The sequence below is a fragment of the Rattus rattus genome, chromosome 10 (genome assembly GCF_011064425.1).
Source record: "Rattus rattus isolate New Zealand chromosome 10, Rrattus_CSIRO_v1, whole genome shotgun sequence".
NCBI classification, from domain to species: domain Eukaryota; kingdom Metazoa; phylum Chordata; class Mammalia; order Rodentia; family Muridae; genus Rattus; species Rattus rattus.
The window spans coordinates 1738960-1809978 of NC_046163.1; the positions used below are offsets into that span (position 1 = coordinate 1738960).

Sequence of the window (71019 nt, forward strand, 5' to 3'; positions counted from 1 at the left end):
GCTACTCTCAATCAACTCATCTCCATAAACCTAGGGCATTCCCAAGGGATAATAGCAGGAGAGATACAATGTTTCCCATGCATCAAGCGCTATGCTCTAAGAGCGATACAATGTTTCCGATGCAGCAAGTGCTATGCTCTAAGAGCGATACAGTGTTTCTGATGCAGCAAGCCGCTATGCTATAAGAAAGGGATCTGCAAGTATTTGTTCATTTACTGTCCTCTCAACTTTGTGGTGAGGTAAACCATTAAGCCTATTTATAGATTGGAATGTTTGATGACTGAATCATAATTTCTGGAAGGCTGACTGTTTTGGGAAATCTAAGTGATTTATTTCATAGTACGACTATGTTCTAATCAATTCCTATTTGGCAACTAGTCAGCGAGCACAGGCTATAGCTATGGCCTAACGTCATTTTATTAATGGACACCAGTTGTACAAAAGGACGGGTTTCACTGTGACATTTTAATAAATATGTGTATTTTTGATATATAAACACCACCTTTTACTCTCTTTAACTTTAAAAAAATATCAATTTTATGTGTATAGGTGAATTTCAAGCAGCACATGTGTGGAGCTTGTGAGGAGGGTGTCAGGTCCTCTGAAACTGGAGTTACAGGCACCTATGAACTGCCATGCGGTGCTGGGAATGGAACCAGGGTCCTCTGTAAGAACAGCAAGTGGTTTTAATCACTCAGCCACTGTTTCTTACCTGTTCTACTATGCCTCTCCTTTTCCCTAACAGGCCTCCTTCTCCCCCAAGAAGGAATCCATGCGTATCTTTCTGAGTCTCACTTATTTTGCCTACCATGGTGCTCTCCGGTTCCGTCCATTTTCCTGTGAAGGAGATGACTTAGTTCTTCCTCATGGCCTGTCTTCTTACCTACTCATCTGTTGGTGCGCAGCACAGCTGATTCCACAGTAGGGCTATTCTGAAGAGCAACTCCACACTCATGGCAAACAGTGTCTGCTCCATGCTGACTTCAGACAGACACCCAGGGCAGGTGCGGCTGGGCCAGGTGGCAGTTCTAGCTTTGGTCTTTTCCCTCCATATTGATTATTTTTTCCTTTTTATTCCTTCCTTCCTTTCTTTATCAAGCTCTTTATTTGTGAGATTTCTGTTTGGTTCTTTTTCAAAGTCTCTAATTTTCAACTTTTTCTTAAATTTCTCACTTCTAGACTTTTTATTGGGATTTTTTTTTTTTTGGTGTTTTTCTATATTTTCTTGAGACTCCCCCCTTTTTTTTTAAAGCATTCTCCTGAATTCTTTATAGCACTTCATCTGCTTCAATGACTTTGGGATCGAATGTTTGAGAACTATAGAATTCGAGTTCTCTGTTGTCTTATGTTTTCCAGATCTCTTATGTCTCTGTGTGGAGAATGGCGCCTGTTGGGTGGATATCGCAGTGGTTTGAATATGCTTGACCCAGGGAGTGGCACTATTAGGACGTATGTCCTTATTGGAGGATGTATGTCAGTGTGGAGGAGGGCTTTGAGACCCTCCTCCTAGCTGCCTGGAAGGCTTCTCCTGCTCGCCTTCAGATCGAGCTGTAGAACTCTCAGCTCCTCCGGTGCCATGCTTGCCTGCTTCCTGCCATGATGATAACAGACAGGTCCTCGGAATCTGTAAGCCAGCCCCAATTACACGCTGCCCATAACAGTTGCTTTGGTAATAGTGTCTCTTTATAGCAATGGAAACCCTAAGTAAGACAGATGTCTTCTCTGTTTTCCCATGAGAACCTTTCCAAGGTGTAGCATTTTATTCTCTTGACAATGTATCCTGTTGTGGAGTACCAAATGCATCTTCAGTTGGATTTTCCATTGCCTCGTTGGAGGCGATCCACGTATTTTGACAGTGTCAAGTGCATTGGAGCCTGAAGGTCTTGCTTGTAAGCGTGGCATTGGATAGAGATTGGATAGTTGTGCTGTAGACTGTGGGGTCCCCAGTCTAGCTGACAATGGACAACTGGACAATGCACAGGAGGGAGCTACACTGTGGCTTCTCGTGAGAACAGCGCCTGTGGCCTTTCTGTTGTTTCTCTCCTCTGTTGCTGTAAAGGTGGATGGTTGGGAGCAGATCTTCACGTGTTCTCCATCCCCAGGCCTGCTTACTTGGATCGTGGGTGTAGCCTGGGACTTTTAACCTCCCTATTCTCTGAGTTAAAGTATTTATCTAAATGGGGAGTAATTGTGTATAAAGCAAGGTATATATTACACACACACACACACACACACACACACACACACACACACACACACACGAGAGAAAGAGAGGGGGGAAGGAGAGAGAGGGGGGGTTCTGGGTTGGTCATTCAGAGCAGAACATTTGCATAACATTCCTCTCAGGCCAAGCTTGACCTTCAGGACCATGTACAAAAGGGAAAACGAAAATGTAGTAACAACAAATGCCAAGAAACCAGATTCAGACACAATGGAAAAACCAAACACTAATTATGACATCATGTACCCCAATCCCACTCATGTCCCTGTCCCTTCACATCCGCCCTGTGCCCTTTCGACTCCCCCCACCCCTCACTATGACTCATTAGTCTGGTTTGAGGCCTCTGGTCCCTTCCACACTATTAGTACAGGATGCTCACTAGGACTCCTCTTGGATCTTCTGTTCTTGGCCTGTATCATGGAGGTTTTGGAGCCACTTAGCATGCTCCAGCAGTTCATAGATGGGGTGGGCCAACTCACAGTCATGGGTGGAGGCTGAGTCGGTCAGCTTGCAAGCTCTCTCACTTTGCCAAGTGAGGGGGGGGCCAGCTCTCCCACTCTCATGCCCTTGGGCTGGCTCGCTTGCCTGCCACTGGTGTGTGTGTGTGTGTGTGTGTGTGTGTGTGTGTGTGTGTGTGTGTGTTATTTCTCCCACATCCAGGCCATCACACAGCAAACCAGGGATGGTGCTATCTCACTGGGATGGTGCCAGTGTCGCCAGGCAGGGCCAGCTCTCCTGGGTGCTGCAGCTAGTGAAGAGCAAGGTCAGTTCTCCTGCCCTCATGCCACCAGAGTCAGCTCTCCTCTGCTGCATCCGGTGAGGGGCAAGGCCAGCTCAGCACAGAGCTCAGACATCAACATGGCCTCAGGTGACAGCTGAGACCAGGGGCATCTGCATGGCCTTTTAAACCAACAAGTTTTGAAGGAGGAGAAAAGGAAGAAAAACTTACAAGCAAAGAAAGATCAGAATGCGAACACGTTAGAACAGTCAACAAGTGAAAAAGGAAAGGAAGTGAGAAAATACAGAGGGGAGGAATCGGACTGTGAAAAGGAGAGAAGAAATTAACAACAAAAATAAAAAAATTTTAAATATACATATATATATACATATACAGAAAGCAGTAAGCAAATTATAAAGTGAAAGGAAGGAAAGACAGCTCTCGGCAGGGTGGTGGTGGTCAGCCAGAGAGTAGGTCTTCCTTACTTCACTACTCTGCACTTCCTTCTGTGTCTTCCTGAGCTATGAGCCTTTGGGGAAAGCAAAGGCTGGAGGTGATCCAAGCTTGTCCCATCTGTGTGTTGTCAGCTGATCCATGGGGGAGCTCGATGCCCACGGGATTCTAAGACCTCTCCTGAGGTGCATGCCTGGTCTCAGCTCCTCCCATGAGACTTGCACAAAGGGCAGGACACAAAAACTGTACGGGGCGGAGGGAGCCACCATACCAAAGGTCTGCTGAGGTCCAGAACCCCCTGCACATAAACGTGAGTACATGCTAGTGACCCTCCTTAGTGTGTCATACAAACACCTTAAGGAAACATCATCGCTGCTCCGTTCTGGATCTGCAACTCCAGTCACAATATTTTTCTCCCAAGAGTTTGCTTCCCCTGGGTCACAAGGGAAATGTTCCCGAGGGTTGGCACGGCAACACCTGCTTCAAATTCTGAGTGTAAGCAAACTGTAGAGACCATGTTTCCGCAGTCAGCAAGCTTGGGGGCTGGCATTCTAAAGATGGCTTCTCAGTACAGAACACATTTTTTTGTTTGTTTGTTTTTTATCTTAAGAAATTTGTTTGTTTGTTTAAGGTCAGGCACGGTGGTACACACCTTTAATCCCAGCACTTGAGAGGCAGAGGCAGAGGCAGGAGAATCTCTGTGAGTTCCAGTTCAGTCTGATCTACATATAACATATCACTGGCCAGGGCAACCTAGTAAGACCATGTCTCAATTTTTTTTTTGTCAGTTTAATACATGCATATGTCAAGTTTACAGTTTTTACCTGCTATTGCCCTGTCTCATCCCCTCTTCCTCTTGCATTACCCTTCTTCACCCTTATACTTTCCTTCATGTCCTTTTTTTGTAGCACTGCACTTTTTTTTTAAAGATTTATTATATATATATATATATATATATATATATATATATATATATATATATATATATATGTATGTATACCTGCAGGCCAGAAGAAGGCACCAGATCCTGTTACAGATGGTTGTGAGCCACTATGTGGTTGCTGGGAATTGAACTCAGGACCTGTGGAAGAGCAGACAGTGCTCTTAATCTCTGAGCCATCTCTCCAGCCTGAGCGCTGCACTTTCATTTGAGGAAAACTGGAATGCTTCTCAGATGCCAGCACTCCAGGTGATGTCCAGCTCACCTAAGTTCGGAGTGCTGCCTGCATTTAATCTATTCTCTTGCTGTCTCACAATATAACCACGGTTCTCAGATTGCCTTGCAGACATGACCTTGACGTACATGTGCAAGAAGTTATTAGCATTAAGCGTGTTTAGGGAAAAGGTCCATGAGACACTGCCCTTGGAAGCCGGTATGGCGTGCATAAGAACGTAAATGGGGAGTTGTGGCAGTTCCTGTGACCCATAGATCCTCAGCCAGCTTCAAACTTGGCTGCTCTCATGCTAATTCTCTGCTTGCCCTGTGTGCTGGTTCTGGCTTCCCCCAGAACCTGAGGGCTGTAAGCATCCCATTGGAGCTCAAGAGGTTTAATACAGCCCCATGCTGAGAATTCAAATTCCTTCTTTCTAGTAAAACAACCCCCAGCCATCTGAGCACACCATTGTACTGCCTAACATTTAGAGGCTTCTAGGGCTGTCCCAGCACTATTTCATATAGAAGTGACATTGTCAGAACTTAAAGAAATAAAGAACTCCAGACCAGACGTCTTGGCCTCAAGTCCCTCACTCTGCCACTCACTAGGTATAACTTTATGGTCAATCCGTCAACTTCTGTGCCTAGTGCTCCCATCTCTAAAGCGGGGATGCTAACAGCTCTATCTCTCTGGACTGGTGTGAGGCATATTTAAGTCGGTCTATGTAGTGTCCAGGCCACACTGGCCACACATAGGAGTTACATGATCACATGATTCTCTCGACTTCCCGGGATTCTCACAATATAGAAAAGTAGGACAAAAATAAAATAAATAAAACCAAAACACTTCCCTTCACAGGACAGGACACAGACCCAGAGAAGCTAAGATTGCTTCCCAGGCAACGCAGCCAAGAACTAACCACATGGTTACTCAAAGCTGGGACTCAAGGCCCCGCAAACGTGGCATACAAGGCCCTGAAAGTTGGCCACTCAGAATCCCTCCCTCCCCTGGCATTCCTGAGGCCGCCTCACACATTCCCCATGTCTCCCAGGAACGCCTATGTTCCTACCCCAAACCCACTGTGGGCATGGTAATGGCCTCCGCCTCTCCACACTCTTGCTGCCTGGTGTCAGGCAGGGATCCCCTGGGAACCACACTGGGATTTGGTGGCAATGCTGGTGGGCGCTGTGGCGGCAGGGTCACACCTTCAAACACATCTCCAGGACCTGTTCCGGGGCCTCTCTGGCACAACTGCCGAGGGCCAGGACAGGGAAGTCTTGTCAGAGGGGGCAGCCATAGAACCATGACTGCGCTGGGCTATGACAGAGAGAAGAGAGCTTATGTAGGTGGCCTTGGATAAGCTGAGGACAGAGGAGCCTTGAGCCCCACTGCCTGGGAACCAGATGTTATCGGAGAAGCAGGAAGCCACTGCGTACAGTGTCTGGGTGGGATCGTCAGGCGGGGCGCAGAGCGCAGCAGCTGCCCCTGATGAGGTGTTTATGTGAAGGGGTGTGATGTGAGCTCCGATTGCTTCAGGGTGTTCAGGGATTTCCAGTTCCACCATTACGGGCCCTTCCCAGATGAGTCTCTGCATCCAGTGCGGGCACATTATCACCTTTAGTCACAGATGGGGATGGGAAACTCGGAGGTACACAGACCGAAGCCAAAGAGACCAGGCAAGGCCAGGACATGCATGTGAATGAAGCAGGTGGGGGCAGGGCCAGGGCCAGGGCTGAGGAAAAACCCCGCTGGGCGCCCTGAGTGCTGCCAGCTCTGAGTGCAGCCCTAGGGCTGTGAGATCATTGGATTTTTCCAGAGAAGCTGGACTCTGGGCTTTAAAAATATGAAATCTCCCATTCTTTAATGTTGACAGCTAATATCATTTCTATTGAGCTGAACAAAAATACATTCCTGGGCTAGTCTAGGATCCAGGATTTCAGTGCCTACTTAGGCCCATACTGACCCCAAGATGCCAGCAAGACTGGGAGAAACCCCTAACTCCCTTAACTGATTATTTTTATAAATTTAAATACCTCTGGCATGGGTCAGATAAAAGTCCACACAAAGGGGGTTTGGGATTTAGCTCATTGGTAGAGCGCTTGCCTAGCAAGTGCAAGGCCCAGGGTTCGGTCCCTAGCTCCAGGGGGGGGGGGTCCACACAAAGGAATTATTTGCCAAGGGTTTCCTTAGATGCCAGGTGTAGTTTAGAGGGTAGGAGCTGTAACTTGACAAAAACAGGCAAAACTACAGCCTGATGAAACACATATTCTAAGTGGAGAGGCATACACAGATACGTTTATGGAATTCCCAGAGTGTTAATAGTCATTGCCAAGGTGAAAACTAAGCCAAATTGGGGAGTGGGGGTAAAAAGATTTCGCATGAATATCGCAGTTTCAGAGGAAGTAGACGGAGGCCTACTCTTCTGAGGGTGGAACGGGAGGAAGGACTGAGAGGACTACGGAGGGCATCATGTAGCGATCTACGAGAAGAACTGCAATACCCAGAGGGCTTCATCAAGGAAGCGGTGTCATCCAGGACACACATATGAGCTCAGAGACTGTGATGGCATGTACCAGAGCTACGTGTTCAAACAACCAAACAAAGTCCCTGCGAGGAGAAGGGAGGACACAAAGTCCCGCCCTCACGCAGAAGCTATGTGCAACTGACACTTACTGGGTAAGAGAAAATCAGTGTTCTCTGATGGGTGTCGCTGGCTTTATCAACCATACTCCAGGCTCAATGCAAAATAGAGTCCGTGTGCTGTGTGAGTGAGTGTGCATAACTCTGTGTGTGTGTGTGTGTGTGTGTATGTGTGTGTGTGTGAGCAAGTGCTTGTGTGAGTGTGCATACACTTTTTGTTTTGTTTTGTTTTTCTTACTGGGTTTTATTTTTTGTTGTTTTCTCTTAAAGATTTATTTGTTTATTTTATGCATATGAGTACACTGTCGCTGTCTTCAGACCCACCAGAAGAGGGCATCAGATCCCATTACAGATGGTTGTGAGCCACCATGTGGTTGCTGGGAATTGAACTCAGGACCTCTGGAAGAGCAGTCAGTGCCCTTAACCACTGAGCCATCTCTCCAGCCCCCCTGTTGTTTTTTTAAAAGTGTGTTCTGATTCGCACTTTTTGTTTTGTTTTGTTTTTAAGAGAAAGAGCATGAAGCTGAGTAGGGAGGGAAGTGGGGGGATCTGTGAGGAGCTGGGGGAGGGGAAATATGATAAATATATATTATATGAAAACATCTTAAATAAACTAATTTATTAAAAAGAAGAAGAGGATTGTTGAGGTGGAATATTATGGAAAGTGTTTTCCTGCAGGTCAACATACCAAGCTGTGGTCTAGAGGCGGGGCCAAGGCTGCATCTCAAGCTAGCAGCCAAACTTGGTAGTGTGTAAGCGTCTCCCACATGGTACTGGTTTTCGTGTCCTGAGAGCTGCTGGGTTTGAAGAAGTCATGTAGAGAAGATGAGGTTTGACGCTGTGAGAGGCCAGGAGAGGCCACTGGCGAAGGCAGCCCCAGTTGCTGTAAGAACCCCAGGATTGAATTAAGGCATGGAGAGAGCCTGAGGCTTGGTTCCAGGTAGCAGGCTGGAGTCCCTGAAGAGAGGCCAGGAGAGGCTGGCTATTGGAGAAGGCCCAGCCCAGCTACCGTGGAGACCCTAGCGTATTGTAGAAACCAAGACCAGAGTATGACCACCAAGGACAGTAACGGCGGTAGAGCAGAGCCAGCCTGAACCCATGAGACAAGCTGTGTGTGCTGCAGAGAGCAGAGCCTAAGTCGAACTGTCAGGTCTTCCAGAGACCAGACGGCCATAGCGGGTCCTACATGCTAAGCACCGGATTTTTCCACTGCTGGAATTCGGTTTTGCTTATGTTGTGATGTGTCCTTGTTCTTCCCTCTAGAAGTAAGAAAGTAATTTTTATTTATTTTTTTAACAGTAACTCATAGTCATAAGACCCTGGGTCTTATTTTCGAGAGACTCTGAACTTTTAAAGAGATTTTGGATATTTAAAAAAAAACTGGATTCTTTCTTAATTTTTATTTATTTAACTCGTATCTGTGTTTGGCATACATGGAAGAGCAGTCAGTACTCACAACCACCAAGCCATCTCTCCAGCCCCAAAACTGAACATTTAAAGTCTGAAGTTTCAAATGTTCTGAGTTTTTTTTTTTTTAAGTTGGAATATTTTATACTGTAATATTGGTATTAATATGGGATCTTGGGGATGAACAAGAAATGGAAAGTTATTGTGGAATAGTACTGTGCTGTCAAGTTAACAAGAGGACAACTGTCCTAATTAGTTTGTTTGTTTTTGTCAACTTGACACAGGCCATGGTCATCTGGGAAGAGGGAAGCTCACTCGAGAACAGGCTTCCATCAGATTGGCCTGTAGGCTTGGCTGGAGAGCCCTTTTCTTGATTAATGATTGGTGTGGGAGGGCCCAGCCCACTGTGGGAGGTGTCATACCTAGGCAAGTGGTCCTGGGTTCTGTAAGAAAGCAAGTGACCAAGCCATGGCGGGCAAGTCGGTAAGCAGCACCCTCCATAGTCTCTGTTCAGTTCCGCCTTCAGTTCCCGACCCGCCTTCCCTTCCTGATGGACTGCAACTGTGAACTGACATCAAGATGTTCCTCTTCAAGGTGCTTTCAGTCATGGTGCTAATCACAGCAATAGAAATCTAAGACACGCAGCATGGGGGTTTTTGTGGAGACAGAGCTATTTTACATCTAATCTTTGTATGCAGATTTTTAACACCATTAATCACCACAAATTAAAGCTACAGTGAGCTATCCTTTACGTCTGTTAGAAAGATCCAGAACTAACGGGTGGCAGGAACAGTGTCCACAGGGCTGGAGGTAAGGAAGGCTCATATGTTGCTAGTATAAGTGGATGCTCCTTATCCTAAACTCCTGGGACCAGAAGTGTTTAGATCTATTTTAATTTTAGATTTTTTTATGTATTTGTTTATACGAAATCGTGTTTCTTGGAGAAGGGACCCTGTCTGAACACAAAACCTGCTTATAGAACAAATGCACATTCTGTGCTCAGCCAGGGTAAATCTGCATCATAGTTTTAATAATTAATGCCTGGAATAGTTTCAAACATGGAACTTGCTACTTAGGGAGTCCCCGCAGTGCTAAAATGTCTTAAATTTCAGAGCATTTTCAAATTCGGGGTTTTGAGTTAAGGGTGTTCAGTCTCAGTTCTGGTAGTATTATAAGTATAAACGATGTGGTGTGGAAGTGCCTCAAAAACATTAAAAATTAAACTGCCACGTGATGCGCCAATCCCATGACTGGAAATGAAATGCGTGTCTGTAGACCCCAGGATCCTCATATCCCCCGCTTCACTGTTCCCCGCGGGCAGACGCAATGTGACTGAAAACCCAGCCGAGCGAACTGCTGGGCACACTTTCAATGAATCATCCCAGGGCATAAGGAATGTGAAGCACTCCTAAATGTCCTAGCTCAATTCGTCGAGTACACAATATACTGGAAGATCATTCTGTATTCCGCAAACAGGTATAATTTTATACCAAATTTAAAATTCAAGAGGAAATAAAGCTGGGTGTTGGCACCACATGTCTTTAATCCTAGTTCTGGGGAGGCAGAGGCAGGGAGATCTCTGATTTCAAAGCCAGCCTGGTCTACAGCGTGAGTTCCAGGACAGCGAAGGCCACACTGAGAAACCCTATCTTGAAAAACAAAAGGGGAGGGGGGAGACGGAAGGGAGGGAGGAGAGGGAAGGAGGAGAGAGATAGACAGAGAGACAGACAGGGGCGGGGTGTGGGAGAATAGGCACATCTGTTTGGGGTACTGGTTATGGGGACACAACATTATCAAAGTACCTGTTATTTTGAGCGAATGACTAAAAAAACAAAAACAACAACAACAAAAAACAAAAACAGTTAAGGAAACAGCATCTCTTGCCTTCAGTGAAAAATGGGTAACAGAGGAGCAAGAAGCTCTGTGCTGGCCCTCTGTGGTGTCAGGACAGCGGGGTTCCCATCCCAGCCTCTGCTGGAGGAGAGCCATGTATGAATGCACTCTTAAGGGGCTGTGTGACTGCTAGACAGGCCAGGAGACAGGATGCTGGGAGGAGCTGTCAGTCAGACTAAATCCAAGTTCAGTGGAAGTGAGCAGAGAGAAAAGGAGCTAGGAAAGGTAGGGAAGCCCAGGGATTCCTCTCTCTACCAGAAGCTGGTTGTGGGCAAGTCTGTGGAAAGAAGGAAGGGAGACACAGCCACAGAGGTGGAGAGCAGAGGTCTAGCAGGCCAACAGCCTAGTGTGGAGATGAGAGTGGATACAGTGAGCATGGGTGAGGGAGACTGGACTAGACGCTCCCAGGGACAGAAGGGCATCACTCCCTCTCTTGCGGAGCCAGTACACCCATTTCTTACCAGCAAGGTTTGTCATCTCTGCTTGTGGTATCTTGAGGGGGAGGGGCATTTCTTAAGGCCATGAAAAATATAGGAAACAGATCTTCTATGGTATTAGCCGTGTGACTTTTGACAGATGATTTAGTAGACTCTTGGTGCCCTCATATTTAAAACAGGGGTAAGATTTTAAATAAGGCAATATGTTGAAGTTCTTGGTGCATATGTTAATGCGTGGAAATTTATTTTTATTGGGGAGACAAGACAAATACCAGGAGAACAAAGGAACGAATAATTTAAGACAGGACATAATTAAGGATATTTTTAGATGGTGCATACTGGACCAACCTTCAGCTTAGAAGCAAATAGGAAAAGAAATAGGAAATAGAAAAAAGGGTGGAATTCACACATCCTTCATGCATTCCACAAACACGCAATGGAGTTGGACTAAGGATTCTTTTCCCCTTCATAATGACACTACTGTTTGCAATTTACTTAGATTTGTGTGTGTGCTAAATGTTAAGAACCATTTAGTGGGGAGGGGGGCGGTTTATGCAGTGTACACAGAGACCAGAAGAGGGCGTCAGATCCCCTGGAGCTGGAGTTTCAGGCAGTTGCAAGCTGTCATACATGGGTGCTTGGAACAGACCTTGGGTCCTCTGAAAAAGCAGCAAGTGCTCTTAACCACTAAGCCATTTCCCTAGCCCTGTGGGTATGATTTCTGTATCTTCTTCAAGAATTAGGGAAGGCAGGCACCATGTCTGTTTGCTTGGCCAGACAGAGAGCAGGTACTCAATAAATATTAGAGTATTGTGCAGGGCACAAGGAGACACCACAGCCCTAGTCTAAAGGAGAAGCTGGAGTCTAAACAGCAGATTGTTTCCTGGGGTCCATTTCAGGATCTTTGTGAGAGAAGATAGCAGGTAAGTTGCTGGGAAGAGCGTGGGGAAGAGAGGTAAAGGGAGTAGGTAAGGGAGGTTGGGGTAGGAGTTTGGATCCTAATGCAAGCACCAGAGGCTGACAGTGGTGGTGCAGCCAGCTCTAGAGGAGGGAGCCTTTCTGGGACTGAAGGGCCCAGGATCTGGGAACTGCTAGGTCCTAGATACCTGGAGCTCAGAGGGACTTCATCAGCATTTGTGGATGGCCTTGTGGATGGCCTTACCCACTGCAGTGTGGTGGCTGAGGAATGCCCCAGCCTCTTTCTGAGCTCAAGGAAGAAGCAAGAAACAGTGAAGTGGGCAGCAGGGGAAAGAAACGAGGAAGGGGGTGGGGAGTGGGGGACAGAAGGTAGAGGGGATGAGGGAAGACGGTGGGAGACCTGGGAAAGGGTCTTCATCCACAGGATCAGGGCATGAGGGCCTCATTCATTCAGAAGCCTCTGCCCACCCTGCTTTTAACACAGGCCAGCCATAGAGGTCGCTTTGAACTTGTTTGGGAAGATGGCTGTCTCTGTTCCCTGCCCTCTGCTCACTCCCCTCCATGTCTTCCCATGTCCCTTCATTCTTCCTTGCAAGGGTGCTTGCTTGCCCAAAATCCTACCGCTTTCATGAAGATTAACACGCGAGTCCCACTGATGATCTGGCCCTAATGGCAACACCTAGCACCTGTGTCCCAGGAGCCCAACATTCCCTTCAAAGTCAAGTTTGTCCTAGGACCAGGGAAGGTACTGTAACAGTCCGTGACAATCTGAGTAAGGAGGAGAGACAGACAGCAGGAAGACCTTCCTGGCAGAGCCCTTTTCATCTGGAAGAGCTAGGCTAACGCTAAATTGGGGAAATGTTTAGAAGCTGAAGAAGCTTCCTTTCTGGAGTCTCTGTGGAGGTAGAGCCACCATCCTGAGCCATCCACCCCCAGGCTCCCACATCACTTGGTAGCTTACAGCCCTTTGTTAAGCCCTGGCCCACGAGGCAGACAGCCGGGGCTGCCAGCCACCTTCCAAAACATGTTGTGCCTTTTTGCCTTCCCTCTGTGGCTTGGCTCACCAGGCCTGAAAATTCCACACACCTGGGGTGGGCCAAGTTGGGACGCTCCATCAGTAGTGTCACTCTTTCCAGCCTGAACGCCTTGAAGAGCCTCAGGGGATGCGACAGGCAGGCCCAAGGCCCTGTGATAAACGAGGGTGGCACACAGTAGGAGAACACCAGCACAGAATAACCTCTTATGGCCTGGTGAGGGTACTTGTTGTAGAGAAGTAGCTGGATCGAAGGGGAACACTTGTGCCCAGTTCACAGCCTGGGTCCAGATCGCTCCTGGCCGGACTCTCTCTTGCCGGAGCCAAGGACTGTGTAAACACTGTGAGGGAAACATGGTGTCTCTTGGCAGGGATGCTACCTAACAATGCTCTGGATTCCTTCACAGTTCTCGCCAGTGCAACTGGAAAAGGCATTGACCTTTAGCTCTTACCCTCTGCCAGACGGCCGCTGTCTCAGTGCCCTCAGAGACTGGCTTGCTTCATGGGGTCCTTGCTACGCTCCCTGGACCCTGCCTGAGGTGAAGAAGTGAATCTAGCAGAGCCCTTCCTCCCACCATCCCTGCCCTCAAGAGAGGCCCAGCCCCCACAGGAGGCCAAGCAAGTGCACAGCAGCCTCCAGGGACTGTTATTCTAAAGATGGAGAAGGTCTGGAGTCCAGGAACAGCCCTTTACAAGGCTGGGAACAAAAGTCAGCTCAGGATGGTCACATTTCTGGAGGAGGCAAGATGCAACATGATAAACATGACAGTGTTTTGTGAGATCAAAACAGGAAAAATATTCCTTGCAGGTTAAGCATTCTATTTGCAGTTAGGACGACTATGTTCCTGTTTGACCTGTTTGTTTTCACCCATCTGCACCGGATGTGCTTGATCACGTGAGGCCAGGAGGTACGTGGGCAGGAAATACGTGAGGACGCATACTTGCTTCTGATTGGACCTCGGTGAATTATGGGTTTTGCCTAGTTCAGCCTCTGCAAAACATGACTTGTGATCATTTCCTGGGAACCCGGGTATGGACCTGGTCGGAGCCCATCCACCTGGCCAGTATTTAATTAAAACTCGCTTCAAACTTGGCTCAAAACTGCGATAGGGGTCTTATTCCACCAGTGGGATTAACAGGCTCGACTCTCTAGAGACTAAACCTAGACACGGGGCAGCTGTGACCTTTACAAAGTGGCTATGGCCTCTCCCCCTCTGTCGCAGCTCACCCAGTGTCACCTGTTCCGAGCTTTGCAGTGGCGGTTGTGAGCCTGGAGGTTGGAGCAGGAGCCTGACCCGCAGGCTGCCTGAACTTGCTGTGGCCTGCCCTCATTGACGTTCATGGTTTCCTCTTCCCCTAGCTGGAGCCAACGCTTTAGGCAAGGTAGTCATGCGAAAGCTCACGGCCTCAGACATAGCACTGTGAGCTGGGCCAGAAGATGGCCCTGTGACTATCAAGGTCAAAGGGCGGGCTCTGCTGGAGACCAATCAGGAAAGCAGAGCTAGACAAACAGGCCAAAGGAAGGAGAAGCGAAGAGTGGGCGATGGGTGGAGATACCTGCTGAAGAGATGATAGATCTTTTGTTTCAGAAGAACCACAGAGCAGGCGACATGAGGGGTGTGTAAAAGATGGGTGAAAGGGGACACCAGGTAGCAGGATTTCTAACGCACACTGGGCCTAGCTGACAGCTGTATCACTATTTATTTATTCTGGGCATTTTTATCAGGGCATCGGAGGCAGCAGGGGCTCCGGCAACCTGCCCGGGTTCAGTCCACCCTTATTAAGTTCCGTATAAGTGACAGTTCCTAACTAGTGTGACACTCTTGCCTCTTGTTTCCTTGTGTTCAAAGTAGGGGTGAGTTGAGGCCTCCTCCTGGGGATATGAGGGCTAAATGTACTGACAGACTGGGGCGTTTTTGTTTGGAAAAAACACAAGTGTCTTTAATCTCACTATTATTATTGATTTGCCGGGAGCTGGGTTTGTTTCTTGTAGGTCCTGCAGACATACAAAGGAGACTTTCAGTTGAGCTTTGCAGGGTGAATAGGAGTTCCTCAAACAGAGACCAGGAGGAAAGGGGGCATGGAAACTCAGATTGGGCAAAGGTCGAAAGACATGAGAATCCAGGAATCACGATTCCCAAAAATCTGGTTTTCAGAGAATGACAGGAATGTTGGTTCAGACTGCAGGGGCTAAGGCATCCGATTTCATTCTGTAAACAACCGAGAGATATTACAGAATCTTAAGCCAGGGGCCCACACAGTCAGATTCTTATTTGAGGAAATAACACACTTGCTGGGTCATAAGAGACGAGAGAGTGAGAAAACTACAGCAAGAAATAAAGGATGTTTTACAACAACTCCCGAAAACAACACATGAGAGGGAAGCCAAGCCTGCCCTTTAGAGGCTTCCTACCCAAGCACTGCTGGGCAGAGATCAAGACTTAGAACCTGATGCATGTCAGACCTGAGCTGGTTCTGGGGTCACAAGAAGCCAATCAGGCTTAGCACGAGACATGGAGACTGGGGGACAAGACAGAGAGGAGCGCAGCCATAGGGCGTGGTAGGGGTTTTAGACGGCACCTACTAGGGCTGGGCTGGAACACATGAGGGCTCTGAGGGGTCAGCGATACTCTGCAAGAGAGGAATGTCCTGGAAGGAGTGACACTGGGGGATGAAGGACCTCTAGACAGAAGGAATGGTAAGCAACGGCTTTGCAGGGGACGTAGTCTGGGGTGCTCTGTGGCCCAGCCAGTGTTTGCTGCCTAGAGTTTGAAGAAGTGCTGGAAAGGCAGGCCAGGGACGCAGCAGGGATTCAGCCTGCATTCTGTGGTCTAAGACTCACAGCCAAGGAGACAGATCAGAACCATGCCTTATGACAGCCTCTCAAGCGCAGGTCTGGTGTGAGTGGAGCCACCTTTCCTGGCACATGTGAGGCCTGGATTCCATCTCCCGCACCTCACAAACAACCCCGCAGATGCGCCCCAGTGGGCACCTGCAGGGTGGGCTTTAGGAGTGCTGCGCCTGTCCTGGAGGCTCAGAACCATTGTTGTAGGGACAGAGCCACAAAAAAGATGGCCTGGCTTGGCTCACCACTTAGGAAGAGCTGACAAGATGGTGGGGGTCAGATGGGTACTCATCAGAACACCGCAATGAAGGACCAGGTCTGGAGGCATCAGTGCCCTAGCAGGAGAGACACAAGCAGCCTTAAATCCTCAGGGGAGGGACTCTGACAGAATTGGAGGTCTAGGCATCCTGGGACAAGAGCAGTAAAGTAAAAGGCTTTCCTGCCACATCCACTTAAGGAGGAGAATCTGGAACTAGGTCAGTTGCCCTTCGCAGCCTCCTATGTGAAGATTCCCTTTTCGATATTGACAAAAAGTATGTGGGCCTAAGGAGATGGTTCAGTGGGTAAGAGCTCTACTCTGCAAGTTTAAGGACCTGAGTTCAAATCCCCAGCACCCATGTAAGAGAGTGGGCATGATTGTATGTGCCTGTGGTTCCAGCATTGCCAGGTGGAGACTGATGGGTCCTGAGAATTTGCTGGTCACCCAGCCTAGCCCAAACGGTGAGCTTCTGGTTCAACGAGAGACCTAGCTTCAAGGCAATAATGTGGAGAGCAATAGACAGACAGACACACACACACACACACACACATGTGTATACACAGTGTGCTAATAAGACAGACTAACAAGAATAGAAAACACCCAGTAACCCAAGCCCTGGGACGTCAGAGCTATGTTTAGACCTATGCATATGCCATGGCCGTATGGCACACATGAGCAGGCAGATACACAGGTCCAGACGATGTATCTGCTGTCACTTCACTGGTTTGCGTGACCTTGAACTTGTAGACTAGATGCAAAGTATCCGACCAATTGGTCTAGCGCAGCTCCTGTTCCTACAAGGCTGCAGCCCTGGAGCACGTGTGTGCAGAGGCCCGGAAGGCATCCACCATGCGGGGACTCTTAAGAGGACTTTCTAGGGTTGCTGCTCCTGGCAGGTCATGCTCTTGCCCTCCTCATTTGTGACATGGGACATAGCTGACCAAAACATATCCAGGGACTGACTCGTCATTGACCTGCCCCATGCCCTTGTGAGGCAGTCATTACTTGACTCCAAAGCACAGAGCAGTTTAACACAGCAGGCCAGCTCGGCATGACACCAGGACCTGACTGAATAATAGAGTTAGGCATCTGTCTCTGCTGTGACCCGCGACTTCTACTGCATTAAACTGGAGCGTATGGTGCAGTGAGAGCATCCAGGAACTAGGAGGCCCTTTTCTCGTAGAATGCTGTCATCCTCCACCTGAGCCTGGCTTCCTGAGGATCTGGGGCTCAGAGCATAGCTCACATAGGTGGCTGTCCCAGCCATGGCATCTGGACAGCTTTGCAGACATTGATGGGACAGTCTAGGGTTGCCGTGTGTGTGTGTGTGTGTGTGTGTGTGTGTGTGTGTGTGTGTGTTACCAGTTCTACCCTGCCCTCTCTGCAGGCTGATGGGACAGTGTACAGCCAGGGGAAAGGGACTTAGGGACCCTCAGTCTGCCTGTGCTCGTGAGGAATGCTTACCTCTTCCCTCCTGGCCTTTACCCTGCCTCCTACTGTTGAAATAAGCAGAGAGGTCTGTGGGGAGGAGGAAGTGGAAACAGACTACAAAGTGCCTTTGGCCCCATTTTCCACAAGCTAAAGCCCTTGAGGGGTTCTGGGCAGAGATTGGTATCCTAGCCAGTAGTAAGGGAGTTAAGAAAAACTTTCAGGCTGGGAACTGAGTGAAGAAGAATAAGGGAGATCAGTAGGGCCCAAGAGAAACCAGCAGCCTTCTGTCTCACAAAATGACAGGGAGCAAGGGACACAATTTTGTGTTTTTCAAAAGGAAATGATCACCCTGCAGAGGGTTTCTGTCCCTTACAAACAGCTATCCAGGAAGGGATCAAAGAACTGCTGGACTAGACCGAGGCTGGGCGAGCATTGCAGCAGGGTTAGCCAGGAGCAGAACACACATTGTCACCATAGCCCTGCCCGACTGGTCCAGCACCACTAAGTCTGCCTTCGCAAAGCTGCAGATGAGCCCAGAGCAGGGACACGAGGATGACATGGGACACTTGCCGCTTTGCTGAGACAAGCTCTCCAATACTGTAGGAGAAAGGTAAGTAGTGGAGCAGGGTTATTTGCCCTTGGTGAGTTGATGGACCCTCTATTAATACCTGCACACGGGCACACAGATGCAGGCACGATCTGAGTAGTCCAAGGGCACCTAGTCAGCCTGGAGAGGAAGCAGGGACCAGGACAGGTACTTCACGTGTAAGCCTCTAAGCCCAGTAGTGCTGACCTCAAAATGAGAGGCCCAAGCCAGGCGAGGTGGTACACAACTGTGATGCCAGCATTTGGAAGGGCGAGGCAGGGAGATCAGGAGTTCAAAGCCATCCTTGGCTACATCATGACATGCATGGGTTATGTACTGGTTAGCATTCTCTGGAGGAGCAGACCCTATGGGATGAATTTATGTATGTTAAAAAATGTATTAAATCATTTCACATTAAAATAGCGACAATAGGGTTGGGGATTTAGCTCAGTGGTAGAGTGTTTGCCTAGGAAGCACAAGGCCCTGGGTTCGGTCCCCAGCTCCGAAAAAAAAAAAAAGAACCAAAAAAAAAAAATAGCAACAATAACCGGATCACACTGGAGAGCTGCTGGGGCTTCCACAGTTGAAGTAACCGCACAGTGGCTTTCTCTAACTGTGGGTTGGCCACTTGGCAGAGCGCTCAGTCCTCAACGCTGGGTGCCTCGGCACTCGCATTCTGGCTCTGGGAGCCCAAAAGCTTCCTTCGTCCACGATAGAAGGTTGGGAGCACTGGTCTGACATCAGAGAAAGAACCAGCAGTAACAACAACAGAATAAAACAACTTAGCAAGAGGGAAGGCCACGCTAGCACTTTGCCTCTGGTGCCCTTTTAAACTGAGCTGCCACCAGGAGGCGCTGCGCACAATCGGGGTGGGTCTTCCCGCATCAGTCAAGGCATTTGGGGACAGTTCTTCAGGATCTGCTCCCTATCCAGATGATTCTAGTTTATGGCAAATTGGCATTCAAACCAATCAAGACAGGCTCTATGAGATCCCATCTCAAAATAACAACAATGAAAAATTCAAGAGCCCAAATGTCCATCAGGAGGCATGGTTAAATGAACCTGGGGGAGGAGAAACACAGAGAAAGAACTGTGTGTGCCAATATGGGGTAACTGACAAAGCATCCTGGGAGGGGAAATTTGAAAGATCAAAAGCAGGTGCTGGTATTGCATAGCCAGCAGCTCAGAAGGCTGAAGCGGGAGAATTGCAACCTGCCTGGACTATGAAATGAAACTCTGTCTTTAAAAAGGAAGGGAAGGAGAGCTCTGGGAGGTATGGAGAGAAGAAGGAAGAAGAGGAAGAAGAGGAGGAAGAGAAGGGAGGAAGGGGAAGGGGAAAGGGCAGGAAAAGCAGCTGAAAGGAGGAAGGGGTAGGGAGGAAATAGAAGGAAGAAAGAAGAAGAGGATTAAGAGATAGATTGTAGTAATTGTCAATTAATCTCTTCTTTAATTGACCCAGTGTGGCTACTCATTCTTCTCTACCTACCCCAATATTCTGGGTTCCTGAATGAAAGACATAGACATGCAACTTTATATTTTAATATGCCTTAAACAGCTCATTGGTTGGGCCATTCCCAAACCTCCATGTGGTTAACACCTTCCCTCTGATATTCCTGAGTTATTAATTACTGAAATCTATGTGGCATCATTGTTGTCCTAAACCCAGTTGGAGGGTCCCCGGCTACTCTTCCCGGGCTCTTACGTCTCTCTGTCCTTTACTTCCCAGGTGTGGCAGCTACTCCATTCCTGGTGACTAACCCTCTTCCTGCTCCTTCCTCAATCCTTTTTCCTGGGAATCCTAAAAGTCCCACCTCTGTCTCCTACCCAGCCATTGGTCGCTGACAACTTTACTTACCAATCAAAACCAACAGCATCTTATGTGTAGATGTGCAAATTTCCATGTAACTTTGGGGAACAAACTAACATAATATAATTAGCATTAGACCAAATCTAATTAGACAAAAAGGGGATAGAGTAACATTATTTAAAAAATTAGATATATGGGATGGATTACCAAATATATTCTTAAACAAAGCATTGTACAGCCATAATCTTAACATTGGTAGACATCTTTATAATTGGTGCAAAATCAATTATAATTTCTTACACTGGTACAGAATTTCCATACTGATACAGGTTTAAGGTTTTCGTTGGTATAAATCTTTATATTTTGATACAAATTGAAATTAATATTGTTACTCTTAGATAGGCATTGTACCTATGCACCTCATTTAAGAATACAAGGCAAAGACCCAGTCCTTCTATAGCTGCCATTACAAACTGTTTAGGACGATTAAGGAATGCAAGTTAAGGGCCAGATAGCATACTCATGGTTATATTAGATTCTGATTTAATGATAATAGTGTTTTCAGTATTGTTTAATTAGAAATAGTCAAGGTTTAACAATTCAAATACACTTTATATAGTCTTCAAAAACATCCCGAATCTACAGAATATGACTTTTACCATAATTTCATTATTAATAGAATTTTGACTAAGAAACATGTCTGCTCCTGACAGCACCTCTTTTATGGATCAAAGAAGATATTAAGCATCATAATCTCCATATAGAGTTACTCCATTAGGCAAGAATTTTCCTAATTCATCTACAGACAGAAAATACTGTCCAGGAAAGGACACATGATGAGGGATAGTCCACAGTTTAGCTCTGCCAAGACAGGGTAAGCTAGTCCTTCACAGTTCCTGCTTCACTTAAGGTCTGTCAGATGGTTCTGGACCAGAAGGCTAAAGACAGATGCTCCAACATTTTGAGGAATGCGGCAGTCACTGTCTCTACAAATGTGTTTGTGCTTCCTATATATTTAAGTAATATTTAATTCATTCTCAGATCTCTGATGGGATTGAAGACTAGTTATAGTCTCATAATCAAACTTAAGTTGCTTTATATTAAAGAAGAAGAAGATCAAGATTCAAAAGGATGGTTTTTCAGATGGTGATACAAGTTAAAATCAAAACATAATTCAGGTACAGAATTGTAAACTCTTTAAGTTAGGATAGATGTGGGGTTGGGGATTTAGCTCGGGGGTAGAGCGCTTGCCTAGGAAGCGCAAGGCCCTGGGTTCGGTCCCCAGCTCCGAAAAAAAGAACCAAAAAAAAAAAAAAAGTTAGGATAGATGTTAGAGCAATGTATCTAAATTGACAAAATTGGTGGACTAGACATCATTAGTGTATATCATACCTTAGAGTTTGTGTAACTGTTGCAACTATGTTCATTGTATTCTGAGAGAAAAGGCCTTTTTAATGGACACCAAGGGGGAACTGTTGAGAATTTAGTCTAACGCTTGTATTATGTTAACTGGATCCCCAAAATTGCATGAGAATCTGCACATAAGATGTTGAGAGTCCCTGCCCCAGTTGGCTTTGATTGGTAAATAAATCTGCCGGTGGTCAGTGTCTGGACAGGGAGGCAGAGGCAGGACTTTAGGATTCAAAGGCAAGGGGTCAAGACAGAGAGGGAAAGAACCTCCATGCCAGAAAAGGAGTATCAGCCACTCATGAGAAGTGCAGACAGACAGACAGCCAACATGTAAGAGCCAGGGAAGATAAGCCCTAGGGGGGCCTTTGACTGGGCCTAGGGCAACAAAGAGGGAATATAGATTTTAGTAAGTAAAAACTCAGGAGTATCGGAGGGGAGTATGTTAGCCAGGTAGAGGTTTGGGAGTGACCCAGTCATTGATCTGTGTAAGGCATATTAAAATGTAAGGTTCTGTGTGTGTGTGTGTGTGTGTGTGTGTGTGTGTGTGTGTGTGTGTGTGTGTGTCTGTCTCTGTGTGTGTGTGTGTGTGTCTGTGTGTGTGTCTCTCTCTCTCTCTGTGTGTGTGTGTGTGTGTGTGTGTGTGTGTGTGTGTATTTCATTCAGGAACCCAGAACATTCCACCACCAGGTCAAGTTGAGGAAAGGTTAATGGACAAAGAAGGATATCAAAGGGAAAGGGTCCAGGGAGGAACAACTCTGGACAGCATTAGAGCCTGGGGCTCAGGCTGTAATTCCAGCTACTTGGGAGGGTATGGAAGGAACACAGTTGAAGAACAATCTGGGCAACTTAGTGAGACCCTATCTGCACCAAAAAATGTATAAGTAAAAAAGAAGGCTAGAGATGTAGCTCAGGGACAGATTCCTTGCCTAGTGTAGACCAGGCCCTAGATTGGCTCCTCAGCATCAGAGAGGTGGGAAGGGGCAGAGAAACTAAACACTGGTGTCTCCTGGGGGAACCTGGGTGGTAAGGAGACAGGCCATGAACCCACATGGCTTCTATACCTTTGAGATTCTCAATCAAAAGAATTATGACACGTTTTTAAGAACTTTTTTTTTTTTGGAAAAAAAGTGAATGATGGAGGCTGTCCTTGTTTAACCCTCTTAATCATAATGAAACAGACCTTCTATTGAGCACCTAGATCTGCCAAACCCTTGGTGGGCACTGTGGGTTCCCAACAATCTATAGGCTGCTGTCTCTTCCCAGCAGAAGCCCAGGACCCCCCAGTTGGATAGAGGGATGGGTGCCCCAAGATTCCCACAGCCTCTCCCCTGCTGCTCACCCTAGCCCGGGGGGCCTCTGTGAGGGATGAGGGTTAGCCAGCTTCTGTGGGACCAAGTGACCACTCTGAGGTCTGAGCCAAAACCCCTAATGCCTACCCTGCTCTTCCTGGCAGTGGGAAGTGGGAGGCCGGGTCCCTCTTCTCTGCATTCTGGGGAATAGGGTGTCAGGTCCCACAATCTGTCCTTTCTTCTCCAACTGTCATGCTAGCTACTGTAGCCACAGCAGCCAAGGCAGCCGTTACCAGGACAGTGAAAGAACAGTGAACCTCAGACTGATAGCGGTCAGGGTGGGCAAGCAATGTCTCTGGGAAAGCAGCTGAAACCCACTGCAGTGGGGGCCGCCTCTGTCCTAGGTTTGCCCCACCCCCACCCAACATTCTACCTGGTTTTCCCTGGTTGCTGCAGCTTGGGTACTACACTTCCCACACTCCCCCAGTATTCCCAAGAGTACTACATTTCCCACACTCCCCAACATTCCCAGGAGTGCTTTAAGTGCTACAGTGGGAAGAGATGAATATGTCACCTGCTGCGAGTTTCCAACACTGTGGACGCTTACTCTAGAGAAGCCTTGGCTGTGTGGATGATGCTCCCAAGCCTCTGCTTCCATCGAGCCTCCCCAGATCCTGGGAATAAGCAAGGAGGAAGATAGGGTTATTTTAATACATACATCTGAGGAAACTGAGGGTCTAATCTGTTTGTCAAGTATCAAGAAAGGAGCAGAGCTGACATTTTAATCCACGAGTCCCAATACTACATCATTTTACAATGTTGGAAGAGACTACAAAGGTCAGTTAGTATAACCTCGAGTTTTACAAATAGTGAAGTTACAGAGGGGAAGTGACAGCATGCAAGCAAGCATCAAGCCAGATCTCAGCAGTTCACGTCCCTGTCCCCAATCTAGAGACTGTTCTGTCTTCAAGGACAACAGAAAGGCAGGTTTGCTCACATTACCTGATTTGTCTCACCTCGATTCTACACTCCACCATTGCCAGTAGACCAGTGGCTGGGAACTCAGGTGCCTCCAATGATGGGAAGATACAGGTACCCTATAAAAAGAAGGCGAGGCCCCAACTGTAGGCTAAGGCAGGTGTGGAGTGAGGAAGTCCCTGCCCTAGCTAGAAGCATCCAACTAAGATAAAATAAAAGTATAAACACTCCAAAACATAACAGCACGGTTTGTGGGAGTGGGCACAGTAGAAACAAAACTGGCATGAGGGGATAATTATTATTTATTTGCTTAGTAGTTCCTATTTTATTTTGAGTTTTGAGAATGTCTAACTCAGTTTTCCATGCTGGCCTCAAACTAGTAGCAATTCTCCTGCCTCAGGTCCTAAGTGCTGAGATTACTGACACTAGCCACGACGCCAGCATGAGGTGGTAACTGTTGATATGGGTTTTCAGTGACGGTGTGGTGGTCTCCTGTGGGTATATGAAGTCTATGGGCACAGCTCAGTGGTAGAGACCTGGACTAGCATGTGCAAAGCCTGGAACTAACCCTCCCTCCAGCACAGGCTTTTGGGGGCTGTGACAGTGAGAAGGCAGGTAAACAGGCAGTGTGTGACCTTTATTTCTCTTCTCTGGCTGTGATTCACTGTGATCTCTTCTGAAGCCCACTGTCTCACCAGTGCCTAGAGTGCCCTATGCACAGTTACTTCAGAACTCTGAGACGCAGATGAGGAAACAAAGGCATGCCAAAATCAAGGGACTTGCCTAAGATCACACTTCACTTCCTGGGAGTGGAAGAGCAGGGGACTACGGGGAGTCGGGCACAGTGACAAGAGTCCCTTGTGGGCTTTGCAGGTCTCTGATGACCTAATGGTGATTGAGTATTTCCCTGAGGTTCTGAGCCGGAAGTTGTGCTGGATGCTCCATAAAGCCGAGTGTGCCTGACTTTTCGGATGGGGGGGGTATTGTTGAGATAACAGAGACTTTTGAATTGGTTTCCAGTTGCACTGCAATGCAAGAGACCCATGCACTGGGGAGGCTGCGATCTTTGTGTTTCTGTGGGACAGCTACACAGCCCCCAAACCTCACCTGAGGGTGACACAGAGCTGGAAGGAGAGCCCCAACATTGTCCTCATGAACTAGGAGCAATGGCTTGAGGACTTAAAATTGGAAACCTGCTTTAACTTTGCTGTGTGATCCTCAGGCCAGACTGGCCTTCTAGCCACCAAACCAGTAGTCACCTCTTATGTCAGCTCACTGCACAGTGGGTCTCCACTCCCTTACCAAGCTCCGGGAGACTATGGTGGGGAAATATTGTCACCGTGTATGCTCTGAAAAGTGTCCCACAGCTCCGCAGTGAGCTGAAGAATTGATATCAGGGAAGCAAGGCACTTGTTAGAAACTCAACTGGCCAGGGCTGGACCCAGCGACCCCACCCCGCCTGCGCAGAAGCAGAGGCCTTTCCGAGGGCTTTCCTCTCTTTGATTTGGCTTGTTTTCCAAACACGGGTCAAATGGTCCCTCTCCAGAGCAGCAGCAGCAGCAGGAAACATTAAAAGCGAGCCGTTAGCGGGCATCGGGTGTGGATGAGGTCTGTGGAGTTTTGGCTGCCAAATAAAGACTGTATTGTTGTTATTCCTCCTTTCCCAAGCGCCCTCCCGCTCTCCTCTGCTCCCTCCTCCTCCCTGCCCTCCCCCCTCTGATCTGCCCCTCCCTCCCCTAACCTAACCTCCCCACCCCAATAGGATCTGGTGGAAGAAAATCAGGCAGACACAGACACGCACCAACTGGGAGTCCAGAACTTCTAGCTGGCTCTCTGCTAACCCAGCTTCACCAAAGGGTGGGGAGGAACAGAGGAGTGCTCCAGCGTCCAGAGGAGAGGCAGGTGTGTGCAGGTAAGTTCAGGCAGTTGGGGACAAAACCGGAAGGCTTTCTCCAGGGGTTCTTTCTAGCTCTGTCCAATCTTTCCCCCACCCCCCCTCCTTGTCTTCTTCCTTCTCATTTTTCCTCTCCAACGTGCTCAGACGTAGCCTTCCTCATTTCTTGCTGACGCTCTCTTGTCTCTTCGACATCCTGCATCCTGGCGTTCGCTCGCTGCTGAAGTTAAACTTTCCAAGTGCAGATGTTCGTCGAACACACAGAGCTGTGTCGCACACAGAATTTCAACGGAGCAGGTGTTGCCATGGAAACCAGACACTAGAACCCAATTCTCTACACCTTTCATGTATTGTCACGCATTGCAGAAGGCAGACGGATGAACAGACAGACAGACAGACACACGCACACACACTGGGTTTGGTCTCTTACTCTCTCACGTGCCTCCTCGGCTGCCTGACCATAGAGACAGTGTTTTCCTGCTGAGATGACAGAGCCAAAAGACAATCGTGCCTTGGCTGAACAGGGAGGACATGAACAATCAAGTGGTTTCCTTTCTTCCTTCCTTCCTTCCTTTCTTTCTTCCTTCCTTCCTTCCTTCCTTCCTTCCTTCCTTCCTCCCTCCCTCCCTCCCTCCCTTCCTTCCTTCCCAGCTTAGTCAGGCAGGAGGGAGAGAAAAGTGGCCCTCCAGCCTGTGCAATACTTTCTCAGCAGCCTGCATTCCTGTCTCCCTCCTCCAAACCACTTGGCTCCTGCAGAGAGAAGTCAACCTTGTCTGCAAGCCTTGGAGGCCTTAACTCTGAGTTAACAGCAGCCCCTCCCCCCCTCCCCAGTCACCTGCAGGTAGTCAGAAACGCTTTTCTCCCTGAGGTATTCTGAGATTGTCCTGACCAGTCATCTGGTAAGAGGTCTTGAAGTGGGGTGGGAGGGGAACCTGAGAGCCTTATTTGTATTCCCTCCTCTCCTGCCTTGAGGGGCCCCGTGGCGCAAGAAGGGGACACTAGTTGATCCTCAGAAGCCCCTGGGCAGTAGGCAGGGAATATGGAAGCTAAGCTAATAATGTGGCCAGACACTCATTACAGACTCATCAAACAGAACCCAAGAGATCCGGAGCTGTGTTAATATATCCTGAGGGTTCACCATAGAGAGGGCTATGTGGTCCTAACAGTGAGGGCTGGAGACCAATAGGAGGAAACAAGGCACACTCTCTTGTGATTACTAACCCCATCCTCCTCCTCCTCCTCATCATCATCATCCTTATAAGCCTGGGGAACCATATTTCTGGAGAACATTCTAGAAACAAAGGAAGCTACCTTAATATATCTCCTCTTACCTGCTAGGCTACTGGTCCCAGGTACCCAAGAACTGGCACTGACCACTGTCACCATCCCTTCTAGATTCTCTCTCCCTATGCCCCACAGCTCTGTCCCATTGACTCTCTCAGAGGACAGACTAGTTGATAATATGTCCCTTACCCACTCTCACCTTCCCGGAGGGCGTGTGAGGAGAGCATCTCAAGGCTAGAAGGAACAACAACCACAACATCAACAAGAGGTGAGGAGAAGCCCTAGATCTCAGACGGAGCCGCAACCAGCCGAAAAGAGAGATTTCTGTTTGCCAGCCAGAGTCCCTACGTCTGCAAAAAGCAGAGGGCTGGGTTAGTCGGTCAGGATGGAGACACACAGTGTGGGCTTTGCACAGGTGTCTGGGGACTTCCGATCAGCTGATTCTGAATGCCGGATGTGGTCCTCAGAGCCACAAAGGGAATGAAATTTCTCTGAATGAAGGACCCAGTACCTATACTGTGAGAAGGACCCACCCCTTCTCTTCCAGCAGTAGGGAAATGGAGGATGTTAACCAACCAGGCTGATAGCAGAGGAAAAACCATTACTTCAAAGTGGTACCAAAAACCCCTTGACATACACCGAACACGCACTTCGCACATCAACTATTTAACCCTCACAGCATCTGGAATGGAGCTGCAGCTACGGGGTAGAGTGCTTGCATACTCTACACAGAACTCTGGCTCTGGGCCTCAGCACCCCCAAAACGAGCTTGCTAAGTGTGCCTGTCCTTTAGATGTGGAGACCGCTTGTGTAGTAGTCCTGAGCTAACTTAAGTTGCAGGGTGGGATCTGTCTCCATGAGTACATCCAGCATCAAAGGGATTCTTCTTGGCTTTCGGCAAGGATTAAAGGTGGTGGGGAGACAGGCAGACAGGTGGTTATAGGAAACACTGAGTTATCAGCAATTGCTTGACCATCTGTCTGAGTCCTTCTCCAACCCCCTGAATGGGGAGCCTGCTCTTTCAGACCACTTCCCTGAAACCATACAACCTCCATTCTGTTCACATTCTTCTTGCTCAAACCAGAATACAGTGCTTACTCTGCAACGATGTTAAGCTTGGCTTTAGCACTTTTTCACCTGCATTGCATTTTAAAGTTCTTGCCACTTACGTCCGACAACTAGGCGAGCTTTGCCCAACCCGGGTTCATACTGTGCATTTAAAAGGACTCCTCTCCCTGGACTTGACTGCCCCATAGTATCTCAGCCCTACACTGGAGGAGTCCAAACACTTACAGTCCCTGGGCTCTTACCACAGGTAAACAGGACAGGTGGGAAAGAGGACTACCTCACTTTAATCTCAGGGAGCCTCTCCTAGAACCTGCTCCTCTGCAAACACACTGTCCCTGCCATCTCCAGTGTCTTGTTTCTGGACCGGGGCCTTCAGATGTGTGAGCTCATCCCATCCTCACATGGATGTCAAGCGTAGGGCCCAAGGGGAGAGTCAGGCAGGATTCAAGCCCAGATCCACGCTGTCGGAACTGAAATTTGAACTGTAAGCTCTCTTAAGAAAGGCTTCTGAATGCAGAGCATGGACTGGGGTTGGGTAAAGCCAGCAGTGTTTTCAGAGACAGCTCTGGAGATTGGTGAGTTAGCCGAGAGGCATGGTCAACGAGTACTCACTGATTGGCTGTGAGCAGGGCCCAATGGTGATTGGCGGTCAGCAGGGCCCAATAGGGATCCGAAGTGAACGGGCTGTGGGAGAGATATGTTTCCAGAAGCATAAGGGATTTTTAAGACACCCTACCCTAAAGGACCTAATGACGTGGAAGGCAAGAGCACAGGACCCTGGCTCTGGTCTCTGTTGGTGAGACTACAGACCCCTCTGGGTGGAGTTACCTCCAGTTTGCCTCAGCTCCCCCCCTTATAGAGTCCTGAGGTGGGGGGAGCATGACGAGAGAGAATGGCCATGCAGTGAGAACTTCCCAGAAACCCAGGACAGCCTGGCTCAGCAGGAAGGGGTGTGTGCCTATGAGCAAGGTCTTGGCAATGAGCACAGTTCCCTGTGAGCTCTGCACACGGATCTCCGGTTCATCCTGGGGCTGAGAGAGGAGAGGGTTGAGCCTCTTCTCCTAGCGAAAGTCCCCGCTTCAGATTCACGGGGGCTCGTGTGGTGAGGAGGGTGCTTCTGGGACTGTGGGTGGAGCATGGCTAGCCCTGAGTTCCTGAAGAAAGGGTCCAAAGGACTAATGGGAAGATAAGGGTTCTCAGAGTCTGGCCCAGGCATGAGGAAGAAGGAGGCCTGGGGACCCCATGTCTGAGACAGGCAGGTAGAACCGAGTAGCCTTCCCATTGGGGTAGCCATGGCAGTGGAGCCCAGGTTGCCCAGCACATAGACAACTGAGATCCACCCCTGCCCCCCGCATCAGAGCCCACACAGGCAAGGCCCTGTTGGATGCCCCAGAAAGCTTTTATTTGGCTAACTCCGTGTCTATTACTTCACCTTGGAAGTGCTCTGGGCACCAAGGGCAGCAAAGCAAACCCAGAAATTTCTGTCAAGCCTAATTTTGGCCTTGGGGCAAGGTCTCTCACAGCATGAGTGGGTAGTAATTTTGCCTACAGACTTCTGGGTAATTTATAAACAAAGAGATTAAAAAAGAACAACAAGAGAAAACAACTCAGTCATAAAGACCGGTGCTCTTAAAACGTCTTTTGGAATAGTAATGCTTTGCCCTCTTCGTTCCTATGTAACGTGACTGTTCTATTTTCAAGGAAATTAAAAGCCTTATTAAAATGCTAATCCACAACACACCAGTTAGAGCGATAGGAGGATGAGCAGCAGGGCTCACGTTCAAGTCTGCAAGGGACCTGCTGTCTTCTTAGTCCTTTCAGAGAAGCCGTACTTCAGATAAACCAAGACCTTAACTGCAGGTCCCCTGTCACCAAAGGCCCAGGGGAAATGAACTTCTTAGAGGCTGTCCAAAGAGAAACCACCTCAGACAGGGGAGAGAAATATCGGGCAGGATAGGGCTCCGCCTTCTCTGTTCTACCCTCCTTCCCACCTAGACTGACACACAAAGCTCACACAGTCACACAGGGCCCTGAGAATGTGAGTCTGCCCATCGAGTATGTGTGCAGACTGATATGGGCTAGACAAAGAGGGAGGTGTGTGTGTGTGTGTGTGTGTGTGTGATGGGCATGTGTGTGTGTGTGATGGGCATGTGTGTGTGTGATGGGCATGTGTGTGTGTGTGATGGGCATGTGTGTGTGTGTGTGTGATGGGCATGTGTGTGTGTGTGATGGGCATGTGTGTGTGTGATGGGCATGTGTGTGTGATGGGCATGTGTGTGTGTGTGATGGGCATGAGTGTGTGTGTGTGATGGGCATGAGTGTGTGATGGTGCATGAGTGTGTGTGTGTGTGTGATGGGCATGTGTGTGTGTGTGTGTGTGTGTGTGTGTGTGTGTGTGGTGGGTGGTGGGCATGTGTGTGTGATGGGCATGTGTGTGTGATGTGTGTGTGTGTGATGGGCATGTGTGTGTTTGATATGTGTGTGTGTGATGGGCATGTGTGTGTGATGGGCATGGGTGTGTGTGTGATGGGCATGAGTGTGTGTGTGTGATGGGTGTGAGTGTGTGATGGGCATGAGTGTGTGTGTGTGAGATGGGCATGTGTGTGTGATGGGCATGAGTGTGTGTGTGGTGTGTATGTGTGTGTATGTGTGTGATGGGCATGTGTGTGTGTGTGTGTGTGTGATGGGCATGTGTGTGTGTGATGGGCATGTGTGTGTGATGGGCGTGTGTGTGTGTGTGTGTGTGTGTGTGTGTGTGTGTAATGAGCATATATGGTTAGGCAGGCACAGTTAAGTTATGCCCATTAGGAATGAGCTCTTCCAGCTCGCCTGTTATCTGTCACACTCAGCTCCACCTGAACAACTTGAGGATCCCACCACCCTTTCCTTTCCTTTGACCAAAGCGAGCAGAAGATAGTTCCTTGGAAAAGCAAAGGGAGATTTGACATAAATATGGGCTCAGAGGAGAGGTGGGGAATGGAGGCTGCGATCACAGGGTTCAAGGACAAGCTAAGGACACACTTCAGCCCACTCTGCACGCTGAGAGCTATGGTAGTGGGGAAGATGTGAAGTGAGTCACGGATCCATATGGGAAGTATCGGGGTGGGGAGCTGAAGAGATCAAGTACGGGCACCCTCTCCCTGGGCCTGTCCTACCCCAGGCTGGCGAGGGGAGGGGGCTGTGAGAGTGATGGCCCTCCAGCTAGGCTGGACTTTTCAACTTAGCTCCCACTCCACCGGTCAGCAGAGCCACCCAACAAAGGTCTTCAGCTCTTGATCCCAGTGTCGCCGTCGGCTACAGGGAAGTTCTTCCTGACTCCCCATCCTAACATCAGTTCCAAGGTTATACAGAGTGACAATACCAGGTCCGAAGAAAGGAAAGTGTTTCCCCGAGTCTTTTATTCCTTTCCTGTTTATTTTCCCAAGGGCCTCTACATCTGGGGAAGAATTCTTGGCACAGTTCGTGCTGGCAAAGACCAGCAGTCCCTGAGCCAAGTGCAGGGGAGAGGACAGAGCAAGGGTGAGTGGGTGAACACTGGTATCTGAGTGGTTCCCTTCCAGGACACCTCCTGCATTTTTTGTGCTGTGCTCGCTGTCAAACAGTCTCCTGGCTTCCTCAAGCCACCCCCCTCCACCCCAAACACAGTGGGGGCTGGACATGGTGGGTGGATTGCAGACCATTTATAGCAATGAAATGTTTTCCTCTTTTCTTCAAATGCTTTGTCTAACCACCCTCGTGTGTGTGTGTGTGTGTGTGTGTGTGTGTGTGTGTGTGTGTTTCTTACCTCTCTCAGTATTTCTATCTCTGTCTATAACAGATTTAACGCTCCTCAAGCCAGCACAAGAGTCACCTTGGGGGCCCCTTCTCAGTGTACCTCCTCAGAGGGTGCACAGGAATGTAGGCACCGTTTGAGCATGTGGGATTTATATGGAATCTTCCCGATCCATTGCTTAGGACTCTGGGCCATATCCTAGCATCCCCTGTCACTCCTGGCAGACCTTAAGCACTCTCCTTACAAGAGCCGAGATGGTCTTATCATATGATTGCTAGAGAAAGCACCCCTCCAGTCCTCCCCCATCCACCCACCCCCGCCAGGGGTTTCCAACAGGCCTCAAGACCCCTGGTTCCCAGCATCTTGTGCTTTCTACAAACACGCCCCTTTCCACGAGAGGCTAATTTCTCCCAGTTTCCTTCCTGCAGGTACATCACCTGGATCATGAGGGCATCCTTCTTCTGGTTCCTCCCACTTCTCCTCATCTTGGCCTCAGTGGCCCAAGGCCAGCCAAGACCGAAACCTGGGATTAGGCGTAAACCCAAGCCAAGGCCCACACCCAGCTTTCCTCAGCCCCACGAGCCAGCAGAGCCCACAGACCTGCCTCCACCTCTTCCTCCGGGCCCTCCATCTGTCTTCCCTGACTGTCCACGGGAATGCTACTGCCCCCCTGACTTCCCGTCAGCCCTCTACTGTGACAGCCGAAACCTTCGCAAGGTCCCAGTCATCCCACCCCGAATCCACTACCTTTACCTGCAGAACAACTTCATCACCGAGCTCCCCGTAGAATCTTTCAAAAATGCCACAGGCCTGAGGTGGATCAACCTGGACAACAACCGCATTCGCAAGGTGGACCAGAGAGTGCTGGAGAAGCTCCCCGGCCTGGCATTCCTCTACATGGACAAGAACCAGCTGGAAGAGGTGCCATCAGCTCTGCCCCGGAACCTGGAACAGCTGAGGCTAAGCCAGAACCTCATCTCCAGGATCCCGCCCGGAGTGTTCAGCAAGCTTGAGAACCTTCTGCTTCTGGATCTGCAGCACAATAGGCTGAGCGACGGAGTCTTCAAAGCCGACACCTTCCAGGGCCTCAAGAACCTCATGCAACTCAATCTGGCCCACAACATCCTGAGAAGGATGCCCCCCAAGGTGCCCCCGGCCATTCACCAGCTCTACCTGGACAGCAACAAGATCGAGACCATCCCCAGCGGATACTTCAAGGACTTCCCCAACCTTGCCTTCATCCGCATGAACTACAACAAGCTGTCCGATCGAGGGCTCCCCAAGAACTCCTTCAACATCTCCAACTTGCTGGTGCTCCACCTGTCCCACAACAAGATCAGCAATGTGCCAGCCATCAGCAACAAGCTGGAACACCTGTACCTCAACAATAATAGCATAGAGAGTGAGTTGGGGGTGTCATGGGGTAGGGGCTAGGGCAAACTTTCTCAGGAACACCACAGCGGGGGTACAAGAAGCAGCTACTGGGACAGTAGTGTAGCGGCCTCCTCCTCCTCTTCTTCCTCTTCTTCCTCTTCTTCCTCCTCTCCCTCCTCTTCCTCCTCTCCCTCCTCCTTCCTCTTCCCTTCTCCCTCCCCTCCTCCTCTTCCTCCTCCCCTTTCACTCCCCTCTTCCTCTTCCTTCTTTTAGATTGGGTTTGTGTAGCCAAGACTGACCTGGAACTCAATCTGTAGTCCACAGATCCACCTGCCTCTGCCTCCCAAGTTCTCCACCACCACCCAGTCTAGAAGCCTTTCTAACAAGCACATAAGACCTTACGTTCCATCCTTAGCATTGAAGAAAAGGAGAAAGAAATCCTACTAGTTTGGACTGTGGTCTCACTATTTTCTGCATGCGAGTAACCTTGAAAAGATACCAGACCCATATGGAATGTCTCCTTACCTGTAAAATGAGGATGGTAATGATATCTCCTAACACAGAATTGGCAGGATGACTTAATCATGTATGGGTAGAGTGTGCTGAACACCATGCTTGAAAGGCATGAGGTTTTCTTTCTCCATCCCTTCCCATCAGCATCAGCTTTCTGGCTGGTGGACCTGTAGATAAAACAGACCCAGAAATACTGCCAGCTATTCTCCTAACAAAAGAAGCCAGCAGCAGCCATAGCAAAGGACTTCCCAAATCTGAGTCTTAGTCTTTAAAAAGTCTGTGAAGAGGACTCAGAGAGGCAGCTATGTAATCAGGGTATAGCACTGCTGAAAAACTGTTTATCTGCTCTCTGGTTCTAGTGGAAGGTTGCAATGTTCAGCCAGGACAGTTTCCCTAAGGAACATTCACAGGGTCCTGAGTGTCAACTGTAGCCCAGGACATGAGGCTGGAGCCCAGTGTTGCTTCAGTCAAGGGTCAGGCCAGACATGGTGGTACATATGTGGAACCCCAGCACTTGAGGGGTGGAGGCAGGAGAATCAGAACTTTGAAGCAATCTTGGACTCTATGAGATTTTGTCTCACAAAAAAACAAACAACAAAACTGTCAACTGGGTATGGTGTTTGTAATTCCGACTCTTGGGAGACTGAGGCAAGAGGATAGGGAGTTCAAGGTCAGCCAAGGAAGTAAAATTGGCTCTGAGAGCATCGGCAGAAAGGCTCAGAGAAAGAAGCATATTGTTTAGTTGTTTATTCCTTGAATAAACCATTCCTGTAGGAAATGACCACTTTGACAGTCATCCCCAACTGAAATCATTTTACAAATGAATAGGTTGGCTCTGGACACTAGGTGATCTGCAGTCACACCTTCCTTCCCAGAGTCACCCTGTCCAGAGAAGAGGATGGTAGAGTCCACACTCTTGGCCATCATCCCCTTTCTCCTCTCCGGTGCTGCCCGTTCCTCCGTGGCTGACTTCTCCCCCTTCTTCCTCCATAGAGATCAATGGGACCCAGATTTGCCCCAGCAACCTAGTGGCCTTCCATGACTTCTCCTCGGATCTGGAAAACGTGCCACACCTGCGCTACCTGCGGCTGGATGGGAATTTCCTGAAGCCACCCATCCCGTTGGACCTCATGATGTGTTTCCGCCTCCTGCAGTCTGTGGTCATCTAGGCTGTGCCCAGAGCTGGACCTCCTCTGACAGCACTTGAAGGCTGGTGGCCCAAGCTCACTGTTTTTATCTGTCTCCCTCTCTTGCTCCCAGCCCTGCCTTTTGTCCCTTGATGTGGATGGTAAATACCACATAACCTGCTCCAGCTCTAAAGCAAGAGTCCCCACCCAGTCCAAAGACACCCTGCCAGCCAAAACCTCTGGTCTTCTTTGGTCTCCCTTTGCTTCAGAAACATAGGTGGATGCCAACAGACACATCCCCTCCACCCCCCACTCCACAAGTCTCTCCTGGGTAAGGCTGGGCCATGGACTGACATCTTATTTTAGTGTTAGCCGAGTAAGAAGCAGAAACCATTCCGGAGGTGAACCCTGGAAAGTTCCACTGAGAATCCTTCCATTTGGGCAACTCTGTCTCAAGAAGGCTGATAGATCCAGGTCTCCTAAGCCCGAGATCCCTTCTAAAGCTGTCGCTCTGCCACTGTTCCCTGACATCACACAGATGTCACCCTGCTCTCTGCTGTCCCGAATTCTTCAGAAAGGAAGTGTGGAGGAATGAATGACTAAGGTGGGGTAGAGGGTCAGGGTTCCCCACAAGTTCCAGCCCTTCCTCCCTTGGGGTAAACACAGAGCCCCCTTAGATGGACCTCAGAGAGGAACAGTCAGGGAGGCACAGAGTGGTTCAAGGAACTAGACTTTAGCTAATAGGTGGTGGCTGGGGGTGTCAGAGCCCCAAACTGGGCCTGTGTGGATGTAGACAGGCCCTGCAATCTCCCTCACCCAAACTTGACAAAAGGCTCTAAGCCCTGGAGGACAGTGTTCGCAATGGAGGGCCAAGAGGCTTTGTCCCTGCTTCGTCTGCTCTCTATCATGGGTGAGACTCAGTCAGTCGCCCCACCCCAAAGGCAGTTCTTGAGAAACAGAGGAAGAGGTGGAGCGCCTAGAAATCTCCCAGAAGCCTCTTCCACACTGGGGATTAGCCTCTACCTCTAAGGCTGACTCATCAGCGACATCTGGTGGCTGGTGAAAGTCACAGCTGAGTCCCCTCTCTTTGCGTGATACTGCGATTCTCTGATTCTATAGGGGAACCAGCTGAGTGTCTTTCTCCTGTTGGGTCTAAAGGGAAGGGCAGAGGTTGGGGGTTCGTTCCCATCAGGAGTGATTGTGAGTGGGAAGGCTTTGAGAGTCTAAGGAAAGCTAGCTTGAGAATGGCCGTGTCAGGTCTCTCTTGCTCTCGGCTTCCACAGTAGGTCCGATGCTCCTCCAAGGCCCTCTGAGAGCATCTGTTTCACATCTGTGCACCCTCTTCTAGCGCACACCTAACGCAGGACAAGTGGCATCGCCCTCCCTTTGCAGTAATTTATTCCCTGCATAGAGTGTCCCTCCCCCAACGACTTCCCACTCCTCTTTCCTAGCCCAGGTGAGCAGCTTGGCAGGTTCCCAAGAACCTGGGCTTCCTGCCTTTCCCTTCCCTTCTCCTCCCTCTAGGGAAGGCTGCCTTTGCCCTGCCACAGTTCCCTGGGTGGATGAGGAGGAGGAATATGTGGAGATGAATGTTCTGGAAGTGAGTGAAACACAGGACCCATCCTCCTTAAGCTGGGGCAGGCTCTGGAGGCTTCACGGTGTCACACAAACCTATTTGAAGACATTGGATTAGGCTGGGCCCTATAGTCCAGAAGCTCCATTTATATTCTCAGTCACCTTTCTCGTTGTTGAAAATAGAGCCCACTTCATACCGCCTCTTCCCTGCAGTGCAACGTCCTCATTCTTCCTAGTTGCAGCTGGTTTCTCCAAGGCTCCTGCTTAAAGTCAATGTATTATTATGGCTGAAAGCAACCTGGTGCTACGGCCTGGACAAGCCCCCTCTGCACCCACGATAACCTGCAACCTCTGGCCCTCTCAGGAGGCCCACGGGGATCACAGCTCCTGTGGCCGCTAGGGATGGGGGGTGGGCACTGATCCTGCAAACCTGAACTAGCATCCCACCATTGGCATCCCATTATCCAACCTGGACCATGCCAGCTTCCTCCCCTGCTCTCTGCATCTGTCAGCTGGAGGGACAAGAGTTAAGCTGGCTTTACAGGAAACATACAGACAGTGCTGGTTACCGCGAGGTTTAGACACAAGTTTATTCAATCAGTGCCTTTAGCATTTATACATGCAGGCATGTGCGTGGGTACACACGTGCGCATGTGCGAACTCACACCCTGTGCATCTTATCCATTCTCCAGACCATGTTAACTCTGATCCAGCTTCCACATTTCAACAAGCTTCACCGCAGAGGAAATAAAGTCATGTGGGAAACACCCAGCGTGAACCTGACCGTGTGAATGACTCAAAGTCAGCAATAACAATACTTATTTTGTCTTCACGTCCCAACTGCTTGCCGAGAAGATGGGCAGAGAAAAGATCTGTCTTGAAAGGCGTTCTTTTAGATTTGTGTGTATGAGCATTTAGCCTGCATGTATGTATGTGCACCACATGCGTGCTTGGTGCCCACAGAGGTGAGAAGCTGGCACTGGATCTCCTAGAACTGGAGTTATGAATGGTTGAGAGCCTCTGTGTTGGTCCTGAGAAGCAAATACCAGTCCTTTAAATGAGTAACACATATTCTTTAACTTCCAAGTCATGGCTTTAAGCCCCCCAAATACTTTATTAAGAAACTCCTGGGGTTGGGGATTTAGCTCAGTGGTAAAGGCCCTGGGTTCGGTCCCCAGCTCCGGGGGGGGGGGGGACAAAAACAAAAGCAAAACAAAAACAAAAACAAAAACTCCTAACAGCCAGGTGGTGGCTGCTATCCCAGCACTCTGATGGCGGAGGCAGACAGCCCTATAGGAGTTTGAAACCAGCCAAGGCTACATAGATCTTGTCTCAAAAAAAAACAAAAAAACAAAAAAAATTAAAAAAACCCAACAACAACAACAACAACAAAAAACCTCCTAAGAGAAATATCCCAAAGCCTTCGAGAATTTCCTCAAAATTCATAACCTTCATGAAAAAAATGTTCCTTTTAGACCAGAAATCTAATAACTCCACTTGAAATCAAAACCGCCATGTACTTTGAAACCACCGATCTCAAACTGTGGAGGGTTTCTCGGTGTGCAGCATCAAGGCGCTGCAGGAAGAGCATGGTCAACTTTTCTAACTAATTGGAGAAATACGGTGTCCACAGGAAGTGCCCAGGGCAGACAGCCAAGGATCAAATCGTCTGGAAAGGTCTACAGGCCATATACAAGTTCAAAAAACTCAAGAATAGTTACCCGCGCTCTCTTCAGAGGGAGTCTGGCTGCAGAAGGGGATTCTCACCCCTCCTAACCTAGGCTGTCTCGTGTAGGATGAAAACTGACTGATCCCCTTGCTCAGCCCTACCTGCCTGGTAAGTGCAGGCTTCAGACCAACTGTGTGCCAGGCAGGTCCCAGTTAAGAATTCAGAGCTGGGTGATGCATACCCCTCTATGCCACTGGGGGATCAATAACTGGATTAGAGGGTGGGGTATCCGCGAATTCTTTTCTCTTCGTTGTAATGATGCTAACTGTATGCAACTCAGGAGGGACCTTTTCCTCTGCCTTGGAAAGTCTCTTGTGAGCCGGCTCTGAGAAATCTAGTTTTGCCAGATAAGAGAAGAAGACAGCATATGAGAGCGGGAACATAAACAGTAGCTAGCTAGGCTGGGGTCTAGCCCGAGAAGGAGTAAGCGAGAGTTCCCAGTTTTCAGCAGCGAATGCCAAAGGGCAGCCGTGTCTCTGAACTTTTCTGCCCTCCTCTCTCACTGCCCACAACAGGGCAGCAGCAGGGTCAGCGGGCCTGACTTTTGTATCCACATGGCCTGTTGCTTCCGTCTCATCAGTACACCTCCTGTGTCTGCTAAAGGACAGCCTTTGCCAGGCTCGTGGATCAGGGACTGCGCCCGCCCGCCTGCCGCTTCCCACACAGGTCCAGGTTCCCATCCACCAACAGCCCCGAAATCCGTGGGAACGACCGCAAGCTTGTGAAGGCGGGAATAGAAGCTGGGAGAAAGTGTAGGATGAGAGCCTGCCTGTAGCGCAGTTTGCCTCGGGGGATGGGGGTGTGGGGTGGGGAAGTGCGTGGGAGCAGGCGCATGCGCGGTGCAGGGCTGGCTGTGCCGCCTGGGAGTGCGGGGGCGGACACTGAGGAGCGATGGGGCGACCGTGGCGGGATGGCGGGGGAGGGGGAGTGTGGGGTGTCGCCGAGAGCAGGGGGAAGAGTAGGAGCAGGTGGCAGGGGAATGAATGAACAGTCTCATCTGTATTCCTTGCAGGGATATATGGCATGGAGGTGGGAGGGGTACAGGGTCTCGGCTGTCTGAGGGGGACTGAGGGTCTCTGGAAGAACAGAATGAAGGGGTAGGGCCTGCCAAATGTGCCATCTGCTTCGAGGGCGTCCTCTTGGCTTGGGACTCTTATCTCGCTCCACTCAGCTGAGCTTCTGAAGCTGTCAGTCCCCAGATGGGGGATCTCCACAGCCTGGTTCTGGCAGGTGGCCTCTTCGGGTTGCCAGGTTGCCGGGATCCCCTTCCCACACCATCGGAGGAGTCCTCAGGGTCTAGCTATTAGGTCTGCCCACTCACCTGGCATCGCGAATTGGGGATGGGTTCTGCTAAGACCATCTGCTCTGAGGGCACAGAGTACTGTGCTCTTAGGATTCCTGGGATGAGATGATAAGGTGAGCCTTGTGAACCCAGAAACATTCAAAATGGAGCGCTAGTCTTGGCCCTGGGTGACCTTGGGACATTTGCTTCTCTTTTGCTACACTAAGGAGTTTGAATAGATGGTTTTCAGGGGGCCTCCCAGCCGGGATTCAGGGTGTGGCTAGAGGAAAGGAGGCGGAAGTGGAGAGAAGAATCTGGAGCAGAATCCGGATGGCATTCTCCAGCCCCTGCCCTCCTCTGAGGATATCTGCAGCATATCCCAAGGAAAGACGGGGCCCATGGAAAGTCGTCGTGGGAAGAGAAGGGCTAGGTTCCAGGCCAGAGGGCATGCAAATGACACTGTCTTAGGTGTTTGTAAGCCAAAGGCCCACTCCTGTCCTTGTCCTTTCTTCCTGTAGGAATTAGAGGACTTCCTGTCTTGTCCTTGGTGACCACTGCTTGTAAACTTGAAGTTGGTCTTCAGATCCTGCCCCACTCCCTCTTTCCCTCTAGACCACCATGGTGTTCTAGGGGTAGGGCTGGGTGGTGTGCCCCAGGGCCTGCTCTTTCTCTCTTTGGATTCCACCTATGAAATCCAGTGTCATTATTTCTGAGGGGATGGGGGGTGGGGTGAGAGACAGGGACAACAAGCTCCATTCGTCCAGGAAACCTCAGCTCAGTCTTCTGGAAAACTCCCAGTCTAACTGATGAACCTTCAAAGACCAGAGAGGAAGGTGTGGAGGCCATGGTGTGTGTGTGTGTGCGCGCACGTGTGCATGTGCGTGCATGTGCGTGATTAAGCAAAGAATTCCTGTTCATTAAGAGAAGAAATGAGATTAGGGACCCCTGAGGAAAAAGGAAGGAAAACAGCAGGACACGACAAAGAATGGGAAATCTAATTAGACACATGGATCCCTGGGCCAACTACTTGTCCTCTCCCTGGCCAATAAATGAGGGAGTGTCTAGCTGTCCCCTAGTCTGGCAGGCAGTCATCATCCCCATCAGAGTCTTTGTCTCCCTGGAAGCTGCTGGACCAGATGGAACCAAAAGCTTCTAAAAGGTAAGGTCCAAGGTTGGAGGCCTTATGGGCACTGGCATGGTGGAGTCGGGGCTGGGGCAGGAACTGGGCAGAGAGATGGCAAGAGTACTGATCAAAGAAGCTGCAAGGGGCTTCTGGGTGGTCAGTGAACTGCCTTGGGGATAGTTTTGAAGAGTATAGTTTGGAGCGGGAGTGCAGAACAAAGAGATACGACCCTCTTACTACTGCTGGGGACTTACCATTCAGCCCAACTGAAGTTAAGAAGAAACCTGTGTAGCAGGCTTTGGGAGGGTGGTGTAGTCAGCCACATACTGGCTACAATGCTGTGCCCTTCTGTATCCATAGCACACACAGCCCTCCACCTGTCTGCACAGATGTGAGTGAACTGCAGACGTCTGTGCTCATATGCATGCACTCCATGTCCTTCCAGTAACCCATGTGCAAACACATATGTATCCAGATAGCTGCAGAGCTTTCTGATGGGAAAACACTTCAGAGCGGCATAAGAACCCTCTGCTTTCTACAATGTGTTTCTAAAAAGCTACATTTCTAAGACTATGTTAGAAGCTAACATCCTTCTTTTACATTGTATGTCAAATGGAAAAACTTTGTCTCCAAATTGACTGGTTGCTCCTGTAAAGGGTTGGACCTTATTCCTTTCTGCACCTCCAGACTCTACAGCTTGACAGACGTCCGTGAATGTTTAGGTGACTGAAGGAGCAGTGGCCTTAAAGTAGGGTTTAGGGTTAGGGTTAGGGAGAGAGCTTAGTAGGTAGCAAGCTTGCCTAACACACATGAGGCTCTGTGCTAGATAGCCAGCATTTCATACGCCAGGCATGGTAGTACACACCTGAATCCCAGCCCTTGGAAGGTAGAGGCAGGAGGATCAAAAATTCAAAGTCCTTCTCCACTCCCTACGTTTGAGGCCACCCTAGGGTACTAAGTCAGTCAGTCAGTCTCTCTGTCTCTGTCTCTGTCTCTGTCTATCCCTCTCACTCTTCCTCCCCCTCTTTCTTTCCCTCTGCACCCCCCCCCACACACACTAAGCCAAAAGGAAACAAAAGTCTCTTTAATGTAGATTCTGTACATTCTCTTTAATGTAGTACCACTCCCAGAAGGAGTCCTCATGGGGTCCTCCCCAAGAGCCATGTCAGAGGGTGAGGGTCAGCAGTGTCTCCATGTTCTTCCTAAAAACAGGAAATGCTAGCTTGTCAATTCGTAGTCTGTCTATTTTGGTGCTGGTGCTGTTCTTTGGCGTGCGGGGGAGGGGATTGTTTGTTTGTTTTATTTTGTTTTTTAATGAGAGTTTTTCTGAATATGTGGTTTTTATTAGAGAATATTGGTACAGAAATGCACTAGTGTGTCCAGTGTGCAGGTGAGTGGACAGGGGAATTTGTTAAGCATGAGTAAGCCAGCCTGTGGAAGCTGTCCCAAGGAGCCTGAGTGATTGATCGTCACATCATGTGCTGCAATGGGAGTGATGGCTAAAGATACCGCCAGATACAGACCCAACTTTAAGGAGCATGAGGTGAAGATGCTGAGTGAGCTTGTGTGACAGAGGGCAAGAGTGAGCTAACATGCACATTGGAGGCTGGCTAACTTTGTGAGCCATTCCTATGAGGCAAGCTCAAACAACGGCCATTCTACCACCTCCCCACAGGATGTACGTCGAACGGATTCAGCCATTCCCACTCCTACCCTTCCCTCAGAACCTCATGAAGTTCCTGGTTTTCCTGAGTCTGTTGACTCTGGTGCTGCAGGAGGCAGGGACAGCATCTCTCCTAGGAGAGAGAGAAAGAGAAGAGAAGAGCCCTGAGGAAGCTGATACTTATGCATCCCTGCATGTGGGGAACTATAGCCTGAGCCTAGAGGACTACAGCGAAGTCATTGATCTGAGCAGCTATGAGGAGCTTGCAGACTATGGGGACCAGATCCCTGAGGTGAGAGGACATAGCTGATTTGGAATTCCTGAAAGAAACGGGATGAGGGGCCAGATCCCTTTCCACCTGCCTATAATACAAATCTCTCAAGCCCCCAACACTTTTGCTATTTGATGTAAACTTGTGTGTGTATATGTGTGTGTGTGTGTGTGTGTGTGTATGTGTATGTGTGTTACACATGCAGCACATGTCCAAGAAAGCCAGAGGACAGATAACTTTAGGTGTTTCTCTGGAGCTGTTCATCTCATTTTGTTGAAGGCAGTGTCTCTCGGTGGCCTGGAGCTTGTCAAGTAAGCTAGGCTGGCTGGCCAGCAAGTCTCCCCAGCTCTGAGACTATGAGCCTTAATCAAAGATCATGGCAAAGCAAACTATAGAGAGTTCTGGGGGCTCAAAATGCCCTCCTCTCTCAAGGCAACTGCTTTACAACAGTGCTAGCTTCCCAGGCGTAAGTTACAAATTCTTATCCCTCCTTAGGAACTTGTCACTTACAGGCCACTACAAAAGAGGACACTAACCGCCAATACCTTGCTCCATGTGGCACACTTGGTAGTACCACTTCCAGAAGGAGTTCTCATGGGGTCCTCCCCATAAGCCATGTCATGGGGTGGGAGTCAGCAGTGTTTCCATGTTCTTCCTAAACCCAGGAAATGCTAGCTTGTCAATTCGTAGTCTGCCTTCCAGTCTGAAGTTCTCCCCAGCTCTCCTGTCCTCTGCAGAGATTGGCCATGTGCAGCATGGTTCATGAGCCCAGAAGTCTCTGCCCATCTGTCATGTGGCCGGGTCTGGGTAGAGAAGGGGGGGAGAGTGCCCACCTGAACAACAGAGAGAAAGGGAATGAACACCACCCTGGATGACCCAGAGATCCAGACTTTGGCTCTGTGTTGGGACCTCCTGAGCCTCCGACCCTCACCCTTTCCTCTCTTGAGCTCAGCGTCCTCATCTGTGTATGGAGATGCTGTGCTCTCTAAGGTCCCTTCCTTGTTCTTTTTATCTCCCTCCCTCCACGTATTCCTCTGCACGAGTTTGAACTTTGTCACTGAGGTTTCCAGGGGCCACAGTTAAGTCCTTCTCAGGCAGAGACTCGTCTGTGGTGTGCTTTGTGCTTTGTCTCCAGGCCAAAACAAGCAGTCCGACTCTTCCAACAAGAACTAGTCCCACTAGCCCTGTGTTTCCAAGGACATTGCCGTCACGCCTCACAATGGCCGGACCTACCACCACTGGACTACTGAACTCCCAGAGCAGTCACGGTAAGTGCACGAAACCAGAAGGTCGCAGTATTCATAGGTCCTGGGCCAAGCAACTCCAAGCTAGCCCCAGGCAGTTCTAGAGTGGGGTGTGGTAAGGGCTAAGGCCAGGGAGTCCTGGGTCTGGATTGGTCTCTGCCAGCAGGAAAAGAAGGGGAGGTTGTCATGGTAAAGCCAGCACTGCCACCGCCGTAAAGGGGAGTGGCCGGCTGTCCCTGATACTTTTGTATAAATATTGTGCACAAATTGAGTGGGACGCAAAGCAAGCAAGAACTCCTACACCCTAGCGAAGCGACCTACCTTAATTAACAGCATCACTCGGGGAACAGTTTGAGTGGTAATTAGATTAGAGATGATTAAAAGCCTGGGGAGAAGAATAGATAACTGTGGCTGTCACTTGGCATGGGAGCAAATGAAGCAGAGAAACTGGCTCAAATACACCTTTGTTAGCAGTCCTCAAGCCTCCGCCAGTGCCTTCTTGGGAACTGGGGTGCAGCATCCCTGACTCTGGTCAAAACCTGGGACCGAGGAGGAATGAAGCTTATGGACTCTCTGGTGTTTGGTGTCCTGTTCTCCTCTAGGATCTTTGCCAGTGTGGACCTGGGGGGCTGAGTTGGGCACTTCCATGGGGAGTCCATTCTCACAGCTCCAATCTCAGACCCTAAGGGTCTCAGCCGGACCTGCATTTCTGGGCTGTGAACTCTTCTGGTGCCTTTTGGATACAAACCTCCTTCTTAGTATCTCTGAGATCTTGTGATAGCAAGGGACACTAACATTGCTCCGCTGTCTGAATTTCTTGATCATTGGGTGCAGAGAGAGCACTGAGGACAGAGAAGAGGCAAGTTCTCCAGTGTAAAATCGGGATGCTGATGACATCCCAAGAGGAAACGGATGCTAAGCAGGCACTGTCCATCCTACCTCGGCTCTGTTTCCTGAATCCACATAGAACATGGCCAAGTCCTCTTCCTAAGACAGAGGCAGCAACCATTGACCACTCCATATACTTCTTCCCTTTTCCATCTACACTGTACCTTTTGACATTAGAGAAGGGTCCTCTGGAAAAGAGACAAACAGAGGTCCTAGAAAGAGACGCATAAACTCAGAACTTACAAAGGATCGGGGCCTGATGAAAGCACCAATGAGCCTTGCACTGAGTGGTGAGTCCTCAGAGCCAGGCTAAGTGACAGACTGAGAGCAACCATGAGTATTGCCTGGGTGCATTGTGCTGGGTGGTTCTTGGGGGCAGGGGGGCACGGCATAGACAATCTAAAAGCCACAGATTCCCATGGCTTAGACACCCACCGAAGCAAAGACCACTGGCCACAGAGGCTCGAAGAGAGTCTGACCAGAGATGTCCCACTGTTCTGTCTTCTACTTGGCCAGGCCTGCCTACCTGCCTGGTCTGCGTGTGCCTTGGTTCTTCTGTGTACTGTGATGATGCGGACCTCGAGGACATTCCTCCTCTTCCCCAGATGACCACCTACCTCTACGCTCGCTTCAACCACATCAGCCACATCCAGGCTGGAGACTTCAAAGGGCTGAGTGAGTTACGCTTCAAGACAAGGTGGTGGCAAGGCAGAGAGGACTGCCAGGGTACAGACATGAGCTCCCAGCCGTCAAAGGGACAGAGGTTACTGTCCTTCCAAATCCTTTCCTTTAAGATTTTAAAATGGCCGGAGTAGCCAGTTCTTCTCATGAAGGCACAGAAAAAGGAAGGTATGCCCAAGACAACATTTCCAAAATGTCCCAGCATTGCTGGCCTCTGGGCTAGACTCCCCTATTGGCCTCTCAATGTTGGCTCTGGGTTAGACTCCCCTAAACCTTTTCTCTATGGCCCTGATGGCTTTAAAGAGATTTTTGCTCTTTCTTTGTCTTGCTGCTTCCTACCGTATTCTCTGAGGTGTGAGGCAGGGGCTTGCCTCCAGCTTCTGCCTCACATTGCTGATAGCCTTTGGGGGTGTCCTCAGTGTCCTCCATGTAAAGTGAGTTGTGCGAGGGGTGTGGGGGGCAGGGTGAATGCAGCAATTCCTGAACTTGTTAATTGTTGTTTTTGGAGGTGGGGGTGGGAGTTAGTGGGTGGGGACGACTCTTTTAAAGCAGGTTAACTACCATAGGACCAAAGCTCTCAAGGAAGCTATTGAGGAATGTTAATGGTTTTTAAAGGAGACCTGATTTGGCCTTGTTTCTTGTGCTTTGGGCCTGGTGCAGGGGTTGAGCTGGTTAGAGCTCCCTTGAAAAGAACGGGTCAAATTATGGAAGCAGGCGTAGCCCACATGGGGCCAGGAGGGATGGGCGCTCCAGTTTCACCCTTTCTTCTCTCCCAACATCCGTCAGCAAAACTGAGGAGGATCGATCTCTCCAGCAACTCCATCTCCTCCATCCACAACGATGCCCTTCGCCTGCTGCCTGCCCTGCAGGATCTGATCCTTCCAGAGAACCAGCTAGCAGCCCTGCCTGTGCTGCCCAGTGGCCTCGAGTTCCTGGACGTCCGCCTGAATCGGCTGCAGAGCTCAGGGATACAGCCTGAGGCCTTCGTGGTGAGTCAGGACGTCAGTCAGTCTACCCTACAAAGTGCACCCTACCCATGTACCAACCTCACAGCTGATCATGCTCAACTCTCCTGCCTAGAGCCTAAAAATCAATTCCCATTTTTTTCTTCTTTTTCCACGTACGGCTTATTAAACATTCTCTAGCAAAGGGTGTTTTACGTCGTGCCATCTCGGTAGCGTCTGCACCCTCTGCGAATAGGAAACCCGATCTATCAGTCCTCAGGATCCTGTTCATGGGGACAGACCACCAGAAGCCAATGGCGGCAACTCCCCCTTCTCTCTGTGAGGATGCTGCTCTACCGTTGGCCTTTATCGACACATCAGCTCCTCTTTGTACCAGCACCCCAGATCAGCTCATCCATCCTGTCCTTGGAAACTCCAGTTTGTCTGTGGAGCTCACTCTGACTCCAACTCCTACAAGCCATCTTAATGTTTTTTTTTTTTTAATTTATTTATTTATTATATGAGTACGCTGAGCTGTTTTCAAACACACCGGGAGAGGGCATCAGATCCCTTTACAGATGGTTGTGAGCCACCATGTGGTTGCTGGGAATTGAACTCAGGACCTCTGGAAGAGCAGTCAGTGCTCTAACCACTGAGCCATCTCTCCAGCCCATCTTAATGGTTTTGAAATCTACCGCTAAATGGCCAGTGTCTCTCTATGGTCAGATTCACAAGAGAGACAATTTGTTGGGTGTCTTTGTTAGGGCTTCTGTTGCTGTGAAGAGACACCATGACCACAACTCTTATAAAGAACATTTCATTGGGGCTGGCTTACAGTTCAGAAGTTTAGTCCATTATTGTCATAGCAGGAAGCATGGTGGCACGCAGGCAGACGTGGTCCTAGAGCAGGAGCCGAGAGGCTTACATACAAATTGTCAGGCAGCAGGAAGAGAGAGCGAGCCCCTAGGTCTAGCTTGAGTTTCTGAAACCTCAAAGCCCACAGTGACACAAGGACATACCTTGCTCCTAATAGCATCATTCTTTAGGGGCCTATGCAGGCCATTTTTATTTAAATGGGTTACTGGCCAGATTTGATGGAAAGAGGTAAGTCATTTGACACAAATATGATCGTGTCAAATCATGGGCTATCCAAGGAACAGGGCTGGCCAGAGCCCAGGATATCCACTGAAGACAGTGGGAGAATAGACAAGTCTGATCCAGCCCAGCATGCTGGCTGCAGCCCCTGGGAATGGCCTTCAAAGACCAGATGCTCCTGTGCGGCCTCTCTGTCTCTTCCAAGTACAGTCAAACCACAAGACAACATTTCTCTCACTACCGGATATATGCATGGTGGTGGCCCCCTAAGATAGCATCATCTAGTAACTTTGTAGCTCTCTTGGTTTGTGTAAGTAATTTCAAGACGACACATTTCTCAGGATGCATCCCTGTCCTTAAGCAATGCCCAACTGTTCAGGCTCAGCTTTGCAAGCAAATTCATACAAAGAAGCATCAATGGGAGAATAGTAAAATATTATTCTGTGTGTGTGTGTGCATGCGTGCATGTGTGTGTATGTGTGTGTGCATGTGTGTATGTGTGTGCATGTGTGTATGTGTGTGTGCATGTGTGTCTACATGTGTGTGTGCATGTGTGTGCATGTGCTCTTGCACACATGTGCGCATGTGTGTACATGTGTGTATGTGTGTGCATTGTTTTTGTGTGTATGTGTGTGCGTGTGTGTGCATGTGTGTGCATGTGTGTATGTGTGTATGCATGTGTGTACAAGTGTGTGCGTGTGTGTGCGTGTGTGTATATGTGCGTGTGCGCTTGCACACATGTGCACATGTGTGTGTATGTGTGTGTGCGTGTGTGTGCGCGTGTGTGCACGTGTATGTGTGCATGTGTGTGTGTGAGAACTCCAGGATGCCCTCAAACTCATTCTTTCCTACCTCAGCTCCCTGAGTACTGAAATAACAGTGCGCTGTCACCATGCTCACCAAGAGCTGCTGTGTGCTCTCTCAGCCACTGCTCTTCACAAACATCATCCTCCCTCCCCGTCTTCTGTGTGCTGTCAGCCTACAGAGGGCACAGAGAACAGTATCCGTGCCCCTGGTGGGTGGGATGCAAAACCTGCACACATCCGTTTTCTCAGCTGTGCAGGAAGTACTGGGTTTGTCCGTACAGGGAGGCCTCTGACTGTTCCAGCCCTCGAAACACCGATTGTTTCCATATTAGGAGGTGCTTCTCTGCCTTCGCTCAGCCCTATTTTCTTGGCCCAGAAAAGGCAGGGGCTTTGCAGCCCAAGGACCTAAGCTCACTGAGTGAGTCACTTCTGATCTTGTTTCCTTGTCTACAAAACGAGGGTGATGAGGCCCACTTGACACAGCCGCTGCAGGACTGAACGCAGCGTTTGCACAGATCACAGGATGACTAAATGTCGGTAGTGGATGCTCTGGGAAGAGGTAGCTTGTTCCTCACTGTTCTCTGAGCCCCTGCAGGCTGATCGCTTCCCCCACGTTCCTCTCCGATCAGCCCTTCCTGATTCTGACAGTGCTGTTATGCTCACACGCTCTGCTCCCTGTGCCTGTGTGCCTTGGGTTCTGTTCTGCCATGCTGGCGCCCTCTGAGCATGCGCTCCATAGCCACTCTGAGGGGAGCATTTGGTAGACAGAGAAATTGAGACTGAGTCGAAATGTCCCATGGTCCTTCTTTTTACCTGTTCTGCCTTAGTCTGCTCCCCCAAGCCAGCTCTAACAGTTCCTTTCTGTTCCCAGAACTCAATGACAACAGCTCCCCTTTGGCATCCAAATGATGTTAGTATCTGCAAGCTCCTTAAAGAGCCAGCATCCTTAGCTGGGCTTGATGGTGTACCACTCTGAACGATGAAGTAGGAGGACCACAGGACTGAGGCCAGCCTGGGGTATAAAGAGAATTCCAGGTCAGCCTGAGGTCCAAAGTAAGATTCTGAAGAAGGAGGGGAGACGGAGACACAGACAGACACAGAGATAGACGGTCAGGCGGAGACAACAGCACCCCATGAATGGGACCACGTGATGCTGGGCCTGCCAAGACCCTGACATGACCCACTGGTCTCCCATTCTTTGTGTCCCCACAGATGCTGGAGAAGCTGCAGTTTCTCTACCTGGCAGACAACCTGCTGGATTCTATCCCTGGGCCTTTGCCCCTCAGCCTGCGCTCCCTGCACCTGCAGGTGAGGAGCCTTGGTCAAACATAGTGTATAGGGTGGAAGGCACATAAGGGAATTCAACATGTGGCCATAGAAATGATGTCCTCTACTCCTTTTACCCATTGGTGTTTCTCCTGCTTTAGTGGCCTCGCTTTGCCTCCATCCTGTCTCTTCTCATCCCGTTAGGGTCTCCCGGCTAACCTCTCCTTCTACTCTTATCTTTTCTAATTCCTTCCCTCTCCACAAGTGTCCTCCTCTCTGACCCTGTGTGGCCTCAGCTCTACCCGCTTTAGCTCCTCCAGCTGCACAGGAGGCTGAGAGGCCTCCATGTGTGCTGTTCCTTCCAGAATAACAAGATCGAGGCCATGGAAAGCGACACCTTCTGTGACACCACAGAACACAGACATGAGCGCCGCCGGCAGCTTGAAGACATCCGCCTGGACGGGAACCCCATCAATCTGAGCCTTTTCCCAGAGGCCTATTTTTGCCTGCCACGGCTCCCTGTGGGCCGCTTCACCTAGCTGCCACTGGTCCTTGCTTGCTTCCCAGACAGTGCTTGGAGGCTCACCGGGGGAGCACTCTCTCCCTGCACCTAAGAAGTGATCTGTAGCCCAAGTTCCAGGCAGCCTGGGAGCCACAGTTGCAAAATTTCACAACAGAGAGAGAAAGAGAGAGAGAGAGAGAAAGAGAGAGAGAGAGAGAGAACAGAGAGAGAGAGAGAAAGAGAGAGAGAGAACAGAGAGAGAGAGAAAGAGAGAGAGAGAACAGAGAGAGAGAGAAGACAGAGAGAGAAGACAGAGAGAGAAGACAGAGAGAGAGAAGACAGACAGAGAGAGAGAAGACAGAGAGAGAGAACAGAGAGAAGACAGAGAGACAGAGAGAGAGCGCCTTCAGCCACTGAATTTGCATCTGTCCCTCCTCTTTCCCTACACCTTATGGTTCCTGACTCAGAGCAGCAGCGTCCACAGCAGAGATCTTTTCCACGCTCCCATACCCATCTTCCCACACAGAATTCCAGGAGAACCATGAAAGGAAGAGGAGGAAGAGGAGGCGGCAGAGGGACAGAAGCTGGGATGGAGGGGAGGGTTGGGAGGGGGAGAGTCATCAGTGTGCTGGAGCCTGGTCTTTCTGACTGGTAGGCTGACAAGACTGATAATTACATTTCCCAGAATTTTGCAGTTCAGTTGTTAAACACAGCCATTATGAAAAATTAAATTACATAACCTTGCAGTTAAATATACTATGATGAAAACAGCTGGAATGAACTCACAAAACTTGCCACTTCCCAGTGAGTTTCCTCTATCCTGAAGTTATTTATGTGCATGGTCGCTTCATGGTAGACATTTCATATAGTGGTGTTCTACAGGACCATCTACCCGGATCATTTGGTGGCCTTGTGCTGGAGTTTGAAACCAGCCATGTTGAGAGATTTACAGCGTGAAAATCTGTGAATGATGTAAACTAGGTGTGTGTGTGTGTGTGTGTGTGTGTGTGTGTGTGTGTGTATGTAAAGCTAGCTCTTAAAAGGCTTGCCAACACACCAATAAGCACAAAGAACTATGTTTAAATTAATCTTCCCTGACCCTACACTACTTGGATGGGTGAGTGTAGTCCCTATGGTGCCATCCCTCATTTCTTGCTTTTCCTAGCAATGGGTTCCATTTGGAGGGACCTATCCAGAAGGAGGGAACTGGCCTGACTTCTCACCTGCAAGCCCTCTGGCTAATGCTCTCACCCCTTCCCTGGCTCCTGCCTCAGGAGTCCTGGTTTCTGGCCACTGAGCTCCTGCATGTGCAACCAGCAGAGGGCAGCCTTGTGCAAAGATAAATAGAGCCTCGAGCTTTGGGTCCTGGGCAGGGCCTGAGGTGCTCAGAAAGTGGAAAGAAGAAGCAGTTTTTACCTAGTTAGCTTCTTCCTTGAATGGAGAGAGGAGAGAGATAACCAGCCTTTCTGATGCCTTTTTTAAAAAAAATTATTGTTAAAGGACAGAGTCTTGTTATGTATCCCAGCCTGGCCCTGAATTGATCATCCTCCTGCCTCAGCCTCCCCACTGCTGGGATTGCAGGCATGTACCACCATGCCCTGCTACCACAGTTTTTATAAGTGGGGGTGTGGTCAATGGCACTCAGCCCCAGTTGTGGCCCCCTAGGTATTGAGCGAGGAATGGGAAGGGCTTGAGGCAGGCATGGCCTTGACTCCCTCAGTAGGATCTTATCCTGCCCTGTGTTCCCGGTGATAGGACGGTTGGGTGTGCAGCAGAAACTTCTCTTCCCTGGCGGAGCTTAAGATCTAGTAGAGGAAGTAAATCATCACTCAGTCAATTACACTATTCAGGGCAGGAGAGATGGCTCAGAGGTTAAGAGCACTGACTGTTCTTCCAGAGGTCCTGAGTTCAAGTCCCAGCAACCACATGGTGGCTCACAACCATCTGTGATGGCACCATAGGGACTACACTCACCCGTCCAAGTAGTGTAGGGTCAGGGAAGACTAATTTAAACATAGTTCTTTGTGCTTATTGGTGTGTTGGCAAGCCTTTTAAGAGCTAGCTTTACACACACACACACACACACACACACACACCTAGTTTACATCATTCACAGATTTTCTGTCTGAAGACAGCTACAGTGTATTCATTAAATAAATAAATAAATAAACAAACAAACTATTCAACCGAGATGGTTGAGCTACAAAGGTAATTACCAAATGGGACAGGAGCTGGCAAGAGGAGACAGTGTCTCAGAGTCTGGGAGACCTCTTTGCAGGGCTAGCATTTAAACTGAAAGCAAAGATGGAGTGGGAACCAGCCAAGCCATGAATTGCCAAGGCAACCATCCCAGGTAGCCTCTGAGCCTGAAGGGGGAGATGTTTATGGTGGCCCACATGGGACAGAAGCCATTTATCTGCCTTTCCTCACCCCTGGGTAGCACCTCACCAGGCACTTTGGATGCTTACTGCAATCCTGTGAGCAGGTATGTCAGCACTGATTGTTTCCATTCCTCCGATGGAGAAACTGAGTCCTGAGGAAGGTAAATCAATTTCCCATCTCCCATGGTTATTCATGTTTGGACCAAGACTCTTCATGCTGGCTCTGGGATGGTAAGAGAAAATACTGAGGGGTGCCTTCATACCCTGGCTGAGACTTCTGTCTTCTCTCCTAGAGACCTAGGTCCCAGCACACCTGACCCTGGGGAAAGGCCTGAAGGCCAAGAATTCTCCTTAGAGACATTAAAGTTCTCACTGGTTTCCAAGGAGTTTGCTACAACAGATCTCTCTCTCTCTCTCTCTCTCTCTCTCTCTCTCTCTCTCTCTCTCTCTCTCTCTCTCTCTCTCTCTCTCGTGTGTGTGTGTGCTGTATGCATTTGTGTTCATGTGTGTGCACATGGGTAAGGTATGTACAAATACATATGCGTATGTGTACATACATGCACGTGAGGGTACTCATGATATCTGGTATCTTAATCACTCCCCGCCTTACTTTTTGAGCTAGGATCTTTCACTGAACTTGGAACTGGATTAGACTGGCTGGCTAGAAAATTCCAGGGATCCTCCCGCCTTCCCAACCCCCAGCACCAGAAGTACAGGTGCAAGCCCCACTGCCAAACCTGGCTTTTAAAAGATGATTTGTGTATATGGGTATTTTGACTGCACATATGTCTGTGCATCATGTGTGAGCCTGGTGCCCATGAAGTCCAGTCCCCTGGGACTGTAGTTACAGTTGTGAGCTGCTAAGTGGGTGCTAGGAATCAAACCCAAGTCCTCTCAAAAAGCAGCCAGTGCTCTTAACCAGTGAGCCATCTCTCCAGCCTGAGCTACTCTTTTCCCCTCATGAGTGCTGAGGCTATGAACTGAGGCTTATACATCAAACACTTTACTGATCCCTCTCCCAGCCTCCCCCACCCCTGTTCTTCCTTTGCATATCATCTGGCCTCTCTCCCTTTCAATTCGACACCAATCCACATCCAGTATTGCCCTTCCTTTACTGGATTTTGAACAGGCTTAGGTGTCCAACAGTTGACATTTGAAGATTCCTAGCTGTAAGAAACCATGCGTTGAAGGTACCCACTAATAAATGATATTTGTATATATGATAGAGCATATATATGTACACACACACACACACACACACACACACACACACACACACGGTTCTTGTGCGCCAAAGCCACAACACACCTATAATGAATGTGTATTGACAGAAAATCCTTTAGCTGCTGCTGTTCTGTAAGAGAAGAGTGCTGGCAATTCCTGGGCTCTGGAGTTTGCCCTTGGTGCCCCAGACACCTTGGATACCTGGACACCTCAAATACTTAATCCCAAAGTGGATAAGAGGGAAGCTCATCTCCTTGCTGCATATGTGGAAACAGGCCTCTGAGAGAAAGCAGCCCACACTCAAACTGCAAAAAAATCAAAAACGAAAACGATCCAATCAAATCTCAAACCCAGGTCCATCTACCCAGGGTCCCAATCTCAGCTCTTTTTATTTATTTATTTATTTATTTATTTATTTATTTATTTATTTTATATATGTGAGTACACTGTCGCTGTCTTCAGACACACCAGAGGAGGGCATCGGATCCCGTTACAGATGGTTGTGAGCCACCATGTGGTTGCTGGGAATTGAACTCAGGACCTCTGGAAGAGCAGTCGGTGCTCTTAACCCCTGAGCCATCTCTCCAGCCCATCCAATCTCAGCTCTTACCTCACACTCTTGGACAGACATTATGGTCAAGTGCAGGTCAAGCAGGCAAACTCCCCCCACCCCCAGGCCATCCTGTGCACAGGATAGGATTTCCCCAAGGCCACACCTCTGCAGCTGTCTCCTGACTGATTGCCTAGTTTTGGCTAGGGAAGCCCAGAAAACAAAAGAATGCCCTTGTTGGCTCACTGAAGACATTTTAAGTAGAACATCTGTCCCTCTGGTGCAGGGAAGGTCAGAGGGATCAACCTACTGCCAGCTACTGCCTAAGGCATCTGGGATGCCTTTGTCTTATGTTGTCAGGACCAGGAGTTGGGTTGGACCGTGGGAGGGCAAGCAGACAGCGTCTCTCGAGCTAGAGCCAGCCAGCCATGATGGAATAAAAGGAAAGGTCCTCATGTCCCCTCAGGCATGGCAACCAGCCTCAGAGCCCACACCAGAGAGCAATCTAGCCGCCTCCTCCAGGAGGCACAGTGCCTACCTAACTTCGTGAGTAAGCCTCCATCTGACTGAACTCTGTCTGACCTTGGCAAAGGCACTTGTGAAGGAAATGCAACACCTCCCTCCTTGGCCCACGGCCTTCAGGAAGGTCTAACCTCAAGAAGTCCCCCGTTGCCAGCTCTGAGAATCTGGAGAAAGGAGGCAGAGGGGAAGAGGCAGTGCCTCTCCTTTCTCAGCAAAGGTGAGCCTATTCATAGTGACCTCTTCCTCCTGAACCAGCTGTCCTTAAACTCCACAGTCCTTAGTTTCCCCAAAGCTCACCCAGCAGGGCCAGGGCCAGAGGAAGGAGGCAGGATGGGAGAGACTGCAAGGGGCTAGAGCCAACTGGAGCTGAGGAGGCTGGGAGGTTTCCTCCCTGACCTCGCCTGCGTTTCCTTCCTGCTTCCTCTTCCTCTGGCCTTCTCCTCAGCGAATCACACACTGTAAATGTGAACTTCACAGGGTTCTTTTACATGTGGAGTCTAACTCCATGGTCTGACTCTGAGAGGGATGAATTGCTATTCCGACCTTGCGAGGCCACGCGCTGAACCGAGAGGAAGATGACAGACAGCATAGGGGTTTATGAAGACAAGATAGGAAGCCAGACTTAATGGCCCATGCCTGCCGTCCCAGCACTCAGGAGGAAGATTTAGAGTTCAAAGTCAGCATGCCTTTAATCCTGGCACGGTACGGGATTCGGGGAGGCAGGTGGATTTCTCTGAGTTTAAAGCCAGCTTCATCTAATAGCAAGTTCCAGGCCAGCCAAAGCTGACATAATGAAACTCAGTTACAGAGAGGGAGGGACAGAGACACAGAGACAGAGAAAGAGGAGCTCAAGGTCATCTTTGGCTACAGAGTGAGTTTAAGGCCAGCCTGGGCTATGTAAACTGCTGTCTCAAAAAACAACAACAACAAAACACACACACACACACAGACACCACAACACAACACAACACAACACAAATCAAAAAGGCAGATGGCTGTGGGGATGCTACCATTTCTCAGAAGTTCCTGCACCTGGAGCTGTGTGGCTCAATGCCCCCAGCTCCCATCCCCCATCCTCCAAAGCACTTCCTTGTTGCTGTTTAACCGTTGGGGAGGGGATCTAACCCAAGGGATTCCACCAAGTGAAACACATCCCCAATCCTCCATCATGCTTTAAGAGGAAATACTGAGGGGTGCATCCCTCAGGCTGGAAAATGGGGTGCACTGTGAGGGCCCACATCCTCAGGGAGCACCATGAGGAATCGCATCTCAGGAGAACCCTGTGGCTCAAGGACACCCTGTCCCCAACCACCTACTGCCACAAGCCTATGTCTGTGTCCAGCTCCTAGCCAGGAGGCAGGCAGACAGATGCAAGTGGCCTGGCTAGACCCTGCCCCCTTCCATCTGCATCCTCTGGGCTGCTCCGTCTTCCTGCCCCCACCCCTCCAGCACACCAGCTCTCTCAAGGTCAACTCCAGCCCGGCTAGCAGACTCCACGTCTCCGGCAGCTCCCAGGCTCCTCTTGATGTCATGCAGCTTGAGGACTTTCTCTATGGAAGGAGGGTGCCTGTGTGTCCCCCAGGTTTGCTCCCTCCCTCCATCAAAGCTGAGGACCGGCCAGGCTACCACAAAAATACCCACCTCAGACCTCTTCCTCAGCCTTCGTCCTTGAGCAGTCTGGGCAGCCCTTCCAGCTCTACCTGGCTTTGCTCAGGCCTTTCTCCATCTCCAGCCTCGAGCTGAAGAGGAAACAACCCACAACCCCCTCCTGCTCCTGACGACCCCAGAAGCAATGCCTGAACGGCGCACCTTGTGGGTTAAAACACGTAGTCCTGGAAGAGGGGTCCTGCAGCCTACACCAGGCTTGGAGCCTGGCACACACAGAAGCATCTATGTCTCTCTTGGAAATTTCGTGTCCCAGGTACAAGCGATGAGGAAAATAAGCCTCTGTGCTTAGGGGAGTTCAGGGCCGGGGAGCCATGGGGTGAGTAGAGAAGAGAAAGGGCGTCAGAGATGAATGAAGCCCTTAGCTGTGCATGGTCCAGAAAAAGACCCACCTCTGTGCTGAAGATGTTCTGCAAAAACTGGAAAAGGGTTAAGTGGCTGTCCAGATGTTTTAAGCCAAAGCACCCTGATGAGGGAAATTCTGGACTCAAGTCTCCCAGGATCAGCTGTGTACTTGGGATGAAATTGCATTGCCAGTTTCAATGCTAAGTGTTTGAAAAGGTGAGTCTAAAAACAGGTCCTTCTCGATGTCACCAGACCAGGACATCATCCTGCAGAGATAGGAGAGAAAGAAGCAGGCAGAACTCAGTGTTCTAAAAACCCCAACAGGCTTGCAGCCTTCGCCTCTATGTCCAACCAGCCTTTACCCATTACAGGCCGGGGTCTCCACTGAGTGTTGTTAGTCAGGGCCTCAGGCCAGGCTGCAGAGGGCTTGCCCAGCCTGTGCTTGTGAGTCACTGTGGGAGCCAGAGCTCACCTTTTACATTTTATCTCCAGGGGAGTCCCATGTGGTGGGCATCACCTCACTTTATAGAACTCAATGCCTTTCCCAAGGTTACAGCACAGTAAGAGATAGCATGTCAGCAAAGCCCTCCCTCCGGGCCTCCCGGACACATGCTGAATGTGTCTCGCCTCATGCTTCCTGTGGGAACTTGTTCAGAGCACACCTGATAAACAGTACCAGGCCAACTCCACAGCAGAGCACAGAAGGACAGACATGGGACAGAAATCTGACTGCTAATGAGCCCTTCTGCCCGCACCTTCCAAAGGTCCCCCGCTGGATCTCTCCTTGAAGCCTCTCCAATTCAATCTTGCTACCCCAACTCCTTCCCTCCCCATCTCTTGTCCCTGATCCCAGCATCCTGGCTCCTCAGCTCCATTCCTCCTTCCCACTCCCCTAACCCTGACTACAACAGGTTCCTTCCTGGTAAACAGAGCCACAAGGCAGCCCAGTGAGGCTGTTCCAAGGCAGGCTTGTCTCCCTCTGGAGTCTTGCTCACTGAGCTCTCCAATGGGGATGCGAGCTCCTGGACTGCCAGCCTGGTCCACTCTGCCTCTCTGCTGCCCGCCTCCCTTCCTTGTTGCCACAGCAGGAGAGTAGAGGGTACAGCCTCAGACTGGCTGCCTCTTTCTTTCCCTGAGTCCAGGAAGGGCACATTCCTCCCGGCTGGACTATCAAGAAAAATGTAAGAGGAGGGTTGACTTTTGCCACAATCAAGCCTCTTCGCATCACCCTGAGGTCTGAAGAGTGGATACCAAGAAAAGCCCATGAAGATGCAATAAGGCCAAGGTGTACCTTGCCAGAGTACCCACGGATGGAGTGAGTGCACATGGCCCCACCCCAAGCAGGGTGGGCAGCCTCAGCTCCTGAGTCTCACATTCTGAGACAGACAACTAGCTTCACATGGATTCCAGTCTCAGTTTTCTGAGCTGCAGAGAAGCCCTTGTGCAAAGGGCCCAGCCAAAGAGATTTCCACAGATCCAGACCCCGCCTCAGCCTGAAGTGTCTCTAGCTTCCTTCCTTGATTCTCTGAAGAGCTCTTCATTAAGTTCCAAGCACCAGGGGGGGTGGGGGGGAGTTCACCATAACAAAGACAGGCAAGGTCTCTTCTCTGTAGGGGAGAAAATAAACAACACCAGATAAAGGGCGTAATTCGCTAAGGGAATATTTCAACTGCACAGGAATGTGGGGATGGGTAATCTGCGACTCCATGAGCCCATGGACGCTTCCATTTCTAACATATTAATACCACTAGGGACTGTGAGTGTGAATGGCGGGTAGGAGGCAGTGCCATTAGATGAGGCAGTCAAGGGACATCTTTTTCTGGTAGTGACAACTGAGTGGAGAGACACCGTAGGAAAGCAGCAGGCTGCAGGGTGGTGGGAACTGCTCTCCAGCCAGAGGGATCAGTGGGTGCAAAGGCCTGAGAAGAAGAATGCATAACAGATTTGAGGAAAGGAGAGGTCAACTGCGTGGGCAGCCATGGCTGGCTGAGAAGCTGGTCGCGTCTGAGAAGCAACAGAGCAAGAAGTAAGAAGAGCTTGTTGGGTGATACGGTGTGGCAGAGGCTTCTCAAAACCCCCCCCCCACGCACACACACACTCCTTCCGTTCCCTTAGTCACGCTAGTTAAGTGCAGAGCAGAAGGGGTTGGTATTCACAAACCAGAGGGTGACAGTGACCAGAGCAGGCAACCTTTTAAGAAAGGAAGAATACGTTGCCTCTCTCCCAGGCCTGGGTATGCTAATGGGTAGAAGTGGGTAGCCCACAAGGAGATCCCCCAGGGGATGCATAGCCGAAGAAGGGAATGTCGAAGCTTCCACAGCGGGGAGGAGTTTGAGGAAAGGGCAGTAAAGAATATTTTAAAGATGCTTAAAGGGGTTAAATGTGAATAATCTCCCCCTGGTCTTTGTCTTGAGAAGACACCATCAGGGTGGTCCTTGTCCCCAGGCCTTTAGTCTTTGGGAATGTGCAACAGGGAGGTTTGCTCTCCAGGGCCACAGCCGCAGGAGAGGCCCTGCCACCATCCCTGACCCAGGCTGAACTGCTTTGGGGCTCTCACAGGTCCTTTGTCCCCACTTCCTGCTTCACCCAGGGGCAGAATGGACTCCAGACACTCTGGGTTTCCATGCCCATGTGGATTTCTGCTTTCTGCTTTTTTAAGATTCATTTATTCATTTTTATATGATGTGTATATGTGCGTGTTTGCACACGTGTATGTGCATCACGTGTATGTAAGCACACACAGAGGCCAGAGGACATTGGATCGCCTGGAACTGGAGTTACAGGCAGTTGTAAGACACCTGATGTGGATGCTATGAACTGAATTTGCATCTTCTGAAAGAACAGGAAGGGGTCTTAACACCTGAGTGGGCAGAGAGACCGGCTACTGATCCTCAGAGCAAGCTGGAGAAGTGTCCCCAAAGTCCAAAGTGTGTGACAGACAAAGTACTAGGCACAAACAACCTAAGGGAGGGGAGATTTATCAAAGTTTTCATCTAAGGTCAGTTGCATCCGTTGCCTGAAGGGGGACAGAATGGCAGTGGCCATGTGTGGAGGAGGCTGCTCACCACATGGCAGCCAGGAGGGGAGAAAGAGAGAAACAGAGAGACAGAGAGAGACAGAGAGACAGAGACACAGAAAGAGACAGAGAGAGAATGAGAGAGAGAGACAGAGACACAGAGAGAGAATGAGAGATAATGAAAGAGAGAATGAAAGAGAGAGAATGAGAGACAGACAGACAGACAGACAGACAAAATGAGAGAAATTATGTTATGGTCAGGGCCAAGATATGCTCTTCAAAGATCATCCAGTGACATATTCCTCCAAGCAGACCTCACCTTCCTTAGTGCCACCACCTCCTAACTGTCTATCCTAACTATAACAATCTTCTTGGAGGATTAAACCAGTGATTAGGTCAGAACCATCCCAATCTAACTGTCTCTGGAAACGCCCTTACAGGCACACCCTGACGTATGCCTCCCTCATCTTGCAATCCAGTTAAGGCGGCAGGCAAGAGTAAACAACCATGTTGCTGGGAGTATTCATAACTCAGTGGCCAAGCGCTAGCCTAGCGAGGACTGTGGCCCTGGGTTCTGTCTCCAGCACTAAAGACTAGGGAAGAGAGGGGACGAGATTAGTCATGACTTCTCAGAGATGAAAGCTGTGTGGCTCAGGTCCAGCTCCCTCAAAGGGACATCCATTGAGGTCAGAGACTCTCAGCCATCTCCAGAAGCTTCTATACAGGTGTCAGAACAAGGCACAGGAAAGGAAAGGAAGGGACAAGCGCCCACACAAACACCCCCCCCCCGGGGAAGCGGGCTGTGGGCGGCGCCACGGATGAAGTAGCCTCGAAATACAGAACCCCTTTCCCACCCGGTGACTGTGGCACTTGGGGAGCCAAGGTTCCAGTCCCTCTGATCCTTCTCACTCTGCAGCTCCAGAGCAAGAGCAGTCCCCTGCCCTGTGGCGGCCCTGCGGTCCCCTCTCCTCCCCTCCAGCCTGGAGATCAGTTTTAACAGGCAGCCTGCTTTCTCACGCGCAATAAATGCCTCCCAGCAGAGCCTGCTGCGCGCCTTTCCCAGTAATCAGCATACAGAACAAGCAGGCGATTTCCCTCGCTCTCCTCCGCACCCCACCTCGCCTCCCCATCTCTCGCCTCTCTTTTTGCTTTTCCCCCTCCCTTACTCCTCCTTCCCTCTCCCCACCAATCAGAGGCACTGCCACCTCCTGGGAAGCTGGAAAGGTTTATCATCAGACCAAGGTTGTCATTAGGAAAACGGTTTATTTTCTTCACTTTGAGAGGGTACTGACCGGAAGACTGAGGAAGGTGCTCCTGCTCCCCGCTCCACGACCGGACCCCAGAGCCTGAATCTGGTGCTATCCTCTAGCTCTTCCCAAGCTGCCCCTCTGACCCACCTGACTGGGCCTGATCTCTGAATACTGGTTTTCCCAACCTGTCCACTCCAAATCCTTTCCTCATCTTCCCCCTTTCACATTCAGTACTTTGGAGCCATTCTGTGCCGGGAATCCTGAGGCTGGGGATATGAGACACAAGGGGAGAGATGTGCCACAGAGGCATGAATAAACCATTAAGATACAATGTGGTAACTGAGGCGACAGAGGCTCTCACAGCCGCCTAGCAGCAGCACCCAGGGGAGCAGCGAGTCCGCGTGGGCGGAGAGATGAGAGATGGCATCCTGAAGGAAAGAGAACCCAGGGCACAGGGCTCTGAAACAGGATCACTCCTGACCCAGCGCCGTGCAACCAAGTGGCATGAGCACCAAAGGAGCACAGCAGGGTGGGGGGTACAGCCAGAGCCAGGCTAGGGGTGTGGGGATATGGCTAGGGGCGGGCATAATACAGGACAAAGACTCTGGTGAGCGTCATGAGGCTGGCATCTGGTCAGGTGTATTTGGGAAATCCTGGAAAGTAGATTTAAAGAGAAATCGTAACTGTAGTCGACTGTTGAAGTGGCTAGGAGGCCTACCGTGTGGCGCAGAACCATGGCGGCGAGGTTCGTCTACACAAGGATTAGCAAGCTCCCCAAGAACCACTCAGGTTTCACAGAGATGGGGTTCTTTGCAGCAAAGTCAGCTGACTTCAGGGAAGGATGGGGTCAGAGGGAGAAACACTCTGAGGGAAGAGCACATGTCCCCAGACAGGCCGGGAGATTCCACAGGGGTTTGTGAGCAGAAGAGAAACCACGAAGGCGAGAACAGCTGGAGAACCCAGCCACCCGCTAGGGAGGAAGAGGGTGGTGGCAGCCTCAGCGGACCTTTGCAGACTGCCACTTGCTGTGGGAGAGGTGTTGCTCCTGCGTAGTCTGGGCTCGCTGCTGCCCTCCTACCTAGCTGCCCCATTCACTCACCTCTTGGGTCTTCCCAAGGATGAATCAGTCTTTGTTCTGTCACCCATCAGAGTCATAAGGCCCACTCCACGGAGAGCCCACTGGGTGGGACTGGCCATCAGCTCTTTCTGACTGGGCTCTAGCCAATAGAAGAGACAGAACCTTCAAGCTCAGATAACTCCAGATTTTATGTAGAGCATGCATGAAAACCTTACACACACACACACACACACACACACACACACACACACAGAGGCACACACATACATGCACACACAGGTAACATTAATATAGGAACGGGCTCCATAACAAATGAATGCAGGAATGCATGCTAAAGGGACACCAGATAGGAGAGACGCCTAGGATGGAAAGGCAGGGACACTTTCTGTGGTTCCTGAACCCCGAGACCAATTGGGATGTGACATCCATAATTCATAGCCATCAATCCTAGAGGGCTTCACGCTTTGACCCCTTTGGAAAGCACTCTTCGCTCTGACAGCTGAGCCCTCCTCTTTGGAGGCCCAGGGCAGGAGGTTTGCTCTGCGAGATGGACTCCGTTGCCCTGTAACCAGATGATGAATGCGGAGGCAAGCGCTGATGGGCAGCAGAGGCCAGCAGGGAGGACCAGGGAGAGAAATATGGCAGCGGAATAACCTAGAAACAAGAGAGACTAGGGGGTTGGGTGAGGGAGGGAAGCTGGATCCTGCTCTCTGCCACCTTTATCTCCACACCCCTCTCTTCAGCCAGGTCCTCTATTCTGTGACACAGAATGGTGGGGTACCGGTGAAAGGAACAGGAGAAAGATCGAGGGTCAGCAGGGTCGCCTCTCTGCCTCTTTGGAGCCATGGATTTGGAAGGCTCTCAGGCTCTTCTGAGGAGTCGATCATTCACAGGCAGCTCTGTCTGGTGTCCCAGTGCCTCAGAAACAGCCCAGCTCCCAGCTCCAGGCTTCCATCCAACCTAGCTTTCCCAGGCAGCACCGGCAGACACTGGGCCAGCAGCTAGCAGAGGAAAGGCCTGTCTCCTGGAATCCTGCCCTTTCCTGACCCCACCCCCAAGGGCTCAAGGTAGAGAAGAACTGCAGCCAGCGTCTCTGGGAGTCAGAACCTGCAATTTCAGCCCACTGGCAGGCACAGGCGTGTAGGTGTGATGGGCAAGGCTTCAGCCAGCCTGCGAGTTCCGTTTGTCCGTTCTTTCCGTGTGCCCACAGGACATCAGGGAAGCTGACAGGTTAACATTGGCCTCCCCCTCACTCCTGTCAGCTGCTGGGAGCACAGTAGTGAAGGAGCAGAAAGCCATAGGAGCTCTACTTACAAATCAGCTAACAGGATGGAATGCTTGGTCCTCTGGTGTTATTGGTCTCTCCTGCCCAGCAAATGTGGGGGGAGGAGGGTAATTTGCATGCTTAATTGGCCAGCCTCTCTGAAAGTGAACTTGGGGCGGTTAAGATTACAGAGCCCTCAGCCCTCAGCCCCTCCTTCTGTGCCTCCTGTAATTGTAAGCATGGGGCTTACATTAGTGGATCAAATGTGGACCCCGTCCCGGGAGCTTAGAATCTGGATGTTACTGTTAACAGAGACATAGTCTGAGTAGAATAGGCTGGGAGAACTGGTAGAGAGGACAGCAAGCACCCAGGCCAGATGACCCAGGCAGGGCTGCTCCTGGCAGATGGCTGCTTAGTATAAGATTCTGCAGAGCAGGGAGGAGCCTTGCCCTGCCCAAGGCACATCTGTAGAAAGGATAAGAAGATGCCCACCGTCAGTGTGCTTCTGAGGGTGAGAAGCTGGAAGGTGGCTTCTGTGAGGGTCTAACCTTGTCTCTCTCTTCTTCCTTCACAGGTGAGTCTCACTTACCTAACACCCGCTGACCTTCGACCAGCTCCCCTGCCAGACACCAGATAGACCTCTGCTCAGTCTGGGTATCCTCTGGGTCTTTGTGGAGAAAAGCTGGGACTCCTCAACCCAGAGCTCTGGTGAGCAGGGCGTGTGGTGATGAGTCAGAGAGACTGGAGAGAACAGCTGCCCTGGGCTGGCAGGGCTAGCACTGTCTGTTTTCCTTATCAGAGGCCCAGCCTGCTCTCACCTAGCCCTCAGATCCCTGCAGAGGCAGCCTGCTCAGAGCCTGCTTGCCCCTCCACCTCTCCCACTTTCTCCTGTCCCACCCAGATCTAAGTCCTCAAGGCTGCCAAGACCACCTGCCTAGCAAATGGCTCCAGGAAGGTCAGGGAAGGAGGCATGATTGTAGGGCCCAAGACCTTCAGACGCCTCTCTATGCACGTTACACACCTCCTGCCAGCCCTGCATCTGTGCTATGGAGTGGTTGAGAATCCAGAGGTCCCAAAGAACAGTCCCTACATTGTCTTAGAGTTTCCCCTGGTCTTAGAAACCAAGGCTCGGGACTGGTGAGATGGCTCAGCGGTTAAGAGCAATGACTGCTCTTCCAGAGGTCCTGAGTTCAAGTCCCAGCAACCACATGTTGGCTCGCAACCATCTGTAATGGGATCTGATGCCCTCTTCTGGTGTATCTGAAGAAAGTGACAGTGTAATCATATAAATAAATAAATCTTTGAATGAGAGAGAGAGAGAGAGGGAGAGGGAGAGAGAGAGGGAGGGGAAAAGAGAGGGGGAGGGGGGGGGGAAGAAACCAAGGCTTTGCTCTAATTTCCAATTTCTTTGCTAGTTCCCCTTAACCCTATGTGGCTACATGTCGACCCTCTTGCTCCTGCTAGATAGACCCCAGCTAGCACACCTGCTTCCCCGCAGCAGTGGGAGAAACATACAACTGCCTTAGATTCAGTCCCTTCTCAGGTTCGGCCTACCCTGGCTCACATGTGAAGAGTCTGGGTGTGAATCTTAGGCCTGCCAGTTGGTAGGTAATTTTCTTGTGGTTTACTTGCATCTATAAAATGAGATACTATCCCCGTGTGGGCTGTCCAAGGATTAAACTTAAAGGTGATGTGCATGCACATAGGGCTTGCATTGTTTGAAGAGCAAAGCCCAACCAAAAGAAACTATCGCCATTCTGCCATTGTGGTGAACCCGTGAGGGTGCAGCAGGTTCTGGGAGGCTTCGGGGCAGTTCCTGGAAGTTGGGTTGTCCTGGAGTTACCCTCCGTTGAAGGTTATTATCCCAGGGACCCCACGTCCAGCCATCTAAATAGAAAGGAGTACCACAGGTGTCCAGGTATGGGGAGGGACAAAGAACAAAGGGTCTTTGTATCAGAATCCCAGCTAATCGAAGTGTTAGGCAAGTGTTAGATAGACAAGCCTTGCCTGTGAAGGAAGAAGAGGCTAGTCCAAGGCAACCTACCGCTCTGATACATTTGCAAGATTCTCTTAGTTCATTATCATAACAGGATCCCCACCAGCACCACCCCCGCTAACAGCATCTTTCGTGTCTGTGGTATCAGCTTGTTATGACTAAGTCTTGGGCCTCTCAGGAGCTATTGGTCTGTGTGGCTTTACAAGACACTCTTTGTGGGTGAGAGCAAAGACGGCAGCTCACAGCCTCTGGTGACACAGTGGCAGCATGGCAGACATCAGACCCACAAGCCACCTGCCTCGTCTCCATCCCAACCAGCTGCCACAGGGTGGCAGAGGAGGGCATAGGGTGGCTAGGAAAAGGCAAGGAAAATTCGCAGCCAGGCCTGAGGAATGCGGGAGGAATGACAGCCACTGCATGAGGTGCTGTACACACAGTCCTACTTGGTCTTGCTTCGTTTACCTCCCGTTCCCATTGGACAGGCAAGGAAGACCTGAGGCTCAGGAGTGCTCTGGGTTCTACATGACAGCTCATCGGTGGTCCTACCAGCAACTGCTTCCTCCTAGATACACGTTACGTGGTCCCAGAGGTGCAAAGGGTCCCAGGAGGGGAACGGATGAGTGTTCAAGTAGGGAAAATATGAATAGAATCAGAGGGGAAACAAGAACAAGAAAAGGCCCGTCAGGGTAGTGGGTTGAGATGACATATAGAGGTGGTGACTTACAGAGTTAGGTTAAGAATGGGGTTCAGAAGCACCTGGACTGGGGACAGTGAGCACCCAAGGCCATGGGTAGCCAGTAAGCCCAGGCTATGTCCCTTGGCCTCTGAAATGTCCAGAAGAGCTGGTCTTTTCCAGAGAGAAGAGGCAGAAAAAGAAGCATAACTATCTTTTATATATTATATATAGTATTATATTTTAAAATATATACTAATATATTTTAAAGAGTATGAAAATATCATGAAACCTATTGTGGTATAGAATAAATATGCACTATTTTATAAAATTGGAGAAGAAGGAAAAGAGACAAGGGGCAAGGGGGCTGTGTCCAAGGCCAGAGGCAACCTGGGGTGGGTGAGACAGAATATAAAACACTAGACCAGATCAAGACCCTGGACGTGCCCAACAAGAACAATAAGGGAATGAGGACAATTGTTGAAGGCACAGGAGCTGGTCTGCCATCAGGACCTTGGGAGATGGGTATTCAGGTGGGGAAAGCATGGGCAAAAGTCAGAGGGGGAAAACATGGGTAAAATTTAGCAAAGTTGGACAGGCAGTGGGGGCCACATGACAACATGGTTCTTGCTGCATTAGAGGCTGATGATAGTTGGAACCATAGGGAAGGGGGAAAGAGAGAGGATCCATGGAGACACGGAGGAGAGCCTAGAGCTCTCTGTATACCCTGTGAACAAAAGGGACCATCACCAGGGCACGGTGTGTCCCAGGTCCTTAGCTCTCCTCCATCCTGTGTTCTCTCCAATGGCAGATGGCACACAGGTGTCTTAGTATAGACATTCAGCAGTAGCTTGCCTGGGATGTCGCCTGTTCCAGGCCCTCTAGCACGAGCAAGAACGTGGGGATCCAGTTGAACCCGAAGTTTACCGGCGTCAACCACAAAGGCCCATCGTCATTTTTAACGGGGAAAGCACAATCCGTTTCATATTTTCAGGAGAACTGAAAATATTCACATTGTACATGCATTCGTTTGTGGCCATGTGCAAATCCACTTTACTACTTACTGCTCACTATTTCTGGCTTATTGAATTCTCTCTGACTTTGATTGCCCCGTCTTCCTTCTGCACTTGGTATAGGGCTAGATGTGGCTATGACTTGCAGGAACTCAGCTGGAGACAGGATGATGTCGTAGGCAAGGGGCGGTGCCAGCACAGGATCCCAGTGCTCTCTGGGGTATGACGGACAAGGCCTTCAACCTATCTCAGAGGACACACGGGGGACCAGAGCTGGGGCACAGGACATTCCTAGGCAGGCAGTTCCACCAGTGCACAAGCCTACCTCTCTTGGGCGTGCATGCAAAGAATCCTGGGCAGGTTTAGTGGTGGGCACCTTTAATTCCAGCACTCAGGAGGCAGAGAAAAAGGCAGGAAGAATTCTGTGTGTTCAAGGTCATCCTGTTCTCCATAGCGAATTCCAGTATTACATAGAAAGACCCTACCTCAAAAAACAAAAACAAACAAAAAAAGAAGTCTAACCTGCACTCGGTGAAAGACTGGCATCACATAGGTCTGGAAGACTCTCCACCATATATAAAATGGTGGTTTTGTCCTCTACAGAAATGTGGGATCCTAGTCCACTCTGGTTCAGTTTGATCCTAGCTGAGTGAGCTTGGGCAAGAGCCTTTGTGTGTCTCCATGTCTGTGCAATGTGCTTCGTGATGTGCCTGGAGAGAAACTGATGGGTCTGAGGACCAGTGGGGATGCTGGGAGGAACTCCCAACACCATGCTTGACATGTGATAAGGGGTCGGTGGAGAAGAAATTTATTCTCACTCCCATCTGAGCTCTGGTCTGAGCATCACGGTGACATCCCAGCCAGGCTACGATGTCACCCTCCAGTCATCCTTCCGGTCTCCACCGACACCCAGACATATTCAGCCTACCCACTGTCCCAGCTGCCAGGGACATGTTATAAGGATGCCAAGTGACTGCTAAAGGTCCCAGAAACTTCCCAGGCATCAGAGGGGTTGGTAGTGCACCAAGACTAGCCAATTCCAGCTAGAAGCATCTGCCACTCAATCCCTATAAAGAGAAGAAGCCTTGGGGGTTGCAGACCCCTCTTCTGACACCAGACAGAAGCAAGATCTATTTGAGTTGAGTGTCCTGTGCGACACTAGGACCCTAGAGACCTTGCCTGACTGGCTGAAAAGGTCCCAGTGCCTGCTCTGCACCTGTCCTGGGGCCCTCAGAACTCGTGTTACCAATAATAACTCCAAATTCCTATTACAACGCCAGAGAAGGGAGAGTCAGTAACCATTGGCAGCTGAACCTCTAATAAGTCTATAATAACCACCATTAAGGGAGAGTGGGGGTGGGAGGGAGTGGGGCTGGTAATACCATGATTATATTGATCTGCCTCCGTGGCACTCTGTATCCGCCTGCTCTTGGCATGCCTTTGCCTCTGAGCCCACCAGGAGCACACAGGCTGCCAGCCAAGGCAGGCAGCCTGGCTGCACCCTGCTCCCCTGCTGGGTGGGAGGAGAGGCCAGTTTAGAGTCCCAGTCTGGGCTTCAAGACTTTCACTGTGTGAGCTTCAGGGTTCCAGTCGTTTACAGACCCCGCTTCTGCTCTAAGCCAGTGCTTATCAACCTTCCTGATGCCACAACCCCTTAATACAGTTCCTCATGTTGGGGTGACCCCCCAACCATAAAATTGTTTTTGTTGCCACTTCATAACTGTAATCTTACTACTGCTATGAATCCTAATGTAAATATCTGTGTTAGGCGACTTCTGTGAAAGTGTCGTCGGACACCCCCCCCTCCCACACCCACAGGCTAAGAACTGCTCTAAGCACTTTGAGACTCTGGGTTCCTTTCATTCTTGCTGCAGCCCCCAAGGCAGATGAGCATCTTCACTTTGCAGACGAAAAACCGAGTCACAGAGGTGGTTAATTCCCCCAAAGTAAGCCCTTGCAGGGCAACTCCCCACCTAACTAAGTATCCCCCTTCACTGCCTTACTCTCAGCCCTGCTTCCACACTGCCTCTGTAACCCTAAACCTGGCCCATAGCAGACCCAAATGAACAGGACCGACTAGGGAAAGTCCTGGCCCAGGTCTCACACCCAGTTCCTCCCAAGTAGATTTGGCTCCTTCCCCATTCTTATATTTGAGTCCCTTCCTGAATCCGGAGATATTTTTTAAGCAATTCCTTTGCCTTTCACTTGATACAGGAAGACCGGCTCTTGCTACGTAACCTAGGCAGGCCTCACTATGTAGCCTGGACTTTTCAAATTCCTAGTGACCATCCTGTCCCAGCCTTCTAAATGCTGGGGTCACAGGAATAAGCTATCATACCTGGCTCAAAGCTTTTTAAGCCAGCGTTGACTAGCATGAGAGAGACCCTAGCCCGGGGGACAGCATCTCTATTGCCCACTTAAGCTAAATCTTGAACGTGGACCATGCTCTCCTTGGAGTGGTGAGGACATGACTCCAACCCAGTGAGCCTCTCTGGTGACATACTTGGATAATTGATGTTTGTCCAGTGCCTCTCAAAGGCCTAAAAATAACTGTTTTCCTCAGGTACTCTCTTCCAGAAGAGTTCTCTTGGGCGTGGGGACAAATCTGAAGAAAAGTTCATTAGAAAAGGCTCTACCCACACCACCCACATAGGACCCAGCTGCCTGTCCATCAGAGAAACCCAGCCCCAGTTTGCAGAATCCAGACACATAGACACCTGTCTGTTATCTCAGACAAATCAATGGAGTTTATGGAACCACAAGTCTCAGTTCAGATCAACACTGGAAGGATAGATAAGAGCCCGGGGCTCTCTTGTTCTATACCTGGACTGTATGTCTGTCTGTCCATCTGTCTGTCTATCTGCATCTGTGTGTGTGTGTATGTGAGTGTGTGTATGTATGTGTGTGGTGTGTGTGTGGTGTGTTTGTGTGTGGCGTGTGTGTGTGTTGTGTGTATGTGTGTTGTGTGTGAATACTATGTGTGTGTTGTGTGTGTGTTGTGTGTGTATGTATGATGTGTCTGTGGTATGTCTGTATGTGTGTGTGGGTTTTGTGTGTGTGTGGTATGTGTATGTATGAGTGTGGGTGTGTGTGGTGTGTATGTGTGGTGTGTGTGTGTGTGTGTGGTGTGTGTATGTGTGGGGTGTGTGTGTGTGTGTGTGTGGTGTGTATGTATGTGTGTGTGTGTCTGTGGTGTATGTGGGGTGTGTATGTGTGGTGTGTGTGTGTGTGTGTGTGTGTGTGTGTGTGTGTACTTCTATTTATTTGCTTCATGACATGAATGAATGCTTATTATTCTCGGTTTCATTCATATCTCCTATCCCACACTCCAGATGAATTTTAGTTAAATTTTAGAAAAGGGATTTTTCTTTTAATATTTTAGATTTCTTCAGCACCCAAATCCCCCGTACCCACAGCCTCAAGCACTAATAGACAAACACTTTATGCTGAGCCTGGCAGGGGCAGCCCAATGTGTAGTTCTTCGGTTGTGTGAAATACACAGAGCATAAACTTTGCTACTTTTGTTTTGTTTTGTTTTGAAACACGGCCTTGCTACAGGGCCGGGCCTGGGGTTCCCATCTTCTGCCTCCACCTCCTGAACTCCGGGTGGGGATGGGGGTACGGGGGTGCACACTGTTCTCAGCTCTTTGTCAGGGTTTTCACGTGCATACTTGGCATCATTTGCACCCTCAAGCTCGTCCTGCCGTGTGACCATCACCACCACCCACTTCCAGGATTCTCTGTCTCCTAAACAGCATCGCCTTGGCCCCTTCCTCTGGCCCCTTTCGTCTCTCTGTCTGTACGGATTTGATGGCTCCAGGTACCTTCATAAGCTTGAGGAGGTATCTCTCTCATTACCTTTTCTCTTATTAGGATTGAATTTACAGACTTCCCCACTCTTTCCTTATCATCTATAACAAGGTGGCAAACGTCCTGGCGCAACTCGCTCTTCTGTGTACGGAGGATACTTGCCTTGGGTTTAATTGTCATAATCAAGGATGCACTGGGCGGGGATAGAGCTGAGGGGTGTAGCTGGAAAAAAGTTACCCGGAAAGAGATACATTAATGTTTCTATTTTTTTTCACCCATATTGTCAGTCAGTTAACCTAAGGAATTTGACCATTTATGTAGTCAATCTGAATCATTATCTTAACCATGTATAAAAAGACCTGTTCTTGGGCTGGAGAGATAGCTCAGTGGTTAAGAGCACTGACTGCTCTTCCAGAGGTCCTGAGTTCAATTCCCAGCATCCACATGGTGGCTCACAACCATCTGTAATGGGATCTGATGCCCTCTTCTGGTGTGTCTGAAGACAGTGACAGTATACTTAATATAATAAATGAATAAATCTTTAAAAAAAAAGTACCAGTCTCTTATTAAACCCTAATTATTTTCTTGCAGGCAAACCAAACTCTAACACACACACACTACACACACTAAGCAGTCTAAGGCTTAGGGAGTT

The 71019-nt window shown here is 49.8% G+C and overlaps 2 protein-coding genes across 2 annotated transcripts; both read left to right on the forward strand.

The window, feature by feature from the left end:
• Positions 1 to 25235: 25235 nt before the first annotated feature.
• On the forward strand, positions 25236 to 36869 carry Prelp (proline and arginine rich end leucine rich repeat protein). Its single transcript, XM_032915250.1, has 3 exons — positions 25236 to 25391; positions 31926 to 32899; positions 34378 to 36869. Exons 2-3 carry the CDS (start codon positions 31942 to 31944, stop codon positions 34551 to 34553), a joined length of 1134 nt encoding a protein of 377 aa, XP_032771141.1. The 5' UTR covers positions 25236 to 25391; positions 31926 to 31941; the 3' UTR covers positions 34554 to 36869.
• A 3121-nt stretch (positions 36870 to 39990) lies between these two features.
• On the forward strand, positions 39991 to 49727 carry Optc (opticin). The gene is given in 7 exon segments (XM_032915174.1): positions 39991 to 40256; positions 41896 to 42175; positions 43290 to 43422; positions 44803 to 44961; positions 45754 to 45956; positions 49025 to 49120; positions 49444 to 49727. Coding segments are annotated over 7 exon segments (1155 nt in total). The 5' UTR covers positions 39991 to 40146; the 3' UTR covers positions 49618 to 49727.
• Positions 49728 to 71019: the final 21292 nt, after the last annotated feature.

Coding starts and splice junctions, on each gene's coding strand:
- Prelp (XM_032915250.1), top strand. CDS start 31,942: ATGAGGGCATCCTTCTTCTGGTTCCTCCCACTTCTCCTCATCTTGGCC. Junction 32,900..34,377: donor CAACAATAATAGCATAGAGA/GTGAGTTGGGGG, acceptor CTTCCTCCATAG/AGATCAATGGGACCCAGATT.